At 45.2% G+C, this 70985-nt stretch overlaps 1 protein-coding gene and 1 non-coding gene across 2 annotated transcripts; one reads left to right on the top strand and one right to left on the bottom strand.

Moving 5' to 3' along the window:
• Positions 1–9466: 9466 nt before the first annotated feature.
• On the bottom strand, positions 9467–9585 carry LOC102905940 (5S ribosomal RNA). The gene has a single exon (XR_443096.3). It is a non-coding gene; the product is annotated as a 5S ribosomal RNA (ribosomal RNA).
• A 943-nt stretch (positions 9586–10528) lies between these two features.
• Positions 10529–70777, top strand: Pfdn1 (prefoldin subunit 1). The gene is made up of 4 exons (XM_006991053.4): positions 10529–10671; positions 14019–14185; positions 34670–34754; positions 70426–70777. Exons 1-4 carry the CDS (start codon positions 10639–10641, stop codon positions 70507–70509), a joined length of 369 nt encoding a protein of 122 aa, XP_006991115.1. The 5' UTR covers positions 10529–10638; the 3' UTR covers positions 70510–70777.
• Positions 70778–70985: the final 208 nt, after the last annotated feature.

The raw sequence follows: 70985 nt of genomic DNA, 5'->3' as shown, positions 1-70985 counted from the left end.
ATAGAGAAAGGGTTCCCAGCTATCTTCTTGTTCTTGCAGGAATTAAACGCCTGGCTCACACTAGGCAGGCACTCGACCACCAAATGGAAAACAAGGTATTTGTGGCAAAAAGAAGAAAGGGCATTCTTAGAAGATTCAAAGGCACTAAGATAAGAGAAAGTGATAAAATATAATGGGGTAGCCGGGCGGTGGTGGCACACGCCTTTAATCTCAGCACTCGGGAGGCAGAGGCAGGTGGGAGGCCAGCCTGGTTTACAGAGCTAGTCCAGGACAGGCACCAAAACTACACAGAGAAACCCTGTCTTGAAAAACCAATACCACACACACCACACCACACACACACACATACACACACACACACACACACACACACACACACACACACACATATGTATATATATAATGGGGTAGTGCTGTGATTCCAGCAGTCATGAGGGTCAAGAGTTCAAGGCCTTCCTCAGATACACACTAAGTTGTGCAATCCCAGACTACATGAGATCCTGTCTCAAAAAAACTAAATTAGAGCTGGCCAGATGGCTCGGTGGTGAGGGCCCTTGTCACCAAGCCTGAGGACCTGAGTTCCGTGCCTGGGATTTCAGGCATGCACCATCAATGCCCTGGCAGTCCATCTGCCTTTATCCTTAAATGACACTGTATTAGCGACTTGTTTTGTTGCTGTGACGAAATACAACACAACAACTTAAGGAAGGAAGGGTTTGTCTCATGGTTCGAGGTTGCCCATCCATCACGGTAGGGAAGTCATGGCCGTAAGAGCTTGAGGCAGTTGGTCACAGGCATCCTCAGTCAGGAAGCAGAGAGAGACGAGTGTTCTGCTCAACTCCCCTTCTCCTTTCTGTTCAGTCCAAAATGGAAACCCACAAAATGATGCTGCCCACATTTAAAATGGCTCTTCCCACCTTATCTAACCTTCTCTAGGTACTCCCTCCTAAACAAGCCTAGAGACGCGTTTCTACAGTGATTCTCAACCCTATCAAGTTTCCAATCAAGAGTCGCTCTTGTGGATATAGCTATTTATTATTCATTCATTCATTCATTCATTTATTATTTTTGAGGCATGGTCTCATTATGCAGTCCCGGCTGACCCAGAACTTGATATGTAGACAAGGCTGGCTTTGAACTCAGAGGAAACCACCTCACTCAACCTCTGAAATGCTGGGATTTAAGGCATACACCACCATACCCAGACCACATCTATTCATTTCATTTTCTTTCTTTTTTTCTTTTTCCAGACAAGGTTTCTCGGTGTAGACTTAGCTGTCCTAGAACTCGTTCTGTAGACCAAAGCTGGCCTCGAACTCATAGATATCCACCTGCCTCTGCCTCCCAAGTGCTGGGATTAAAGGCTTGTGCCACCCACCACCACCTGACTTATTCATTACTTTTAAAAAGATTTTTTTAAAGATTTATTTTGTTTTTATTTATGTGTATGTGTGTGTGCATGAGTTTGTGTATTGTGAGTGTGCAGATGCCCTTGGAGGCCAGAAGAGGGCATCCAATCCCTTAGAACTGGAATTATAGGTAGTTGTGAGCAGCCTGGTATGAGTGCTAGGAACCATACCCAGATCCTTAGCCGTCTGTCTTAATAATCTCTCTCTCTCTCTCTCTCTCTCTCTCTCTCTCTCTCTCTCTCTCTCTCTCCCTCCCTCCCTCCCTCCCTTTTTTCCTTTCTCTTTTTTGGTTTTTTGAGACAAGGTTTCTCTATGTACCCTTAGTTGTCTTGGAACTCGATCTATAGAACAGGTTGGCTTTGAACTCACAGAGAGCCACCTGCCTCTGCTTTCTGAGTGCTGGAATTAAAGGCGTATGCCAGTGTGCCACCATTGCCCAGCTAGTAACTGTTCTAATGTTATGAAGAGACACCAGGACATGGCAGCTCTTATAAAAGGAAGTGTTTAATTGGGGCCTTGTTTACATTTTCTGAGGCTTAGTCCATTATCATCATGGCAGGGAGCAGTATCTAAGACCCTTACATCCTGATTCACAGGCAGAGAAAGACACTGAGCCTGGCATGGGCCTTGGAAACCTCAAAGCCCAACCCTAGTGACACACTTCTTCCAACAAAGCCACACCTCCTAATCCTTCTAATCCTATCAAAAAGAGTTCTGGTGACTAAGCATTTAAATACATGATCCTATACTCAAACTACCATACTCAAGAAGAGCATATGTGTTCTTAACTTCTGATCCATCTCTCCAACCTCATCTATTCATTTTTTAAAAAGATTTATTTATTCATGTATTTTATGTATACACCAGAATAAGGAATCTGATCCCATTACAGATGGTTGTGAGCCACCATGTGGTCGTTGGGAATTGAACCCAGGACCTCTGAAAGAGCAGCCAGTGTTCTTAACCACTAAGCCATCTCTCCAGCCCCCTGTTCATTTTTTAAAATAATTTCTTTATTTTTATTTTATGTTCTTTGGTGTTTTGCCTGCATGTATATCTGTGTGAGGGTATCAGATCCCCTGGAACTGGAGTTGTAGACAGCTGTGAGCTGCCATGTGGGTGTGGAGAATTGAACCTAGGTCCTCTGGAAGAGCAGCCAATGCTCTTAACCACTGAACCATCCCTCCAGCCCTCCTTCTGTTCATTTTAATGTGATTCTTCCTTATTCATTTAATGCTTTGAGTTTTTTAATTTTTTGTTTAAAAATGTTAAAAATTACATTTAAATAAACGCTCTGTGTGTGTGTGTGTGTGTGTGTGTGTGTGTGTGTGTGTGTGTATGAGAGAGAGAGAGAGAGAGAGAGAGAGAGAGAGAGAGAGAGAGAGAGAGAGAAATGAGGTTCATGTGGAGGTCAAAGAACAATTTGCAGGAGTTTCTTTTCTCCTTCTCTGGAGCAGATCTAGGATCAAACTTAGGTGGTCAGTCTTGGTGGCAAGCACCTTTACCTGCTGAGCTATATCATCAGCCTGGTGTTTTGTTTTTTTTAAACTGTACAGATAAGAATGAAATGAAACAGGGCACTGGGTCCCTCCCCCACTTCCAGGGGATCCAACAACTTCTCTGTGACTCCTTGTTCATGAGCACCAGAATACCATGGTGTACATAAGCCCACACTGGCACATGTACACATAAATTTAAAAAAAGAAAGAGCCAGGTGTAGTAAATGTCTTCAATCCCAGCTCTCCAGAGGCATAGGCAGGCAGATCTCTGTGTCAAGACAGCCAGAGCTACGGAGTGAGGCCCTATTTCAAAAACAATCAAAAAGAAGTAAAATTCAGCCAGATGTGGTGGCGCACACTTTTAATCCAAGCACTCTGGAGGTAGAGGCAGGTGGATCTCTGAGTTCAAAGCCAGCCTGGCCAACAGAGTGAGTTCTAGGACAGCCAGGGCTATATAGAGAAATCCAGTCTTGAAAAAATCAAAAATCAAATAAAATAAAATTCTAGATTTATAAGGCATTTAATAAACTTCACCTTATTTGATATTATTTGTAAAATTCTTTGTGGATTTATGATATTGTTACTGTAATTTTCTGCTTTATGTGTATGGATGTTTTACCTGTCCATGTACCACATGCACACGGTACCCACAGAAAACAAAGAAGGCATTTGATCCCCCAGAACTGCAGTTACAGAAGGCTATGAGCCACCATGTGGGTGCTAGGAATTGAATGTGGGTCCTCTGCAAGGGCGGTCAGTGCTCTTAACCACTCAGCTATCTTTCCAGGCCCTGTAATTAAAAAAAAAAAACAAAAACCCGACTTTTTGAGAGGAGGGGCAGGTTGAGACAGGGTCTCACGTACCCCGTGCTGACCTGGAAACTTGCTGTGGATACAGCCTAGGCTGACCGTGAACCTCTGCTCTTCTTGCCTGACCTTCCAAATGCTGGATTTACAAGCACGAGCCACGACTTCCTGCTTCTTTTAAAATCTAATGCATTTGAATTCCATTTTGTGCTTAATGTCTTTATAAACAAAGAGTAATATAAAAAGTCATTGAACTTGAAAATAGTTTTAAAATAGAAGTAATACCTAATATGTAAAGTAAATTTTAAATATTCAGTAATTCTATTTTATTTCTAAATTTGTTAAAAATTAGAATATGAAGAGCTAATAAAGCCAGAAAAGCATATTTTGATATATGCTTTATATCAAATGATATATATTAATTGGCTCCTTTTTTTGGCTGTGGGATAAGGGGTGTAGTAGTTAGAATGTAGTTGACTCCCATTATCCCATAATCTTATGGGGAGTGGCACTATTAGGAAGTGTGGCTTTGTTGGAGTGGGTATTATAGCTCGAATTCTAACTGGTCTTAATAAAAACCCAGAGTCAGAGCCGGGTGGTGGTGGTGGTGGTGGTGGTGGCGGCGGCGGCGGCGGCGGCGGCGGCGGCGGCGGCGGCGGCGGCGGCGGCACACACCTTTAATCCCAGCACTTGGGAGGCAGAGCCAGGCGGATCTCTGTGAGTTCGAGGCCAGCCTGGGCTACCAAGTGAGTCCCAGGAAAGGCGCAAAGCTACATAGAGAAACCCTGTCTCAAAAAACCAAACCAACCAACCAACCAAACAAACAAAAAAACCCAGAGTCAGATATCAGGGTAAATGCTAAAAGATCAGAGAAGTAAAGGAGCAGCCACTAGAGAAACTTCTTACCTCTGTTGAATCCTCAGACTGAAAAGGTGGGTTGAGCTCCTGTCTCCTCCCACCCACATTATATTCCTTTCTCTGCTCAGCCATATACTTCCTGTCTCCACCTTCCTAGTGCTGGGATTAAAGGTGTGTGCCTCCCAAGTACTAGGATCAAATGCATGAGATCCCAAGTGCTTGGATTAAAGGCATGAACCTCCACCACCTGGCTCTGGTTCTCTTTTAGACTGGATCAATCTTGTGTAGCCCCAGGGTGGCCTCGAACTTTTGCTCTACCTGCTTCCTCCTCCCAAGTGCTGGGATTAAAGGTATGTGCCACCGCTGCCTGGCCTCTGTGGTTAACTAGTGGCTGGCTCTACACTCTGATCTCCAGGCAAGCTTTATTTGTTAAAGCATCAACTATCACCACAGGGTGTGGCCTTGTTGGAGGACGTGTGTCACTGTGGGGGTGGTTTGAGGTTTTATGTACTCAGGATACCGTCCAGTGTGTCAGTTGACTTCCTGATGCTCTCTGGTCAAGATGTAGCCATCAGGACATTTGCCTGCACACCACCGTGCTCCCCGCCATGATGGACTGAACCTCTAAACTGTAAGCGGGCCACCACAGTTGAATGTTTCTTTTATAGGCGTTATCGTGGCCATGGTGTCTCTTCCCAGCAAGGAAAACCCTAACTAAGACACAGGGTTGAGACAGGTTTTCTCTATGGCTGTCCTGGAACTTGCTCTGTAGACCAAACTGTCCTGGAATTCGAAGAGATCCATTCGCCTGCCCTCTGCCTCCCAAAGCTAGGACTAAAAGCTTGTGCCCCTATGCCTGGCTATTAATTGGCTCTTGATTCTGCTAATTATTGTGTGCGTGACATTTCCCAACTCTTCTGTGGATACACTTACTTCTCTCTAAACCTACGTTATTGGTGCTTCACTGTCATCCCAGCGCTCTGGAGTCTGAAGTAGAGGATTGGGGTGAGTGTAATGCCCCCATAAGGCACTGTGAAATAAATAGTAGATAAAAAGAATCTCATAGATAAATAAATAACGCCTCCCCCTCCCCCCACACAATAGGAATGGGGCTGTAGCTCAGTGGCAAGGCACTTGCCTCAAAAGCACAAGGCCATGGGTTCAGTCCCCAGCACCATGCACACAGCAATGACAACAAACCCCTACAACCCACGGAATAACCAGGCATGATGGCAAAAGTCTGCAACCCCCTTGGGAGGTAGAGGTGGAAAGGCCAGAAGTTCAAGTCAGCTTAGATTACAGGAGACTCTGTCTCAAAAAACAAAACACACACACACACACACATACACACACACACACATACACACACACACACACACACACACACACACACACACACACGCACGTACGCACGCGCGCACACACGGGACTGGGATTTGGAGAGGTTGGTAAAGGGCGTGTTGTGCAAGCGTGAGGACCGGAGTTCAAGTCCCCACAACCTGTGTAAAAAGTTGGTGCAGCAGGGTGCATCTCTAGTCCCAGTGTTGGGAAGCTGAGACAGGGGAATGCCTAGAGCTTGCGGGCCAGCTAGTCTAGCTGTGTTGTCAAGTTCAGTGAGAAACATTCTCTCAGCTGGGCGGTGGTGGCGCACACCTTTAATCCCAGCGCTCGTGAGGCAGGGGCAGGTGATCTCTGTGAGTTCGAGGCCAGCCTGGGCTACAGGGTGAGTTCTAGGACAGCCAGGACTGTTATACAGAGCAACCCTGTCTCGAAAAACAAACTAAACAAAGCAAACAAACAAAAATTTAAGTGGAAAATGATAGAAAAGGATACCTAATATTGATTTCTGACCCACCCACCCATCCCTCCACACTTCATCATGTACATGCATGAACACATATACACATACAGACACATATACCAAAACACAAACCTGAAAACAAACAAACAAGCAAACACTCAAAGTTTTTCCTGCAGCTGTGACCACCATCTCTCTACTGGCCTATTGTGACAGTGTCCTAACCGTATGGCCTCCATTCTTGATTTCTCCATTTCATTCCCCCTTTATAACCTATAATGTTCCTTTGAAAATGAGATTCTATCAATAACTCATTTGAAAGCATTTGGTGGCTTCCAGGGCTGGGGATACGGCTTAGTCAGTAAAGAGAGTGTCATATGAGCATGAGATCTGGAGTTCAGATCCCCAGAACCCACGTAAAAAGGAAGTCTTTGGTGGCACACTTGTGTAACACATGTGCTGAGGGGACAGAAACGGGTGGATCTCTGGAGATCATCAGGCAGCCTATCTAGCTAAGTAAGGAGACTGGTCTCAAAAAAATAAAGGAAGTAAGCAGTTGAGGAAAGACACCAAGCAATGCTGCCCTCTGCACACAGGTGCACATACACCCACCTGCACACTTAGACACGCTGCTCTAAACACACAGGTGCACACACCCATATGCACACTTACACATGCTGCTCTATACACACAGGTGCACATACACCCACATGCACACCTGCTTCTGAAGTCAACAGGCGGTCAGGGGGCAAAGCCACATGCTGTTCCAAAAGCAAGGGGCCCCATGTAATTAGAAAAGGACAGTTCCTGTGTGAGGGAAGAATATGCCACCATGAGGGACAAGGGAATGCAGGTCAGAGCTGGTAGATGTGGTAATATATTGTGCACCTTAATAAACTTGCCTGAGGATCAGAAGACAGAGCCAGCCACTAGATTAGACATAGAGGTCAGGCAGTGGTGGCACACACCTTTAATCCCAGCACTTGAGATCTCATGACTGTGCTTGGGAAGCACACACGCCTTTAATCCCAGGAAGTAAGATGGCAGGGCAGATAAAGGTATATAAACCATGAGGAAACAGGAACTCACTCTCTTCAGGCTGAGGATTTCATAGAGGTAAGAACTAGTGGCTGGCTGCTCTGCTTCTCTGATCCTTCAGCTTTCACCCTGTTATCTGGCTCTGGGTTTTTTATTTTACTTTATTTTTTATTTTTATTTATTTATTTTTTTTGTTTTTTAAGACAGGGTTTCTCTGTGTAGCTTTGCGCCTTTCCTGGAACTCGCTTTGGAGACAAGGCTGGCCTCGAACTCACAGAGATCCGCCTGGCTCTGCCTCCCAAATGCTGGGATTAAAGGCGTGGGCCACCACCACCCAGCCCTATTTTTATTTTTTTATTAAAAGATCATCTAAGATTCGAATAATAGGCTGAGGACTCAGAGGCATTCAGTCTGAGGATTCATGGAGACAGGCTCTTCTCTAATTGGCTGATGAGTTGGTGAGGTGAGAAGTGGCTGTGGCTTGTTTCCTCTGGTCTTTCAGCATTTATCCCAATATCTGGCTCCAGGTTTTTATTATAAGACCATTTAGGACTTGTGCAACACAGGACAGCCAGGGCTACACAGAAAAACCCTGTCTCAAAGTAAATCCCCCACCCCCAAAAAGAGGAAGCCATTCACAAAGATGTTTCTTTCATTCTTTTTTTTTTTTTTTTTTTTTTTTTTTTTTTTTTTGGTTTTTTCGAGACAGGGTTTCTCTGCGTAGCTTTGCGCCTTTCCTGGAGCTCACTTGGTAGCCCAGACTGGCCTCGAACTCACAGCGATCCGCCTGGCTCTGCCTCCCGAGTGCTGGGATTAAAGGCGTGCGCCACCACCGCCCGGCGTTTCTTTCATTCTTGTTTTTAGACTATCTAGTCCTGGCTGGTCTGGACAGAGATCTAGGCAGATCTGTCTCCCCAGTGCTGGGATCAAACCATCACAAGAGAGATCCATCAGATACTCTCAACAAAAGAAGGCACATCCAGAAAACCTCGGGCTCAGGACATTGTAAAGAAAGTCTACATTACTTACATTGAGTATGCTCTAATTGCACTCAATATCAAGTAACATCATGAAATTATGGAAAAAGTAGGTGGATTTGAAAATGACCAAGTAGAATTATTTTTCCTGTTTTTTTTTTTTTTTTTGAGGCAGAATTTAATTTTGTGGCCCAGACTGGCCTAAGTAGAATTTTTGAAGCTGCAGTTTTAACAGGACTTGGTGGTGCACACCTATTATGCCGGTATTTGGGAGGCTGAAGCAGGAGGATCAGCTCAAGGCTAGCATGGGATATGGAGTAAAATTCTGTCTCAAAAGAGCAAAATCGCCGGGCAGTGATGGCTCATGCCTTCATCCCAGCATTTGGGAGGCAGAGGCAGGCAGATCTCTGTGAGTTCGAGGCCAGCCTGGTCTACAATGAGTTCCAGGACAGCCAGGGCTGTTGCACAAAGAAACCTGTCTCAAAAAACAAACAAACAAACAAAAAAGAAAAAGAAAAAAAGCATAGTGAAAACTAAGCAAGAAATTGAAGTGTATAGCTATTGAGGTTAAAAACTCAATGAATGAGTGAAATGATAAATGAGACACAGTTGAAGAGACAATTGGTGAAGTGAATTATAGAAAGCCAAAGTCATGTGTGCATCTGTGCGAGCATATAAACACAGGTGCCTGCAGAGCCGAGAGAGATGGGAAGGTACCAAGTGTAAAGCAGAGGTTGAGAGACGTGGATGCTTCAGTATACTTCTAGTCCCACACTGGCTGTGTATTCTCTAGAATTACTTAAGTCCTTATATAAAATGGTGTGCCAAGCAGGAACGAGAGAAAGACAGAACCAAAGCCAAAATGTTTCTCTGTATAAGATCCCAGTTGGTACCCTGCCCCCTCTCTTTCCTGGCTTGCTATCCCTGTATAAATAGCTTGGAATCATGAGCAGACTGCCCTTAAATTCATGGTTATTCTTCTGTCTCAGTTCCCCTAGTGCTGGGATCACAGGCAATAGGCCAACATGCTTGACCCTCATCTATTTTTTTTTTTTTTTTTTTTATAATTTTTATATTCTAGAGCCTACAGCACCCGGTATTCCCAGGCGGTCTCCCATCCAAGTACTAACCAGGCCCGACCCTGCTTAGCTTCTGAGATCAGACAAGATCGGGCGCGTTCAGGGTGGTATGGCCGTAGACCTCATCTATTATTTTTAAGTTTTCCAGTTTTGTTTTTTGAGACAAGCCTCGTGTAGCCCAAGTTGACCCCCCAACTCTCTATGCTGCTGAGGATAACTTGAACTTTTTTAATTTTTAAAAAGGTTTATTCTTATTAATTTTAATTATGTGTTCATGTGTGCCTCTGTGCGAACATATAAACACAGGTGCCTGCAGAGGCGAGAGGTGTCGGACTCCCCTGCAGCTGGAGGTGTAGCTTTTTGTGAGCCATCTGATGTGGGTGGTCCTCTGGAAGAGGAGTACATGCTCTGACCCATCTCTCCAGTTCCTAATTGTAATTAAACTTTGCATTTATTTATTGTATGTGTGTGTGCATAAGTCAGAGGATAACTTGTGGGAATCAGTTCTCTGCACCACTTGGATTCTTGGGATTGAGCTCATTGTAGTCAGGCGTGGGGGACAAGCACCTTTATTCCCTGGGTCATCTTGCTTTAGGACCTTGAGTTTCTGATCCTGCTGCCTCCACCTATCTAGCATTTGGGGCACAGGCATGCACTATCACACCTATTTTGTGCCGTGCTGTGGATCAATCCCAGAGTTTCAAGTGTGCTAGGTAAGTACTCTGCCGATTGAACTACACCCCCAGCCAGGAATCTGACTTCAACAATCATATGCGGCTTGTTTTGAAAAGCACTATGTCTAGAAGATCTCTAAAGAGGCTTTAGCAGAATTAAGTTCTTTCTGGGTGACTATTCCAATCGCACCTTCTTCTAATGGTCTTACTGGCATGCCAGAAGCTGTTTGTCTAAATTGTGTGTGGAAGATAACAACTAAGAGCCACACTTGAGCAGTCACACGTTCATCAGATTTTATCGGAATTCCCAAATGTTTTGAGCCACTTGTCTCACGGTCGAGTGGCGGAGTGGGGTAGATTAGATAGATAGGGTAAGAAATCTGGGTTAGAGTTTGATTTATGCGCAGGCGCAGAAGGAAGCCTCGCGAGTAAACCCGAACGCGCCCTTCCCCCGTCCCTTTCCGGCTGGCGTCTAACGCAGGCGCGTAGAGTGCTCCAATATGGCGGCCCCCGTGGACCTGGAGCTGAAGAAGGTAACGGGGGCTTTCGAGCAGACAGAGCCTACTGTTTGGATGACGAAGCGAGTGGGGACAGGAATAGAGAGGGGGGATCGCGTCTCGCTGAAGGAAAGAGGCTGTAAGGGCGGGGCCTGGCTTCCCGGAGTCCTGAGACCGCCCGCTCTGCTTCGGCGGGACCGGGGTCCCCGGGGGGGCTCTCGCTGGCGGGAGCTGCTTAGGGCGGGTGGGTGAGTGGGCTGCAGTGTCCTCCTCTCCCGGCGTTTTGGAGCCGTCAGGGACCCAGTTTCAAAGCAAGAACTGAAGACAGCGTCTCATACAGATGCCCCTCGAAGTGCTTGCTGGAGTCGACTTGAAAAACTCCACGCTCGCCTTTGCTTTTAGGTCATGTATTCTGTACCACCCCTTGCAAGGTCCTTGTTTCTACACCCATCGCCTTTTTAAAGAATTTCCCACACCCCTCCCCAAATCCAGTATCCAGTAAGGAGCCAGTAAGGATTTCCAAATGAGCGGTCAGAGGATTTTTCCTTTTTGTTCAGTCTGTTGCTTATAAATGTTTTTTGTTATTTTGCTTTTTTTTTTTTTTGTAATTTATTTATTTTTATTTTATGTGCATTGGTATTTTGCCTGCATTCTGCCTGCATGTCTGTGAGAGTGTCAGATCTTGGAGTTACAGGCAGTTGTCAGCTGCCGTATGGGGTGCTGGGAATTGAACCCCGGTCCCCTGGAAGAGCAGTCATTGCTCTAAACCACTGAGCCATCTCTCCAGTCCCCCCCCCCCTTTAAAGACTGTGTAGCCAAGCTGGCTTTCAACTACAGGCAGTCTTCCTTCCTCAGGCCCTTGAGTTCTGGAATTACAGTCTTGAGTCAAATGCTGGTTTATAAAATGGGTTGTTAATAGGAAACATTTTTGCCACTTAAAAGTCTTAGGACCCTAACACTACCAAGACCTCAGACTGTGCTTTCTTTGTGGAGAGTTGGCTATAATTAGAAAGCACCCTAGAATTCATTCAGTTTAAATCTACTTTTCTAGAAAGGTAAATTCCTAGTGTTTTTTTGGTATGTGGTTTGTTTGTTTGGTTTTGTTTGGTCAGGCCCTGAACTCCCAATGCTCTTTAGTGCTGCCACCTCCAGACCATTAGGATAGCAGAACTGTGCTAGGGTCACTGGCAAGAAAAGTCTTAAAAGATTGAGCCCCATGCAGCAAGATGGGTCAGCACATGAAGACACTTGCCAGATAGCCTGGCTGTTAAAGTTCTGTCCCTGCAACCCAAGGTGGAAGGAGGGAACGGCTCGAAGTTGCTCTATAATGTCTCAGAGGCACCCCCCAGCACACTGGCCCATACTCAACACGCAATAATAAATAGATTCTGTAGGTGAGCAACATATTTTAAAAGTTGTATATTTGTGTGTGTGTGTGTGTGTGTGTGTGTGTAGACACACCTTCAAGTTGCCTAGGGGAGGTCAGAGAACAACTTTTGGGAGTTGGTTCAAGTGGTACCTGGGACTTGAACTCTGATCATCAGACCTTTTAGGCAAGAGGAGCCATCTCACTGGCCCAGATTCTGCTTTGGTTTTGTTTTCCCTCAGAGACAAGGTCTCACGTAGCCTGGGCTGGCCTGGCACTTGACTGTGTAGCTGGCATGCACCAACCACTACACCCAGTTTCCCCAATGCTAGGGATTCCTGCATTCAAGGCAGGGACGGTTCACCTTGTATTTTGAGATAAGGCCACTCACTGGGACCTAGGGAGTGCCACTTTGACTAGATTGTCTGGCTAGTCAGCTTCAAGGATCCTCTTTTTTTCTCTGCCTCCATGCCTAGCATTCAACAAGGACGAGTTGTATTTTTATGTATGTTGGTGTCTTGCCTGCATGAATGTCTGAGTATACTATAGGTGTACAGACCCCTTAGGCTAGAAAAGGTTGTTGGATCCCCCTGAAACTGTAGTTACAGGTAGTTGTGAGCTGCTGTGTGGGTACTGGGAACCAAACCTGGGTTCTCTGCAAGAATATCAAGTGCTCTTAACCTCTGAGCCATCCCTCCAGCTCCCAAGCTCAACTTTCTTTGTGGGTCCTGGGGAGTGAACCTTAGGCCAGCTGACTGAACGGTTCCCTAGCTCCCAGTAACATCTTAAGTAGCTGCCTCTGGTTAACCTTTGTCTAAGCAACAGGACAGCTGAAATAGCTGTTGTTCCTAATAAAAGAAGCCATTTGTTATTGTTCTGGGGATGCTAAGTATGTGCGTCTTGCTCTTTGCCGTTCTTAACTTGACACATGTAAACTTAATCTTATGCAGCATTCTCTCATGCTGTAAATCTTAGTAATCCTCCTCACCCCCCTTTTTTTAAGCCCCTGGCTAGCTGGAACTCACTGTGTAGACCAGGCTACACAGATCCTGCGCAGAGATCCTCCTGCGTCTTCCCCTTTAGTGCTGGGAGTAAAAGTGTGCACTTCTATCCCTGACGTGTAAATCTCAGATGTGTGTGAGTGTGGACACACACATGCCATGATGCTAGTGTGTGGTCAGAGTATGTATAGGTCTCCTTTTACCTTGTGGGTTCAGGTTCCGGGGATGGAACTCAGGTTGTTAGGCTTGGTAGTAAGAACCTTTACCTACTGAGCCATCTCATAGATCTCTGTCTGTATGTCTGTCTGTCTATCTATCTATCTTAATCTTTTAAAAATTACATTGTGTGTGTGTGTGCTCGAGTGTGAGTGCTGGTACTGCATGCCCAAGTGGAGGTCAGGGGACACCTTGAGGGAGTTAGTTCTCTCTTACCATGCGGCTCCCAGGGATCAAATTTAGGTCATCATGCTTGATGTCAAGTGCCTTTATCTGCTGAGCCAATCTCACTGGCCCTGAAAAACAATTCTTTTTTAAGACAAGGTGTCTTATAGCCCAGGCTGGCCTTGAATATCTTATGTGTCTGAGTCGTAAAGTACTCCCGATCCTCTGCTTCCGCCTCCCAGTTGTTAGGATTACAGGCATGAGACACCAGGTCTGGGTCTCCAGCCAGGATTTTGAAATAATGTGAAGTGCTCTGAATTCTAGTTGTGTAATACAGATGTAGTGAGTTCTTTCTTTTACAATTCTTGCTTTGGATCTCTGAGTTTTATCCCCAGAGTATTTTATTTATCCCTCTTATTACTCTTTGGTTATTTGAAGTACGGGTAGTATTTAATGGACTTTTGTCTTGTTCATATTGGTAGACTATGAATAGGGTACATTTAGAATTTAGCATAGTATTAGAATTCTGTTCTGATTTTGGTAAATTTCACAGCTTTGGTTAGTATGTTCTGTTTTAATAAATCTGAATTTGACTTAGATGTTTCCTTTCTAAATCAAAGACTTGTTTTTCTTAGGCCTTCACAGAGCTGCAAGCCAAAGTTATTGATACTCAGCAGAAGGTGAAGCTTGCAGACATACAGATTGAACAGCTAAACAGAACGAAAAAGCACGCACACCTTACAGACACAGAGATCATGACGCTGGTAGATGAAACTAACATGTATGAAGGCGTAGGAAGAATGTAAGTAAAATGCAGCTGGAGCGGCGTTTGTCTGCGAGAGCCTCGTGTAAATTAAGTGGTAGAATTATTTATTTTAAAACTTGGATTAAAACCTACAAAAGCTTTCTTTTTTTCCCCCTCAAGACAGGGTTTCTCTGTATATTCCTGGCCATCCTGGATACCACTCTATAGACCAGGCTGGCCTTGGATTCACAGAGATCCCCCTGCCTCTGCCTCCCAAGCCCATGGAGGCATCGGATTCCCTAGGAACTGGAGTTGTAGGTGTTTATGAGTCTCTTGATGTGGGTGCTGGGAACTGAACCTGGGTCCTCTGCAAGAGCAGCTGGAACTCTTACCGGCTGAGCCATCTCTCCAGCCCCTCCCCTTTTAACAATTTATTTTTATTAATTATGTGTGTACAGTGTGTCTGTGCGTTGGTCTGCGCCAAGTGAGTGCAGGTGCCCACTAATTTACCCTTTGTACTAATCATCAACTATTTATTTAAAATTATTTTAATGAGTGGAAATAGAGATGGTTTACTGAGAAAGGAGAAGCACCACTCCTGAGAATGTGAGTGGGCCACTGAGGAGGGAAAAGTCTTAGGTTATTAATATAATTAACCACTGTGTTACAATTTTTTTCTATCAGAAACATTCTCCTTATGAGAGAGATTAAGTCTGCTTTATATTTTCTGAGAGAATGAAGAATGGGAAAGCCCTTGAGTATGGGTCACATTCCATTACAGTTAGCTAACAGGGAAGAAGTGATTTTTTTTTTAAGTGGGGAGGAGGGGGTCCTGTGTTTGGCCTTTGGATATTATGTTCTTTCGGACCTCTACTTTAAGTTTGGGGATCTTTAGAATGGAATTTGACCTTGGTCTCAGGATGACTTCTTTGTGATTGCCTGGGAGCAAGCAAGTGTGTAAAATTCTGTAATAACTTTAGAATGACATCATGACAAGGTGACCCTTCCCGTGACTAATTCATTCTTTCTGCTAAAAGAGAAGTGATGATAAATGCTGGATTTGCTTTCTCAAATGAACCACATACATTTTTTCTTATGTTCATATTTTTCATTTTGTCTTATTTTAAGAGAATGAGGGTCCCTTTTGTGAGTTTTTGTTTGTTTGCTTTTGCTATTTTTGAGAACGTCTCACTCTTGCTCAGTCTGGCCTCAAACTAATTGTGTAGCGGAGGGTGACTGAACTGATCCTCCTGCCTCTGTGTCACCAAGTGCCGAGATTACAGGTGTTCAGTATTGGCTCCAATCTGTGAGGTTGTTAATGGTACAGAACTCTTGATTGTGTGTCTGTGTAGTGTGAAATACATTGTTGGCATTCACTGGAGGGTAATTTAATCCCTCAATTTGAATATACTTAGGTCTTAAAACAGTAATGCTAGCCTATTAATATCCTTGGATTTTATATTATTACTTTAGCCTTTATTTATAACAGCCAAAGAATTTTTTTCTTTTTAATAGTCTCTCTATGGAGCTGTGGAGCCTTGACTGGCCTGGAACTCACTTTGTACACCAAACTGGCCTTGAACTCACAGGGAACCATCAGCCCCTGCCTCCTGAGTGCTGGGATTATGCATGTACCCCCATGCCCAGCATTTTGTTGTTTTTTTGAGACAGGGTCTCATGTAGCCCAGGCTAGCTTCTTGCTAGCTTCTGATCATGTATTTTCCAAGTGCTAGGATTACTGGGATGTGCTGCATTGGAATTAATGTTTTTAATTTAAAAAATCTTTTAAATTTTAATTGTTTTATGTTTGATTCTGAGAGTCAAAACTAGGGCTTTGTGCATGCCAGACAAGTAAGTCTTCAGCCACTAAGCTGCATCTTCAGCCCTGAAGTTTTCATATCTAATTAGACTAATGTCATTTACATTGCATATGTGAGTTACTTTTTTTTTTCATTCTGTCCAAAATTCTGCAGATAGGTTGCATTTCATGCAAAGAATAATAGAATTTTACTTACTTACATATAAGTAGTTAATGGCAGAATGGTATTATTTCATATAAACTATTTCTTAAGAGTAGTGTGCACTTTTAGAGTTTTGGACGAGCCTTGGTTTTAAAACAAGCTTCTTCGAGTTCTGCACTTCATGCAGCCTGAGTCTGCCCTGTGTCGTAGGGCATGTGAGGTAACAGCATCTGCCATTTGGCCAGAGTATTGGTGCCTCAGGGCAGGAGAGACTTGCTGAGTGCCAGTCTGGTCATGAGGATGTTCCCTTTCTTGATGCCAATCCTGGAATACCTACTTCTGAATTTATGGCCTTGAGAAATCTTGAGTCTAACATTGTTATTCATTTCTTCAATCCCATCCTTTGCCTTCGTTTTTGAATGCTGTTTGAGAATTCTAATTACATGATGAGTTTACCCCCATTTTTGTTTAGAAATGATTTTAAAACCTAAAACTCTGCTTTTCTTGTGGCCCACAGTTACTGTTTTTTGTTTGTTTTGTTCGGTATATTGAACTGGGGGCCTCACACCTGCCAGACAGGTGCTGTATCACTGATCTGTAGTCTCAGCTTTTTTTATTTGAGATAGGGTCTCCTGTAGCCCAGGCTAGCTTGAATTTTTTGTTGTAGCCAAGGCAGTTCCTGTCACCTGCCCTCACCTCCCGAGAGTGCGGTTATGGGCAGCTCACCCTGCAGGGTCTCCCTCCACCTGTTCTTTCTGTGCTCCGGTCTGCTCACAGCCGTTCCTCACAGTGACGGAACGGTCATTCCTCACAGAACCCTTTGTTTGTCCTCTGTCACCGCAGGAGAGAGTCTAAGCTTGTCGGCCTCACATTCGTGGTCATATAACCTGTTTTTAAGTGGCCCATCTAGCCTCAAGTCCTACTACTTCCTGTTCCTAGACATTTCATCTCACGGTCCTGCTCTTTGTATTTCCGTGTGGTTTTTAAGTGTGCTCTGGTTGACTGACTGGTGGTGTCAGTCATGGAGCGGGGGTGGGGGGTGGGGTGGGTGGGGTGGGGTGGGGTGGGGTGGGGGTGGGTGGGGGTGGGTATAGGAGAACACTAGCACGTGCACCAGACATTTTTACCCTTGTTATGTGGGTTTTTTTTTCCTTTATGTCATGTTTTTGTGCTCTTTTTTTTTTTTTTAACCTTTGCTTATTCTGTTTATGGCCTTCAATATTCCTTTGTGAAAGGAGCTCAATATATGGCTCAGGTCTCGTGATGTCTTTGGAACCTGTCCGGATTTGCCCGTTCTTTCTTCAGCAACACCAAGGCCTTTGTTTTAACTGTCAGTAGATCACGTGTGATTTCCCCAATGATCGACTCTCTTGAGATCGTGTACATACATCACCTTGGGTTCCACCGTTCTCAGAATAATGTTTGGCACAAAGTATGTGTTAAATAAGTATATTTTGATTTGAATTGAATTTGATTGTTTTTCAGCCTACGATAACTGCATTTTGTTTGTTTGGTTGTTTATTTGACATAGCGTCTTAGATAGCCCAGGTTGGCCTTAAACTATGCGTAACAAGGGTGGTCTTGAACTCTTGCCCCTACCTCCTAAGTGTTAGGATTACAGGCCTGCACTGCCATGCCTAGCTTCTTGATTCTTTAGAGAAAAGTTATGCTTAGAAGTTCAAGAATTAAGCCGGGCGTGGTGGCGCACGCCTTTAATCCCAGCACTTGGGAGGCAGAGGCAGGCGGATCTCTGTGAGTTCGAGGCCAGCCTGGGCTACCAAGTGAGCTCCAGGAAAGGCGCAAAGCTACACAAGAGAAACCCTGTCTCGAAAAAACCAAAAAAAAAAAAAAAAGAAGTTCAAGAATTAGAGTTTATAATCCTATTTTAATATATGATTTGGTCAAGATGAAATTATCAAAGTAGTATGTAAAGCCATGTGTGGTGGTGAATGCCTTAAACCCCAGTACTTGGGAGGCTGAGCAGGATTATTGAGTGTCTGGCCAATGTGGGCTACAGTGGGAGTTCCAGGCTTGCCTGCTTACACAGTGATACCAGCTCAAAACTGATAAACAAAGTAACCGTGACTAAAGCCAAAGGACTTGTTTCTTAGCAAAGTTGCTTGATCTGCCTCGATTAATCTGCTAGGATTACTTCTCTTGAGAAAGTTGACTAATTTTTAATGCCAGGCAGTTTCAGAGTGTCAAAACTGACAACAAAGAAATCCCCAAACCTTTAGAATTATGCCGTAGGCGCGATTCTTGGGTAACAAAGACTGTTCTATACAGTATAATTGTGTCTGACTTTCTTCATTTTCACATAGATGGAAGACAGATTTTCCTTTTCAGGGTATGTGTGTATTTAAACAGATCTCTGCAAGCCCACATGCCCTTCAGCTTATATTTAGAGAGAAGGTTGGTAGTGTTGAATAACTTATATGTGGCTATTTCGGGGTTAAAGTAAAGAAAGTCAAGCTGCGGGGTCAGGGAAGATGAATTGCTCTCCACTGTAAGCTCTGAACTTCATTGTTCAAAGCTGTATCTGTCCGTCTTCTGGGACGGTGCCAGCACATTTTCGTTCTCTTACTTCATATTCTTTGGAGAGGCTGTTATGTAGCCTGATACTACTACCACCAATTTCTAGTTTTGCTGCTTAAGCTGTTTGTGCGCTGACCTCACCGCACTGCTTTGAGAAGTGTGATGAAAGTTACAACTGTGGACGATCTGTCTGGATATTTGGAAGTGTTGGGCTTCGTTTGCATCTTTCTAGCGTGCAAGGAGGGAATCCAGATTTCAGATGAATGTGATGTGAATATTTCTTGTATTTTTTTTTTCACAAATAAGGAACAATTTCTAATCATCTGAGTTTTCTTTTTTACTCTGTGTAGGCTAGGATGAGTTTTTTAAAATAATTTTAATGTTTTGATAAGAATTCTATTTAAATATACACAAATAACTTTTAACCATGCTAGTGTTTGAAAAGACTGTATTTTTATAAACAATAGGCATGATTCTGACCTTGGTTTGATGTGAGAACTATCCTAACCTTTTGTTGAGCAGTGCATAAATAACATTTCTAATTTTCAAAACAGATAAATTGTCCTTTTATTTATCTTTTTCTTTTTTTTTTTTTTTAACATGGGAGCAACTTGAGTAGATTAGCCTTTGAAAAGAATGATAAGTCCCTTTTTAAAGCTCGAAGCCAACTAAAAATAACCTGGTGCCATATTTAAACCAATTCAGAGGTATGCTACCATTCTGTGGGTATTTTTTACGTTTAGGGAACTAAGAATGAACAATGGTATAAATCTACCAGCCGGATAAGCGTCTGGCAATGCAGAGGTTGCTGGTGGGGAGTGTGGCTATTTCTACTTGTTGAAGTAATTTTATGGTTGATCTTTGTTGCTTGAAAGATCTAGAAGTGTAAGCTTAAGTTAAACGCTGCATAGGTAGAAAGTAAAATAGTAGGTGCACTCCCGATAGCCAAGAGTTAGTTGCTTTGTAAAAAAAAACGCCCAAGCAAGTTTTCAGCTAATTAGGGTAAAGAAATCTAAACTCTTCACCACAGCTCGGTCAGTTTGCCCTTTGTCTAAAACCGTCATGTTGTCCATGCTGTTGTCTTATTTATCGGTGTGACTGTTGACATGTCATTTCACTGTGACGTCCGGTAAGGGGAGGACAGTGGTTTCCGTACGTTAGCTATTAACGTAGGTGATAGTTGTGCCAGCTCATGTTTGCAGCCCTTTACATGTGTCTCTATAGAGTTTATCTTCCAGTTAAAGTGAGGTCACTTTAAAATTGAAGAAAGTAATATTTTATTCCCAAGAGGTAAGAAAAAAATTTAAAAAGTGTAGCACAGCAGGCATTGTTGACTTTGTTTATACTGCTGTTGTGGTACAATAAACATAATCTATGCTTTTGCTCTTACCAGAATCAGGTTTAGCTATTTATTATTATTATTATTATTATTATTATTATTATTATTATTAAGGATTTATTTATTTGTGTATTTTGTCTGCATGTACACTTCCACAGCAGAAGAGGGTATCAGATATAGTGGATCCACAGTTATAGCTGGTTGTGAGCCTCCATGTGAGTGCTGGGAATTGAACTCAGGGTCTGTCTGGAAGAGCAGCAGCCAGTCCTCTTAACTGTTGAGCCGTCTCTCCAGCCCCAGGTGTAGATATTTGATGCTAAGTACAGAAGGGAAAAATGTGTCGATTACTTTTGGTGGGAGAGCCCTATTGCAAATGCAAATTTGTAAGTTCCTTTTATATTCTCTCCCGAGGGATTAACCTGTATTTTAGGGTTTTAGAAAGCAATGCAAAGATGATTTTCAGAGGTAATCTTTTTATCTTTTTACTTTAAAACATTTTTACTTTTAAAAGAAGAGAGGTCCTTGCTGTTCAGCTGCTTTGACTAATAGAACACGACTCACTCTTCTTAGGTTTTATACAGAGCCATTTAAAGTCATGGCTTTCGTTGCTCAGAGTTCTGAGGAAAAGCAAAACAACTTTTCCCGTTGTGTGTTGGGAAAAATGACTCCAGCTGTGTTGATGTCGAATCTGTATAGAACCCCAGATGGGCACATCTCTGGAGAGAGGGGACCTTTGAGTAATCTTCCTAATTTTCTGAAGTTGTCAATGACTTAAAAGTCTGATGCTCATTATGACCTGTTCCCCTGCTGTGTACAGTGACGTCATTGTTTTCAGGCTGCAGAGCCTAGCAGACATTTGCGTAAGACTTACACAGTCCTGTTTCTCCTGCAGAAGATGTCTTTAATTCCTTCCTGTCTTCCCTCCCATCTTCTCCAGAATGTAAACATTCCCACTGAAACACAGGAAATTAACTTAGAAAGTGTTGTGCTAATTAGAGTCAATTGTTAAAAAAGTCTCTTGTCTTAACTAGTGCGAACACGCTAAAATGAATTGTTATTTATGTGTCCTTCTTATGGGGTGCTTATTTTTAGGCTTTAAGGTTTTTTGTTGTTGTTTTTTTTTTTTTTTTAAGAGTCTAATCTATTCATTCTGTTACGTAGCATCTACAATTCCTGACACCAGCAGACGTGACATAGGGGCTGGAGAGGTGACTCAGTGGTTGGGAGCACTGGCTGCTTGTTCTTCCAGAGGACCAGGGTTCACTTCCCGCACCTACGTGGTGGCTCACAACCATCTGTAACTCCAGGGCATCTGATGTCCTCTTCTGTCCTCCATGAGCTCCAGGCCCACACGTGGTACATGTAGCAAAACACTCAAACACATAAAATAGAAAGAGCTTTTTAAAAAAGACCTGATAAACGGTTTGGGTTTTTTTTTGGTGGTTGTTGTTGTTTGTCTTTTCTACAGAAAGGATTAAACAGTCTGCCTCTGCCGTATGAAGGTAGCAGGCATTCAACAACGCAGCAGGACCCCGCGGTGTGTCCAGGTTGATGGCAGACAAGAACCCACAGAGTTAGCTCAGGGAAGGCGTCCAGTGCCACTTGCAGACGCTTGCAGCGACCTGTGTTACTCTGTCGCTGAGGAATTGTATTCTAGCTGACTTATCTGGGAAAAAACCAGTCCATTTCAAGTTGTACTAAAGAATTTTAACTGCCGCTTATGTCAGAGTGACAAATTTAGGAACAGCTTGCTGTCTAATCTGAATGAGATGGCTGACATGCTTGTGTCAAGAACTATAGCCTGTTTAGTGAAATTCCCAAAAAGGAAAGAACTGACCTCGAGTGTGAGACTGATGACTTGTTAGTATTCTCTTCTTTCTTGATACTTGTATCCGGAATTGCTGGGATCTAGGTGTGATGACACACTCCTGTAACCTGTTGCTGGGTCCTGGAGCTGAGACCACAGGACTGAGAGTGAGTGACGCCTGAGAGAATAGCTCATCGTCTTGGTCAGGAATTCTTTTTTTTTATTTATTTATTATTATAAAGGGAAAACATTTAATGGGGCGGCTCACAGTCCATTATCATCATAGTGTGACATGGAGTCGTGCAGGCAGACATAGTGCTGGCGAAGGAGCTGAGGGCCCTACATCTTGACGCACAGGCAACAGGAAGTGAATTGACAGTGGGTGTAGCTTGAGCATAGGAGACCTCAAAGCCCCACAGTGACACACTGCCTCCAACAAGGCCACACCTACTCCAACAAGGCATACCTACTGGTTAGGAATTCTTACTACCTCTCTCTCTCTCTCTCTCTCTCTCTCTCTCTCTCTTAATTAAAATTTTTTTCATTTTACATACCAACCTCTGTTCCCCCTCCCCCCTTTTCTTACTCCCCCTACCTCCCCCCACCCATACCCCCATCCCCTCTTCATAGGAGGTCAGGCCTCCCTTGGGCAGTCAACACAGGATGGCGGACCAAGTTGGGGCAGGACCAAGCCCCTCCCCACTGCATCCCGGTTAAATAAGGCACTGGGAATGGGCTCTAAAAAGCCAGTTTGTGTACCCAGTTTGTGTATCCTGGTCTCATTGCCAGGGGACCCACAAACACATCGAGCCACGCTACTGATTACCTCTCTTTTAAAAAAAAAAATTATTATTTGTGTGTGTGTGTGTGTGTGCGCGCGCGCATGCGCGCGCATGTGAACATGTGCGGGAAGATGTTGTTGTGTCCTCTAGAGTTCCAGTGGCTGTGAGCTGCCTCATGTGGGTTCTGGGAACTGAACTTGGGTCCATTGGAACTGCAGCAAGTACTCTTAACCACTGCTCCGTCTTTCCAGCCCCTGTCTCTCTTTTTTAAAATAATCATTTTAATGAGTTAATCTCTTGTATGTGGGAACACATGTGGTAGTCAGGACAGCTTGAGGGAGTCACTCCCCTCCGTCCACCACGTGGGTCCCGGGGATTGAACTCAGGTGGTCAGGCCCGGTGGCAGGTGCTCTTACCTGCTGAGCATCCTTCTTGTCTGGAGGCGTATCAGTTATTTTGAAATGGAGCGGGTGTTTGGAAGACATTATTAGCCTTCTGGCTTCAAAGAGGACTTAAATTATTTTGATATCAAAACCTTCAAGCATCTAGAGCCTAGTATTAAAAATCTGTCTCTAAATAGGTAAGAACTCATGACTGCTCTCTGCCCATCTTTTGATGTTGTCTGAGAGTAAGTGATTTGGATGGCAATGCGAATTCTATTTTTTGTTTTGTTTTGCTTCATTTTGAGACATCTTCTCACACAGTAGCCTAGTCTGGCTTGGAGGAATTCACTTGTGTAGATCAGGCTAGTCTCAAACCAACGTTGATTTTCCTGACTCAGATTCCCAAGAGCTAGGATTGCCACACCAGCTTCCAATATACATCCTTCATGTATGTTTCTGACTTTTGACATATGTTAGAAATACTTTTTATAGGGGACTGGAGAGATGGCTCACCAGTTAAGAGCACCGGCTGCTCTTCCAGAGGACCCGGGTTCAATTCTCAGCACTCCCAGGGCGGATCAGTTCTGGGGGATCTGATACCTTCATACCAGTGCACATGAAACAAAGTTAAATAAATTATCAAAAAATACTTTTTGTGACTTTCTGCCCTTTTATCAGTTTTCTGTCTCTATATGTCTATCAGTACTCATAGAATAGTAACGTTTTTCATTATCCTTGAGTATATTTTTTCCAGTATTTTAAGCTACTAGTGAAATAGAGATCACATCTTAAGAAAAAAAGAAGTAAGCTTTCTTACTACTTACTTCAACATTTGTGGTTTGATGAGGCCAGAATAAAAGTGGTAAACATCAGAGGTGAGTGTTTACCAGAATACTTAGAATGCCAAATAGTAACCCAAAATAAACATCTGTTTGAAAATAGACTAACGTACTACAGCTTCCATTTCAGGAGTAATGGTCTTGACTTAAAAATAGACGGTGTTTTTAAAATTAGTACAGACTGAACCTTGCAGTGTACCTTGCATATCTAGATCACAGGACGTTTGTAGATGGGGCCGGGGTCCTCAGGAGCCGTGACTGTCCAGTCCCTGCCGTGGGTTCTCAGTCTTCACTTCACCCACCAGGAAGCAGTCCAGTGTGCTTTTTGTCTTCTAGCTCTTGACTTTGTACCTCACTGGCCTGCCTTCTCAGTCACACTGTTTCCTTTTCTTTCACATTTGTAAATTTTAGATTGACTTTGGGCTTCCTGAGTAGATTTTCCCCCCTCTTTTATATTTAATTGTCTTGCTGGGATTCATTCTCTCTCTTTCTCTGAGACAGAGTATCATATGTAGCCCAGGCTAACCTTGAAGTTCCTTGTGTGTGTGTGTACATGTTCGCATGCGTGCCTGTGTGTGAAGATGTGGGTCCTGTGAAAGCAGCACATGCTCTTAACCACCCGAGATCCATCTCCCCAGACCTACCTCCCCCCCCCTTTTTTTTTTGTCCTGAGACAAGATTTCACTGAACCTAGAATTCAACAGTTCAACAAGACTAGTTGGTCAGTTAGCTCCAGGGATCCTCCTGTCTGCCTCCCCAGCCCTGGGATCACAAGGTGTGCAGTGCTAGGTCTGGCTTTTTACGTGAGTGCTGTGGGTCTGAACTCAGGTCCTCATGCTTGCAGAGCGTGTCTCCAGCCCAGACTTGAAATCTGTGACTCACTTGCCTTGACATCCTAAGTGCTGAGTTTATAGGTGTGTGCTACCTACCATACCTGGCTTACGGTTCAGGAGTTTGAACCCAGGACTTTTTGCATATCAGGCAGGTGTCTAATGACTCAACTACATCACCAGCCTCCAGATGTCGTCTTCTATACTGACAAGTCCCCCATTTTTACTTTAACTTAGGCTGCCTTCCTGAATTCTGAGCTTGTTTATCCAGCTGTCCGCTCTACGTCTCTGTTGGTGGTCTAATATGTATGTCAGGGTTAGTTTGGCCAACATAAAGTTCTTGTCTTTGTGAATAAGCCATGTTGCTCAGTCTTCCTCATTTTAGCAAATGGCTTTTCCATCCTTCTAGTGCTGCCAAGTCTTGGAGAATTCCTTTTTTATTTGATCTTATAGTCAATCCAATAGCAAATACTATTGTTTCTCTGAATTTAGCCCATAATCTGAGCTCTTCTACTTAACACTACCCCAGTCAAGACTGCCCTGGATTATAACACTTGCCTCTGATTGGACTCCATCTTTACCATTGTATAACTTTCTTTCGACCTCCCTCCCTCCCTCCCTCCCTCCCTCCCTCCCTCCCTCCCTCCCTCTCTCTCTCTCTTCCTCCCTCCCTCCCCCCCTCCCTTTTTTCTTTCTTTCTTTCCTTTTTTCTTTTCTTGGAGTGTGTTTTTTGTTTTTGGAGACAGTGTTTCTCTTTGTAGCCTTGGCTGTCCTGGATCTGGCTCTGTAGACCAATCCAGCCTCGAACTCACAGAGATCCACCTGCTTCTGCCTTCCAAGTGCTAGGATTAAAGGCATGTATCACCACTGCCTGGCTTTGGTCTTATTTTCTATAAACACGTTTTAGAAAAGATTTATTTATCACTTTATTTTATGTGTATGAATGTTCTGCTCACATGTATGTCTGTGCACTATGTGCATGCCCAGTGTCCATGGAGGTCAGAAGAGGGTGATAGATCTCCTGTAACTGGAGTTATAGATGGTTGTGAACCACCATGTGGATGCTGGGAATTGAACCCCAGTTCTCTGCAAGAACAAATGCTTTTAACCACTGAGCCATCTCTCCAGCCCCTGTAGCATTCTTTTCAACAGAGCAGTCAAAAATGTAAGTCAGATAACCCTAGTATAAACCTTCTATTACACAGATTTTCACTATGTAGTCCTTGGCTGTCCTGGAACTGGCTTTCTAGACCAGGCTGACTTCTACCTGCCTCTGCCTCTCGAGTGCTGGAATTAAAGGTGTGTGCCACACCCAACCTATTATGACATTTCAGTACAAACTTGCAATATGTAATGATTGGATTAGAGAAATTGGCACATGCTTCAGACATAATTTCTTTGTTTTGGTAACATTCAAAATCATCTTCTATGTGTTTTGAAAGATTTCATTACAAGTTATTTCTCCTTATTTAGTGCTAATTAAGACATCGATACCCTCCTCTTTAAAGCTTAGCTTCCCTTAGTTCCTCCATTGTAGAAAAGGCAGTGGAAAGAATGTAAGAGCCTGAGTGTAGGGAGAAGGATGTGAGGCTGTGAAATGCATTTAAGTGCTGTAATTTATTTATACATGTGGGGTGTGTGTGTGTGTGTGTGTGTGTGTGTGTGTGTGTGTGTGTGTGAGAGAGAGAGAGAGAGAGAGAGAGAGAGAGAGAGAGAGAGAGGGTTAGGGACATGCAAGTGTATGGAGATCAGAGGGTAGCTGGTGGGAGTTGGTTCTCATGTTCCAGGATTGAACTCAGGCTGCCAGTCTCGGCAGCAGGTGCTTTTCTCCTGCCCGCCATCTTGCCAGCTCTTGTATGATATTAGAGGGACCAGCCTTAATATTATACATCCCAGGGGCTCAGGAGAGAGAACTACTAACGGCGAGGATTATTTTCAGGAAATAGAATCTTAGCACACCGAGCTCTATAGTCCACTTCCTTTAATTCCTCTGGCATAACATCCTTTATACACAGCTTCAGTTCTGTTCTCATGTCTAGCTCCTTTCTTGCCTGATTTCTCTCTATATTTATCTACTGCTTCCTCTAAGTTCTATCTTAATTCTCTCTCTCTCTCTCTCTTTTTTTTTTTTTTTTTTTTGACTTTTTGAGACAGGGTTTCTCTGTGTAGCTTTGTGCCTTTCCTGGGACTCACTTGGTAGTCCAGGCTGGCCTCGAACTCACAGAGATCCGCCTGACTCTGCCTCCCGAGTGCTGGGATTAAAGGCGTGCGCCACCACCGCCCGGCCTATCTTAATTCTCTTGTCTTAACTCTAGGTCCTTTTCATCTTGTTCTTACCTAGCTAGTACTTCCCCATCTGACTCTTCCTCATCTTCCATCTCATTCCTTTGGTACTCTCTCCTAGCCCTACAACCTAGTTCTTCCCCATCTCAGTTTGTTTCTCTCAAGTTCTTACCCGTCTAGTTCTAACATTCTCTTTTCTCTTCTCCATCTCCCGTGCCCTGGAAGTCCTGGTATATAAAGCCAGGCTTCCAGGGTCAAATGGAGGGGTGATAAGAATCACATTGAGAAGCAATAACCATTAATTATCATTTGCAACCCCAAAGGGAAGTGACCAATGGGGAAATGAATTAACTAAAGGCTAAATTCGGGTAATATCTAAGAAGAGGGATCTTATGTGCTCAACTATTAAACTCTTAAATGTCATTAGTAGAAAATGTTAAGAATTTCTAAGTTGCTAGGTCAATGGGAGAAAACCTGTCTTCTTTTTTCCTGTGGCTCCTATCTGTCCAAGCTGTCTGCTGTTTTTCTGCAGGGTGGGGGAAAGTGTGCTCAGTCGCTAGGCAACCTGTGTACAGCTAGATGCCTCTGGTGATAGTTAAAGGGAGATCTGGAACCAGAGGTAAGATTTGGGAAAGGAGGAAGTAGAGCTTAATTGGCACATCTGCCAGACCTTCTCAAACAGGTAGCCTGGATGCTTAAGTCTGTTCTTAGAAAGTATAGAAGTAACTCTGATAAGGTACTTTCCTCCATCTGGGATGGACCTGGATGCTGCCAATGACAATAATTACAGGGAGGCTTGAACTGGGGTTCTGGCTGAGCATAGCTGTCAGCACAGAAGGTTATCTAAATATTCCTAGAAGTGGTTAGGTAAGGAGTTAGAGGTCCATAAAGTTAGTAAGGCTGTAAAAAGGAGGGTCTGAGCTAAATTGTGTAAAGCTATTACTTAACGTCCACCTGACCTAGGTGGTGTCTCCTTGTGGAATTTACCTTAAATCAGGAGACTTGCATGTGGACTGTTATTACTGCTAGTCCTTGAAAGTGGCCAAGGGAGATATCTGATTCCAGAGAAAGCCTTTCCTGAGGCTGTTCTCCAAATACCTGGAATGTGTATGTCCAGAGAGTGATCAGTCCACAATGTTAGCCCTTCTAAGGGAAAAGTCAATTGGGAAAACTATGAAGGCACACATGATTTTCATAACAGAATACAGCTGATATATAACAAGCCAAGTAACACCAAAAACTCCTTGGGATTTGGCTTCTTCTGGAGGAATTCCCTGATCCCTCCAGGTAGTGACTTTGCCATAATCAGCTGAGTTCTTATGATATATTCCTGCGGCCTGCAGCAGCCAGCCCTAATTCTCTTTGTAGTTGAGGATGACCTTGAACTTCTGATCCCCCTGCTTCCACTACCCTAGTGTAGGGATTATAAGCACCAAAGCTGGTTTATGGGATGATAGTGATTGGACCCAGTGTCTCATACATGAAAGGCAAGTGCTCTACCATCTGAGCTATACACCTAGCTCCAGGGGATGATTTCAGTTCTCTGTATTCTTGGTGTTGACCCTTTTCACATAACAGTTGAAAATATTCTTTCTTGCCAGGCGGTAGTGGCACATGCCTTTAATCCCAGCACTCGGGAGGCAGAGCCAGGTGAATCTCTGTGAGTTTGAGGCCAGCCTGGGCTACCAAGTAAGTTCCTGGAAAGGCACAAAGCTGCACAGAGAAACCCTGTCTCGAAAAGCAAAAACAAAAACAAACAAACAAACAAATCTCATTCTATAGATTGGTTCTTCACTGTTGGTTATTTCCTTGTTGTGCAGATGATTATTAGTTTAATGGACTAGCATCTTGTTTCCCATGATGTTGGAGGGGAGGCGGTCCTGTCCAGGAAGTCATTCTGTCTCTATTTCTTTTTATTTGAGACAGGATGTCCCACTTATCACTCAGGCTGCAATTTTTTGTGTATTCTAGGCTGGCTTTGAATTTATAGTGATCTTCCTGTATGAGACTGCCGGGATTACAGGTATGAGTCCCCCCACCAGAACACCCAAACTGTAACAGTGTCTTGATGTTCCCTCTGCTTACCTCAGGTAGTTTAATACTGATCTGGATCTTGGGTGCAGTTTTGTATGGGATAAGAGACAGGAATCGAGTCTGATCTGCTGCGTTTGTATTTCCCGTTTTCCCAGCACCATTTACTGAACAGGCTGTCTTTTTTCCAGTGTATATTTTTGGTGCCTTTGAGAATTTAGCTGGTTGTGGAGAAGTGCAGTTTGTCTGTCTTGCAGACAGGGTCTGTGTAGCCAGGGTTTGCCTGGAGCTCACTGTGTGCCAGGCCGTCCTCAAACATAATCCTATTGCGTTCCCTCTTCCAAGTGCTGGAGATTGAACCCAGGGTCTTACACATGCCAGGAGGGCAAGTACTCTGCTGAGTAGCCATGTCCCCAGCCTTTGGGCTTCTCTGGTTAATACTTTTTTTTTGTACTCTGAAAATGTCATGCCATTGTCTTCTTACATGGTTTATATTATAATTCTTATCTCTGAATATAATGTGTCATTTTTCTGGCTGCCCTTAAGACTGTCATTATCTTTGGTTTGCAGTAGTTTATACTTTGTCTAGTTCTTTGTGTGTTTTCATTTTTGAAACTGGCTGGGACTCTGAGTGTCCTAGGGTGGGGGTTTATTAGTTTTAGAAAGTGCAAGTTCATGATCTCTTTAATGGTTTCTTTCCTCGTCTCTTTTTTTCCTCCTAGGTCTAACTACATTACATAACTTGAGGCCTTTTTGTGTGTGTGTTTTATTATTCATTTTTCTTACTTGACATAAATAGGAGAACGTTAATTGTTTTTGTTTTTATTTATATTTATGTATGTGTATATGTGTATAACACATGTTTTTGGGGCCTGCAGAGGCTGGAAGAGGGAGTTTCATCTTCTGGAGTTTATCATAGGTGGTTGTTAGCCATTGTGGGTACTGGGAACATAACTCAGTCCTCTAGAAGAACAAGTACTCTTTTTTTTTTTTTTTTTTTTTGTCAGAGCTGAGGACCAAACCCAGGGCCTTGCAGTTGCTAGGCAAGCAAGCACTCTACCACTGAGCTAAATCCCCAACCCTAAAACAAGTACTCTTAACCGCTGAGCCATCCCTCCAGCTCCTATGGTAGTCATTTTTTTCTTTTTTTATTGAGATGGGGGGATAGGGCATGTGTGTATGCCATGGCATGAGTATGCAAGTCAAAAGACCGCTTTGTGGAGTTGGTTCTCCCCACCTTCATGTGGGTTCTGAAGATCAAACTCAGGTCCTTCGGCTCCCACAGCATTTGTTTTATCTGCTGAGCTGTCTTGTCAGCCCCTAGAGTCCGTTTTATTAGCCTTTCTTATGGTTAACTTTGTAGTTGGACGTTTCTCTTCCACCTGCTAGTTCCAAAATAGCCACTCAAGGGCTGAATATTACTTATACATGCTTGACAGATAGCTCAGGTTTGTTACTAGCTAACTCTTACACTTAAATTAGCCCATATTTCTTATCTATGCTTCACCATGTGGCCCATGGCTTGTTACCTCATTTTCTACATGCCCTGCTTCCTCAGTGGCTGGCTGGCATCTCCCCTGACTCCTCCCTTCTTCATCCTAGTATCCTCAGTTTGATTGTCCCATCTAACTTTATCCTTCCTTGTTATAGGCCAATCAGCTTCTTTATTAACCAATGAGAGTAATACATATTCACAGTGTACAGAGGGATTATTCCACATAACTTGAATTGTGCCACTTGTCTAACTAGGAGCAACTGTGTGTTAAGTTTTGAATTTAACATATTTGGGGATCTGTAGTTGTTGACTACTTTGAGAAAGCTGGCTAATGGTTATTGCCGTGGCCCATGTGCCTGGGTGCTGGAAACCTGAGTGGGAGCAAAGGGAGACTAAGAAAGACAGGCACAATTAATGTGAAGCTGGGATTGGGCGGGCTGTGCACTCAGATAGAGGTGCACCAACAGTTGGATACTAAATGTGTTCATTATGTACACCGTGAAGGAGGAGGTGGGCTATCTGATTTTGGTAGGAGTCTCTGTAGAGAAGTGTTGGGGGGTGATCATGCAGCCATCCAGTAGAAGAAGGCTGAGGTTGGCAATTTTTGCAGATACTGTTTTTAGCTAAAGATTGGTCATTTCTCAGCATTTGTTGTTCTTGGACCAGGGGGAGCCTTGCCCTTCCCATGAATCTGAGGCATTGGTATCCTTGACATGACTGTGCTCATATCGTGAATGCTTATTCACACAGAGGCACACTCACTCCCCACAGGCGCTTTTTTTTTTGATTAAATTTTTGTTGTTGTTTGTGTGTTTTTTGAGACAGGGTTTCTCTGTGTGACCCTGGCTGTCCTGGGAACTCACTCTGTAGACCAGGCTGACTCGAACTTCAGAGATCTGCCTGCCTCTGCCTCCCAAGTGCTGGCCTTAAAGGTGTGTGCCACCACAGCCCAGCTTAGATTATTTTTTATTACTTTAAATTTTGTGTTTGTGTGTCTTTAGGGTGTGTGTGCACGTGTCAGAGGCCAGAAGTGTTGGATCCTGGAGCTGGACTTCCAGGTGGTAGTGAACTCTCTCACATGGATGCTGAGAGTCAAACTCAGTCCTTTGCGAGATTGGTGTGCTGTCTTCATGGCTGAGCCATCTCTCCAGCCCCTCTGTAGATGGATGTATGTATAGATTTTTAAGATTATTTTCTTTTAATGTATGAGTGTTTTGCTTGCATGTATGTATGTGCACACGTGCATGTCTGATGCTCTCAGGGTTTGGAAGACGGCACCAGATCCACTGGAACTGGAGTTATAGGTGGTTGTGACTCATTATATGGATGCTAGGAATCAAATCTGGGTCCTCTAGAAGAGCAGCGAGTGCTCTTAAACACTGAGCCATTGCTCCAGCTCCTGGCTATATATTCTTTTTTGTTTGTTTGTTTTGTTTGCTTGTTTTGAGAGAGGGTCTCACTGTGTAGCTCTGGCTGTCCTGGAATTTACTATGTAGACCAGACTGGCCTCAAGTTTACAGAGATCTGTCTGTTTCTGTCTCCAAGTGCTGGGATTAAAAGTGCTCACCACCACCCAGCTTCAACTCCAGAATCTTCACTTATTTGTTTATAGAAACAATTAGGCAGTATCTCTGTGAGATTCTCTTTTAGAAACTGTGTTTAATGCTTGTGATAATAAGACATGTAATAATAAGATACATTGTCTCCAAATTATTCATTGCCTCTTTGATCATAGATAAATTATTTCCTAAGGACTTTTCAAAAATCTTAGCCTTTTGGAGATCTTTCTAATAGTTGTATAGAGTAGAGTATCTGCAGCACTGTTTGAATTGAGGGCTCAAACAACTTTCCATACATTTTGTATATGAATATTTTACGTAACAACCATTTTAGGCAAACATTTGGGCTTAGAAAATTCTCATCTTGTTTAAAATCTGGATGGCCGAGATGTTTTAGGCTCACAGTAGTAGATTGGCTGGGTCTGACCTGTGAAGTTGGCCTGGCTAACATAGCGACCTTAGGTATGTGTGGCCATGGACAACATGTTTCTGTTGTTTACTGTTCTTGCTTTCTAGTGACTTTATTTTCTGCTCAAGGGATTTAGTATCTGTTCAGATAACTTTCTTTTTAAAGGCCACATAAAGTAATGACCTCTAATCTTAGCCTTGAAAATTTCCCAGACCTATGATTTGAGAATTCTACTCAATGGTAGACAGCCAGTGCTGTTTGAAAATGTGTATTTTACTTTGAAAATTACTTCCATGCCTAAATGACTTTATTTAGCAAAATGGGGCATGAATGTCGTGATTGGCAGCTCCTGGACCTTGCCTTGTGTGATGCTTGTCATGTCCTGTCACTAAGACCCAGTGTAGTTCAGAAGAGCACTTCCTGAGCAACGTCACCGGATTCTGAGTGAAAACTCCCTTCAGTGTGATACAGGCTTATCTGAAATAGCACTTGTCTTTTGGATCCAGTAAGAACGTTTAGACATGATAGGTTCTATAGGGAAAGACCTACAATTAATCATTTTTTTATGAGTGTGAACAATTTTTCCAGGATATAATAAATAAAAATAGTTAAGATAGCTGAACTGCAGGTGGTGTGGCGCACGCCTTTGATCCCAGCACTCGGGAGGCAGAGCCAGGCGGATCTCTGTGAGTTCGAGGCCAGCCTGGTCTACAGAGTGAGATCCAGGACAGGCACTAGAACTACACAGAGAAACACTGTCTCAAAAAGGAAAAAAAGGAAGGAAGGAAGGAAGGAAGGAAGGAAGGAAGGAAGGAAGGAAGGAAGGAAGGAAGAAAGAAAAGATAGCTGAACTGGGGACTAGAGAGGTGGCTCAGCCATTAAGAGCACCTGTTGCTCTCACAGAGGACCCTGGTTCATTCCCAGCACCACATGGTGGCTCACTACCATTTTTACCTGCAGTTCTCAGGCATCCAATGTCCTCTTCTAACCTCCATGGATGCCAGGCACACATACAGTGTACACAGATACACACAGGCAAAGCGCTCATACACATAAAAGTAAAATAAATAAATAAAAAAAAAGATATATGGGCGATTAGTGACATGATAAAGAGTTCATGGGATTGCATTGATATGCATGGTAAGGTGTATTCACGAAGGAGAAGAAGAAAGTTTTTCTCGGGTATCAGATCTCTAGTTGCCTGGTAGTCTCCTTTCACTGTCTAGTAGCCACGATCATAGGGCTTCTTGGTGAGGTCCCACCTAGGCACAATGATGTTTCTTTGAAGTTGGCAGAGAAAATTACATGTGGTTACCTTGATTTGTTTGACTTTTTTATTAAAAAGAATGTTTAGTTCTTTGCTGCTGAATCCTTAAATGCAAAGAGGTGAAATCATGCTCTTAAGTAATTGCAATTGTTACTTGAAATCCATTTTAGCCCAGTTAAACAATCCTGAAAGTGATTTGAGTAATTGGGGTTTTTCCGTGGTTCCAGTAGAAGAGAAATGCTTCTTTCAACTCTCTTACTTGAGGCAGTGAAACGGTTAGTTCTTCCTTTCCCTGCAGCAGGAATTAGGAACATAACGCCCCAAAACAGATTCAGTGTTAATACATAAAGCTTCCCCATGTTTTTATCCTCAGCAGTGGTAAATAATGTGCCCGACTGTGAAATGGAAAAAGTTAAAACTTTGTGTTTGTGCGTTTTGAGCTTTACAGAGGTATTACACACTCTGGGAATAATAATAAAAGACAGGCAGGCTTATAGAATGCCTTTGTGTGAGGAGCTCATAGAGACACTAAGGCATTGATCTTAACACAGTACTTGATTGTGACTTTAAAAGGTCATGAGTTACTGCTGTTACAGAAAACCAAGGAGATGGAAGGACGCTGCAATTTACAAATACTGCTTTAAAAAGTCTACACGAAAGTTAGACAGCTCAAGTTACCGGAAATTTTGGTAGCTTATATGTTGACTTTATGATGGTTTTTTTTTTTTTTTTTTTTTTTTTTTGATGCTTTCGCCATATTTTTCTATCTGGAAATATTTTCAATGTCAGATTGTCTCCTAAATAAGAAAGCAGAATGTACTTTTAACTCGTATTTTTCCTTGGCCAAGAAAGCTTAAAAACCATCATGGTTTCCAAAGTATTTAAAGTAACAGGTTTGGTTTTGTTTTTCCCCCTGAATCTAGAACTCATCCTTTTGTCTTGTTAATATCTGTGGCATGTAACTATTGATTTTTGAATACAGTGGCCATGTGGCTTAATTTTCAACTGTTTTGTTTTCTAGGTTTATTTTACAATCCAAGGAAGTAATTCACAACCAGCTGTTAGAAAAACAGAAAACAGCAGAAGAAAAAATTAAAGAGCTGGAGGTATGTCAACTTGTAGGGAAAAGAAGTGATGATCCCATGTGTCATATTAAATGAAAACACATGGCTGACAGTTTAGGACATATTTCTGTTTTATCTAATTTATTTTAATTGTGTTGAAACCATGGAACAGCCATATTCATGGCAGTATTTGAAGATAAGAAACAAACTCTTTTTTTTTTTTTTTAAACTGTGGGCAATTTTAAAGATAAGGTGTTGATTTAAATGTATTTTCTCCATTGCCCTTTACTAGACAGTTTCTTTAAAAAAAAAAAAGCCATAGACAAAAGAGTGCTTCATTGTTTAAATAGTAGATTGTGTCAGAGGGGCAGACTAATGGGCAGTAGTTAACAGCTGCTGGGGGGCTTGCTAGACTGTCTCTTTTACATGCAGTTCTTTTGTCTTAGATTGGGGTTTTAGACAGTCATGAAGTAGGGAGCCATAGTTAATAAACAGTCTGAGGTGTGGTGTGTACTCCTTCAAGGAAAACAAACAACTTTAAAACTTGGGTAAACGATAATAGATTAGGAAAGTGCTGGGAAACTCAAGCTTATTACAGTTTCCTTATGTGTTGAGACCTTTGATGGGATTTTTTTTTTTCTGGGGCTTTGGTGAAGGGTCTGTCCTCTATCACAGAGGTTAGATTAGACCCAAAAATTGGCTGTTTCTCAGGCACCAAGATTTCCTGTGGTCAGGGTGGACACACCATGATTTCATAGGTCGCGTGATCTAATTTCTGTCAGTACTGTTGAGGCAGTGGTTTAGAATGTGATTCAGTCCTCTGCTGAATTGAGGAAACATCCTCTCTAGTCTGTGGGGATTTCTCAGGGCACTGATTTGTCATGGCCTGGGAGTATCTTTTTAGACTTACTTTAGCTTAACTGATAGCTTAAACTAACTTGATATATTAGTGGCTTGGAAAGATGCAATGTAAAAATAAAACAAAACAAAAACTAGAAAGGAAAACCCCATCAGCCTATTGTAACCTCATCTGTTGCCTTTATGCCTTGCAGCTGCTTTAGAGTAGATATCCTTTCTGTTGGTTTCACTCAGAAAAAACCAAAAGTATTTAAAAAAACCCAAATGAAACTATTTCATATAGGTTAAACAAAAAAGTTGTTTTTTGCAGCTGAGTAAATCTAGAAATCGTTCTGATGAATAAACAGCAGAGTACAAATTTTTTCCTCTGTGGTGTGTGTGTGTGTGTGTGTGTGTGTGTGTGTGTGTGTGTGTGTGTATTATGTGTTCATGTGCATGTGTGTTTGTGTTACGTGTTTGTGTGCATGTGGGGCCTGGGGACAACATTCTCTGTCGTTCTCTAGTTTTTGAGGCAGAGTCTCTCACTGAACCTGGAGCTCACTGATTTGTCTAGACTGTCTGGCCGGCCACTCCAGGAATCCACGTCTGCCTTCTCAGCTCTGGTGTTAGCGGTGGACACCATCACACTTGGCTTCTTTCCATGGGTGCTGGGGATCCGAACTCAGGTCCTCATGCTTGTGTGGCAGACACTTTGCCAACAGAGCCAGCTCCTCAGCCCCATCTGGTTAATTGTTTTATGGAAACAAACCAGAACCAAAGCCACTGCTATGTGTCTAAATTTTGTTGTGTTTTGGCTTTTGAGACTGAGTTTGGTTTAGTCCATACTGGACTTTTAACTTGCTATGTAGCCAGAGATGACCTTGAACTTCTGATCTTCCTGTCTCTGATTCCTAAGTTCTGAAATTGCAAGTATGTGCCGACACTCTTGGCTTTTGAATGTTTGAAATGTTATGTAAAACTATATATTAGATGGTTACTGTAAAGGAAATGACTTACGGCATAAGGGTAAGATGTTTTTTTTTTCTTTCAAAATTATATTTATTTCTTTGTGTGGTGGTGGGGCATGCACATGCTATGGCTTGTGTGTGGAAGTCAGAGGACAACCTTCAAGAGTCGGTTGTCTCCCTTTCCCTGAGGGAACTAGAGCTTGAACTGAGGTTGTCAGGCTTGTTGGCCAGTGCCTTTAACTGCAGAGCTGTCTCACTGGCCCGGGTTGAATAAATGATAAGTATATGTTAACTATTTTGTGCAGAATTTATCTGATTATCTGTTTGTTTGTTTGTTTGTTTATTTATTTATTGTTGTATGTGTGTGTACTATGACACTTGTGTGGAGATCAGGGGCAGCCTTTGAGAATGGTTCTGTGGGTTTTGGGGTTCAGACTCAGGTGGCCAGGCTTGTGTGGCAGGTGGTATACCCTCTGCTCTTACCTTTTTAGCTTTTATACTTAACCGTTTTCCAAGGAGGCTGAGGGATGTTCGTGAGTTTGAGCATGGGCAGCTCCTGCAGGACGCCTCTGTTCATTCCCAGCACCCACGGCAAGTGGCTCACAACCACCCAAAGCTCCCGATCTAGAAGATCCAATGCCCTGCTCTTGCCTCTGTGTGCCTCTGCATTCGGTCTCTCTCGTTCTCTCACACACACAGGTTACCAGGGTAAAATCGCCACAGGTGATGCCAGCTCACTGCCCAGTTGTAATGAGCACAGGGAGTTGACTTGGCAGAGCTTTCCTTTCAGATCTCCCAGACACTGCTGGGTAGCTTGTGTTTTAGAAGCAAGTTAGGGCCATGGGGCCTATCTGAAAGGCTGATTAAAGCTACAGGAAACTACCAGGGCTAAAAACACCTACTCTAGGAAGTTAATTTCCTTCCCAGGCCTTTAGTTTTGCATGTTATTTATATTATAAAAATAATACGTCTACACTAAAAAAGCAAAAAATTCAAACAACAGAAAAAAATTAAATATGAAAAAATAATCTTCTTGCTTTCCTGTATTCCTCTGTTACACGCACAATTTGGTATGTCTTATTTTAAACTTCGTTCAGTGTAAATATTTTTATACATAATACATATATACACCATACATTAAAAAATAAAACATTGTTCTATGTCACTTGATAATTGTTGATAGCTTTCTGGTTTAATAATGTAAATTTGCATTTGATTTCTTTTCTTTTTTTTTTTTTTTTGGTTTTTTGAGACAGGGTTTCTCTGTGTAGCTTTGCACCTTTCCTGGAACTCGCTTTGGAGACCAGGCTGGCCTTGAACTCACAGAGATCCGCCTGCCTCTGCCTCCCGAGTGCTGGGATTAAAGGCGTGCACCACCACCGCCCGGCTGCATTTGATTTCTTTTCTTTTCTTTTCTTTTTTTTTTTTTTTTTTTGGTTGGTTTTTTTCAAGACAGGGTTTCTCTGTGTAACAGCCCTACCTGTCCTGGAATTCACTCTGTAGACCAGGCTGGCCTTGAATTTGGAGATCTGCCTGCCTCTGCCTCCTAAGTGCTGGAATTAAAGGCGTGCACCACCACCGCCCGGCTTTTTAAAGATATATTTATTTATTATGTATGCAGTATTGTGCCTGCAGGCTGGAAGAGGGAACTGGATCTCATTACAGATGGTTGTGAGCTGGGAATTGAACTCAGAACCTCTGGAAGAGCAGCCAGTGCTCTTAACTTCTGAGCCATCTCTCCAGCCCTGCATTTGATTTCTTAATTCCCATTTCTCCCACTGTTGCTGGCTCCTACTACCTCTACATTCAATTATTGCCCGAGCCTTATGTCTGCATTAGCATACAGACAGGCCTTGAAGATTTCCCAGATTTTGGTAACAATAAAGCATATATTATTAAGCATATATTATAAAGGTTAAAATGATCATTTTGTTTTTGTTTCCCAGTGCCTATGAGAGTTGTGTTTGTATCATACTTTACCATAACTAGCATCTTATATCATTTTATTTAGAAAATGCGTATGCCTTAATTTTTAAAATGCTTCATCAGGGCTGGAAAAACACGTCATTGGTTAAGAGCACTTGTTCTTGCAGAGGATCCAGTGTGGGTTCCCAGCACCCACATGACAGCTGCCGACTACCTGTAACTCCAGTTCTAGACCCCCTCTGACCTCTGTTGTCACCAGGCACATAGACATCCATGCAAGCCAAACACCCATACCACATAAGATTGATAAATTTTAAAAGAAGATTTAAAAATGCTCTGTTGCAGGACAGTGTGAGCGATCATTTGAACCTTTGGTGAGTGACTCTTTTTCATGCCAGAAGGTCTGTGTTGAATGTAGATGGCTGCTGACTACCAGGGTGGTGGTTGCAGAATGCTGGGGTGGCTGTGGCAACTTTGAGAAACAATGAAGTTTGCCATATTAGGGCTCAGTGGATAGAGTGAGTGAGTGAGTGAGTGAGTGCTTGCCGAGCATACCCAAAGCCCTGGGTTCATAAACAGCATAAACTCAGCACTCTAGTTCTGTAAGAAAGTTCTGCTGTAGGCAGAATGCTTTCAGACAGGATCGTGTGTCACATTTAAGAGCCAATCAGTGTAGCAATTTTTTGAGTCAAGTAGCCTAGGCTAACATTTAATTCACTGTATAGCTGACAGCAACCTTGAACTTCTTTTTTTGAAGTTTTTATTAGTTTTAATTTATGTGTATGATGTTTTGCTTGCATATGTGTATGTACAGCATATGCAGGTGCTTGGTGCCTGAGGAAGACAGAAGAGGTGTCAGGTCCCCTGGGACTGGGGTTTCAGATGGTCATGGGCTGCCATGTAGGTGCTGGGAATTGAACCCAGGTCCTGTGCAAGAACAAGTGCTCTTGACCTCTGAGCTATCTCCCCAGCCCCAACCTTGAGCTTCTTAATGCTGAGGTTACCAGCGTGTACCACCACATCCAGTTTTATGTGTTCTGGCTTATGCTGTGCTGGAGATCCATTCCAGGACCCTGTGAGTGCTAGGGAAGCACTGCCGGCTGAGCTCTGTCCCCAGCCTGCAGACTTGGAGTAATCTTGATGTTTCAGCTTTCTCCTGTGAACTACCCGTGCTCTTCATGGCCTCGAGAACGATGAATCCTTTCAGTTTACCCTGTCCGGGTCCATCAGAGACGCACCATCTGGGACAGCTGTGACGTACAGCTGTGCTCAGGCCCTTGTCCAGGCACTCCTCCTCTCTCTCTTCATTGTTGCCAGTGAACAGCAGTTATCAGTTACAGTTGCCGTCTTATGTGGACATCGTTTGTAGTGTCCTAAACAATTAAGACTAGCGATATCAAAGGTCACCAATCTTGGCTCAGCAGTTAAGAGCACTTGCTGCTTTTGCAGAGGAACCAGGTTCAGTTTCCAGCACCTGTCTGTAACTCTAAACGGCCGCCTTATGCACCGCATAAAGGTGGTGCACATACATGCACGCCAGGCACAAGCCTCATGTACAGGAAATAAAAATAAATAAATCTAAACTCTGAAAAAGCTTGCTGCCGAGCTTAGATCACCAGTAACAGAATAATGAATGAGGACGTCGGAAGTATCCCGACGAGCACTACAACATGACACAGACGGAAGCTAGCATATACTGTTGAAGAAGGGTGTACATGTCCAACGCAGGCCTGCAGGAGACCTTGGGTGTTAGACGGGGCTGGTCAGTGAGGTGGCTCAGCGAGTAGAGGTGACTGCTCCCGGGTCAGGTGACAGTCCCTGGGATCCACCCAGGGCACCAGAGACCAGCTCCCGAAGTTGTCCGCTTGACCTACACACACACACACACACACACACACACACACACACACACACACACACGCTCTTTCAATAATTGTATAAAAAAAGTAAATAAAAGAAATGCACTAGCCACAAAACAGTGACATGAGATGCCTTCACTTTCCATCTCTGTCTGTAACCCCTGATTTTTGTTTTTCGAGACAGAGTTTCTCTGTGTACCAGGCCGGCCTCAAACTCACAGAGATCTACCTGCCTCTGCCTCTGCCTCTTTTTTTTATTTTTTTGCTTTTTTGAGACAGGGTTTCTCTGTAGTTTTGGTGCCTGTTCTGGATCTCGCTCTGTAGACCAGGCTGTCCTTGAACTCAACAGAGATCCGCCTAGTTCTGCCTCCTGAGTGGGGGGATTAAAGGTGTGCGCCACCACTGCCTGGCCAATGAACCCTGTTTTTAACATCAGCCACTACATTCTCCTTTTCTTTCCTGAAGCAGTTTTTCCTGGGGGGGGGGGGAACCCCTTATGGTTTTTTTTTTTTTTTTTTTGCTTGTTGTTGTTTTTTTTTTTTTTTCCCTTTGATTTGGTTTGGGTTTGGGTTTTGGGTTTTTGAAACAGAGTTTCTCTGTGTAGTCCTGGCTGTCCTGGAACTCACTCTGTAGTCTAGGCTGGCCTCAGACTCACAGAGATCCTCCTGCCTCTGCCTCCCAGGTGCTGGGATTAAAGGCGTGCACTACCTTGGCCTGTTTCTTAGGTCCTTTGTAACTGCACACATTAATAGTCCGTCCCTGCATCCTGAAGTCCACTTGTGCGCCTGAACTCACACTAACTGTAATAACTGTAATAATTCTCTCTGCTTCTGATTTTTCTTCTCTTACTCAGTTAGTGACAAGAGATGGGTGGGATCTCCTTCTGTGAGTGTATTGAGGAATATACCTTTCATCCGTCAGTCTAGTGGACAGTGGGACTTACAGACTGTTGCAGGTATGAGTGTCCATGGTTACTGCTTGTACACCTCAGAGCACACATTTGATATTTTTAGGGATTTCTCAGCCCTTCTAAGGTAACACTCCACTGGTTTCTGGCATCCATCGTCAGAGTTGTCAGTCTAATTGTTGTAAATGTGTCTCTGTGCTTTCCTGTGTTTCCCAGGTGCTCTTTCAGGGTCTCTGGTTGTGTGGACTGTTGAAGCTGGACCCTCTCTATGCTCTCTTTCCACTTTTAGGCACATCTGTATGTTCTTTTGTGCCGCCTTTCCTTCCCTCTCCACCATGGTTACCACCCTTTCCACCACCCTGGTTAGCTCAGCGGTGACAGAAGTAGTGAGGAGATGCAGGCCTCTGGCTCTTGGCTTAGTGCCATTTCCGAGGCAGAGTGTTGCAATATTAGGGTTGTTGCAATACTCCCTAGCCCAGGCTACACGTAAAATCCAAAACATTTTACTAAATCCTGAAGAAAAGTGATGGGGGAACTAGATAGGAGGTGTCTGCGATACTGCAGCTGGCTTAGCTCTCATCCCCGATGAGAACATATTTTGGAGGAATTCCCACGGTTTAGGAAATTGTACTCTTCCCATCCCGTTGAGGGTCATTTTTTCCAGAGCACAGGTGACATTTGGATGGACGTCCAGTTTTTGCTGTAAGTACCTCATTTTTGAGCTGGCACTGGCTGTGTGATGGGATCTGTCTTTGGAGGTCCTTGGAATGTTTTAAAAACATTGAGCATGAGAGCTGGAGAGATGGCTCAGTGCTTAAGAGCATGCCCTTCCCTTCAACAGGACCTGAGTTCAGATCCCTGGTCAGGCCTCTCCCAACTGCCTGTAACTGCAACTCAAGGGCATTGAGACTTCTGGCCTCTCTCAGCACCTGCACTCACACGCACACCCCCTTCCCCACCCCCACAATTAGAAATCAAATCATTCTTTAAAAAAACTAACACAAAACTTAGGCCTGGACTCTACCCAGTTCATCTGCTTGCATAACTCAGTTTAGAATCCATTACAGTTTTAGTCTATTTATTTTGTAATGAGATTTGGAATTCAAAGAAATATGTATTAAATATAGTTTAAGAATACTAGGCCGGGCGGTGGTGGCGCACGCCTTTAATCCCAGCACTCGGGAGGCAGAGCCAGGCGGATCTCCGTGAGTTCGAGGCCAGCCTGGGCTACCAAGTGAGCTCCAGGAAAGGCGCAAAGCTACGCAGAGAAACCCTGTCTCGAAAAACCAAAAAAAAAAAAAAAAAAAGAATACTCATAATACTTACAATAATACTCACAATACTCAATAATTAAAAGCTGAGAAATCAAATATGGACAAGACACCAGCGGTACCCCAGAATGTTGGTTTCTCACCCCCTGTTACACTGCCATTCCCCTCTGCCCCCTCCCCACAGGCAGCTGCCACTCTTTTTGAGACAGGGTCTCACTCTATAGCCCTGGCTGGCCTGCAACTTGCTATATATACATCAGGCTAGCTTCAATCTCACAGAGATCCTCCTGCCTCTGCCTCCTGAGTTCAGGGTTTAAAGGCGTGCGCCACCATGCCTGGTCACTATCTTACCTTTCTTCCCCCCTTTTATTCTCAAGACAAGGTTTCTCTACATAGCTCTGTCTGTCCAGCTCCTCTGTAGACAAGGTTGGTCTAGAACTCAAGAGATCTACCTGCCTCTGCCTCCCAGTGCTGGCATTAAAGGCGTGTGTCAGCATGCCTGACTTTTAAAAAAAAATTAATTAGTTAATTATTTTCACTACCCTAACTTTTGAGGTAACCATTTCATTTTTCAAAAAAGATTTATTTTGCCGGGCGGTGGTGGTGCATGCCTTTAATCCCAGCACTCAGGAGGCAGAGTCAGGCGAATCTTTGTGAATTTGAGGACAGCCTGGTCTACAGAGCAAGATCCAGGACAGGCACCAAAACTGCACAGAGAAACCCTGTCTCGGAAAACAAAACAAAACAAAAAAAAAGATTTATTTTGAGGCTGGAGAGATGGCCTAGCACTGGCTGCTCATGCAGAGGACCCAGGTTTAGTTCCCGGTACCCATGTCAGCTCATAACCATCCAAACTCAGTTTTAGGGGTCTGACATCCTTTTCCAAATTCCAAAGGTACCAGGCATGCATGTGGTTCACAAACATGAGCACATGCAAAACATTCCTACACATAAGATAAATTAAAAAAAAAAATCTAAAACAAATTTTTAAGTTTTATTTTAAATGATTTATGTATGTGTGTATGTCAGTGTGTGTGTGTGTGTGTGTGTGTGTGTGTGTGTGAGTGTGTGTGCGCGTGCACGCGCGCACGAGAGTGCAGGTGCCCGAGGGAGCCAGTGTCAGATCCCCTGGAGCTGGGATTCCAGGCACTTCTGGATGCTGGGAATCAGTCTGGGTCCTCTGCAGGGGCAGTCAGTGCTTTTAACACCTGAGCTGTCTCTTCAGCCCCAACTGTTTCACTCTTTATGGCCCAGCGAGGTTGTTAAGCCATTAAGAGAACTGGCTACCCTTCCACAGGACCCAGGTTCAATTCCCAGCACCACGTGGCAGCTCACAGCTGTCTGTAACTCCAGTTCCAGGGGATCTGGAGCCCCTTCTGGCTTCTGTGGGCATTAGGCATGTACATGGGACACAAGTAGACATCAAGGCAAAACACCCATACACATAGAATAAAAATTTTAGTATTGTTACCTGTCAATGTGTCCTAAAAGTACTGTAACTTAACCTCTTATTGGACTTTATAAACAAAATTACTCTATATTCTTTTTTCCCTTGTTTCTTCTGCGCAGTGTGTGTGAGGTTTTGTTATGTTATTGGAGGTGACTGTTGACCCTCCTTCTGTCTGGTTTGTTCTTATATCACATCATATAGACGTTCTAGCAGACAGTCCATTCTTCTCCTTAGAGATCTCAAAGTGCAGGGCAGCTTATGTCACAGTCTTGCTGAGGAGGGGGCCTTTTTGTTTTCTTTCTTTCTTTTTTTTTTTTTTTTTTTTTTTTTTTGACATTACCCTCGATCTTCACCCCAGCAGTCCTGGAAAGAAATAGAAAAAGTGTCAAACTTAACTACAAACTTCTAGCTCTCAGTAGTAGCTAGATAACAAGGCACTTATAGCTAGATTTCTTTTTTTATTTTTAAAAAATGCAAAAGCTGAGTTTCCAGCTAAGTCCTTTGTTTTCACTTGGAATTTTGGACCATGTGATGTCTTCTGGTGCTTTGTACATTGAGATTTCAGACGCGGCTGGCTAGTTCTTGGTAGAGTTCATTTACATTCTCAGCATTTACAAAAGTGAGTGTTCATTTTAAAATAGTTTTTGGTTATTTAAGATATAAGTGTAGGCTGGAGAGATGGCTCAGAGGTTAAGAGCACTGGCTGTTCTTCCAGAGGTCCTGAGTTCAATTCCCAGTACCCACATGGTGGCTCACAACCATCTGTAATGAGACCTGGCGCCCTCTTCTGGCCTGCAGAGATATGTGCAGACAGAACACTGTACACGTAATAAATAATTTAAAAAAAAAAAAAAAAAAAAAAAGATATAAGTGTAAAAGAGCCTGGTGGGTGGAAACCCCGAGTTGATGATGAACTCTGTGTGATCCCTGTGTCCTGATGTCATAAGGAGTAATGTAGCTCAGGGTCACCTGCTGTAGCCTTCAGAAGTGGTGTAGACATAGGTTCCTTCAAAGCCCACAGATATTCTTGTTTTCATCAAGTGTTCCCTGTATCATCATTATTCCCAGTGCCTGTGTGTGTGTGTGTGTGTGTGTGTGTGTGTGTGTGTGTGTGTGTGTGTGTGTGTGTGTGTGTGTGTGTGTGTGTGTGTGTGTGTGTAAAGTTGGCCAAGTAGAAACTTGGTATATCTCATATCCTCAGTAGAAATATTTTTGGTTTGAGAAGAATTTAGATGTAAACAGTTCAAAAGGACTGTTCCTTTTAACTAGACAACTCTTATTATTTATCTATCTGTAAAATACACATTACAGATATTTTATATATGTACATACCTTTGATTCGCTTTGATATGCCACCACGCCCGACCTCTGCTTTTGTTTTTAAGAAAATACTTGTGAGCGTGGAACAGTATTTCAGTTCAGGAAGCCTTATCAGTTTCCACTGGTGCTTTATTCTGAAATGCTGTTTTTATATGTGACTGACTCTAAGGGGTCAAACTGTGTGATGCTGTAATGATGTGGAAAATGATTCTTTCTTATGGATGGAGGAAGTGGTGACTTGGTTGTTGTTTTTTGCTGGTCGTTTCTGATCCTCCCCTCCCCTTAGCTGTTCCATGCTGCTTTAGTTGTAAGGCGGTGTCCACTGGCCTGCTAAAAATAACAAACAAGCCGAGGGAGTTCTGAGACCTTTGCCGACCAGCTACAGCGTGTAGTGTGCAGTTTAGGTCACTCTAGGGAACCTGGCACCGTTCTCATTGAATGGGTTTGTTTGTTTGTTTAAAATACTCACAGAAACACTGAGCGCTCTCCTGTCTCAACCCCATAGGGCTGTATTCTCACATCTGTTTACAGCAGAGCCAGAGCCTAGGGGCTCAGAGAGCATGCCGTGACTCAGTTTTGTGCTAGAGATTAGCCATGCAGTCGTGGTCTTGCGCTTAGGGCTCTTGATAGTGGGCATGTACTGCAAGAGAGGGAGCGCGTGTGTGGAGAGAGAAAGCTGGCAGGCAGATGAAAAAGAAATGTACTTGGTCCTAACCAGGTGTTTCGAGTCAGGTTGTTTAAAAAGAAGTTAACCACTCACGTGACTCTAGTACACCTGCATTGCATTTAAAAGTGTAAACATTATTTATTTTGTACGTGTTTGTGTGTGATCAAGGACAGGTCCTGCTTGCTGTCGTTCACCTGAGGAGAACTTGACAGAGGAGTCAGTTCTGTCTTCCCTGGGGACCAAAACCAGGACCAAAACCAGGCTTTGCATCAGGCTCCTTGCCTCACTGAGCCATCTCGCTGGCCCATCCTGCATTTGATTTTCTTTTCAGCTATTTTTTTTAAAGCAGTTAATTAATTTTACATCCCAGTGAGGTTCCTCTCCCTCCACTCCCCCCAGTGCCCCCCACCCCAGTCCACCCCTCCTTTTCTGTTAGAAAAGGGCCGGCCTCCCGTGGATACCGACAGTCACGGCCCATCAAGTTGCAGTAAGACTAAGCACCTCGCCTTGTATTAAGGCTGGCCAAGGCGACCCAGTATGCGGAGTAGGGGCCCAAGAGCCAGTAAAAGAGTCAGAGACAGCCCCAGTGCTGGCCCCAGTGGAAAGCTGTGCCTGGCTTTGTCTGGGTCTCTGGTCTCCACTTCTAATTGAAATAATTCGGTCAAGGAGATCCAGCAGTCCGCGTGTCTGTGAAGCTGTTGAAGGATCCGTAGATGCCTTTCCTGTCCCCTCAGTGTGTCACAGAGGTGGAGTGTGTGAAAACCAGGAAAACTTTGTTATGCTTCTGGTGTTCTACATTTTTTCTTGACTTAACTGACTGAGGACTTCCTTGGGTTTTCGTATTCTCAGGTTACTAAAGTCTCATCTGAAATCCTTTTCTTTGCATAATTCCTGTTTTGATCTGGAGTGGGCTAGTGTCTGAGTTTGACCACTTGAATACCAGAGCCAGAAAATGGGTGGTTTTTACAGGTTTTGTTTTTGGACGGAGGGCTTGGGCATGTCTGAGAGAAGCCTGATGTCCGTGTGAAGCTTTGCACTCTGAGCCCTTGGATACTGCAGGCTGGGCTTGCTTTTACAACCCCCCTCTCTCCTTTCTCTGTCTCTTTTTTTTTGGGGGGGGGCACAGACTCTCACTATGTAGCCCTGGCTTTCCTGAAACTCACTATGTAGATTAGACTGGCCTCCGTGCCTGCCTCTGCCTCCCAAGTGCTGCGATTAGAGGTGTGCTCCACCATACCCGGCTTTTACTCGTCTCTTAAATTCCCTCCCTGCTCGCTTCAGTAAATAGTTTGCTGTAGGCTTCTGCGTCATCCAGGTGGGGGGTGCTGGCCTCTTGGGCTCTGGCAGTGGCAGTACACGTAGTCAAGTGGATAAATTTGAAGGCAGAGAAAAGACGATTGTGTCTTAAGTATGAAAGAGAGGAGCCAGTCATGGCTGGAATTTTGCCCTGTGATCCTGGAATCATCTCTTCCTCCTGCGTTTTACATTCGTTCTCTTGTTGGAGAGGGTCTGGGATGGGTTTATGAGATGGAGACATTCTCCATCCTTTAAGGCCTGGTGGAATTTTTTGGTTTAGTTTTGTGTGTTGCCTCGCTGTGTAGCTGAGGAAGAAATGAACTCCTGATCCTTCGGTCTCTACCTCCCAAGTAGGACTGTAGACATGTGGTACAGTGCCAGCTGATAAACCGGAACTTTGTACAGATCTGAGCTCTCTGGGGGAAGTGTCACTAACGACTGGGATAGAGCAGGCAGTAAACAGCACAGTGCCATCAGGTTAGGGCTGGCGGTCACATCTCCACAGCTGGAGGGGGCTGAGGCGGAGCAGAGGGACTTAAATCACAGATGATGGGGGCCCTGCCATGTATAGTGGGAAGGTCTGGGGGGGAGTTGGAGTTCAAAGGAAACCGTTACTTTCACTCACTCTGAGCGCTGATTCTGAGTAGGCAGCTGCTCCTGTGCCAGTGTGATTCACTCGAGGTGGTTTGCACACACTGTCCCACGTGCCCTGGGCTCACAGAGGTGAGCCACTGTAGTTGTTCCACGTGTTCATAGGAACAGATGTTGCTAACCTGTACCCCGGTGTTTCCTGGTCAATCTTGAAGTTTCAAAACTAATTTTAAAAGGAAACTGAGGCAGGACAGTCAATTTTGAAGTTAGCCTGGACTGTACAGTGAATTTTGGGCTAACCTGGCTTACGTAGTTCTCCCAAGTGGATATAATACAATTAAAAAAAAAAAAAAAAGGAGGAGGATTGTCTTAGGGCTAGAGAGCTGCTCAGTGGTTAAGAAGGCAGGTGTACTGCTTTTCCAGATGGCTTGGCTCAGGTCCCAGCACCCACATAGTAGCTCACAGCCATCTGTAACTTCATTTCCTGGGGATCCAGCACCCTCTTCTGGCCTCTGCAGGTACCAGGCACACAAGTAATGCCCGTAGGTTTTAACATTTAGGCAAAACTCTTGAGCCTATAAAATAAGAATCTTCAAAATAAAACATTTAAAAAAGAATCGTCTCGAGGATCCAGGCTGTGTAGCTCCTGGCTAGAGTGCATTCTTAGTGTGGCAGTGGTCCCTAACTCCAGACCAGCAACAACAAAAGGATTCTCCATAAACTGAGAACTCACAGACAGCATTGAAAGTTACAGAACTTGGGGCTGGAGAGATGGTTAAGTGATGAAGAACAGAGGCTGTTCTTCCAGAGGACCACATGGCAGCTCACAGCCCAGTCCCAGGGCATCCTGTGCCCTCTTATGGTCACCACAGGCACCAGGCACACTTGTGGAATGCAGACAAAACACGAATACACAAAATGAACAAATTAATTAAAATATCAAATTAATAAAGTTATGGAACTAGCTTAATTAAAAGAAAAGAATAGCAGGGCGTGATGGTGCATGCTTCTAATACTGTTACTTGGAAGGCTGAGGCAGGAGGATGATTGTGAATTCTAGGTGGGGTGTCAGGATTCAGGCACTGAGCCCTGGGTTACTGCAGTGAAATAGAGACTCCAGAGAACTGAATGAGTGTCTGCTGTGGGCAAGCTTCTGGCTGCTGGTGAGAGCATCTGTGCTAAAGGATAGCCCCATCCTCAGTTAGAGAGGTGCTTCTCCATGGATCTGTGCTAAAGGATAGCTCCGTCCACAGTTAGAGGTGCTTCTCCGTGGATCTGTGCTAAAGGATAGCCCCATCCACAGTTAGAGGGGGGTTTCTCCGTGGGTCTGTGCTAAAGGATAGCTCCATCCACAGTTAGAGGGGTGTTTCTCCATGGATCTGTGCTAAAGGATAGCTCCGTCCACAGTTAGAGGTGCTTCTCCGTGGATCTGTGCTAAAGGATAGCCCCATCCACAGTTAGAGGGGGGTTTCTCCGTGGGTCTGTGCTAAAGGATAGCTCCATCCACAGTTAGAAGGGTGCTTCTCCGTGGATCTGTGCTAAAGGATAGCCCCATCCACAGTTAGAGGTGCTTCTCCGTGGATCTGTGCTAAAGGATAGCCCCATCCACAGTTAGAGGTGCTTCTCCGTGGATCTGTGCTAAAGGATAGCCCCATCCACAGTTAGAGGGGGGTTTCTCCGTGGGTCTGTGCTAAAGGATAGCTCCATCCACAGTTAGAAGGGTGCTTCTCCGTGGATCTGTGCTAAAGGATAGCCCCATCCACAGTTAGAGGTGCTTCTCTGTGGATCTGTGCTAAAGGATAGCCCCATCCACAGTTAGAGGTGCTTCTCCGTGGATCTGTGCTAAAGGATAGCCCCATCCACAGTTAGAGGGGGGTTTCTCCGTGGGTCTGTGCTAAAGGATAGCCCCATCCACAGTTAGAGGTGCTTCTCCGTGGGTCTGTGCTAAAGGATAGCCCCATCCACAGTTAGAGGGGTGTTTCTCCGTGGGTCTGTGCTAAAGGATAGCCCCATCCACAGTTAGAGGTGCTTCTCCGTGGGTCTGTGCTAAAGGATAGCCCCATCCACAGTTAGAGGTGCTTCTCCATGGGTCTGTGCTAAAGGATAGCCCCATCCACAGTTAGAGGTGCTTCTCCGTGGGTCTGTGCTAAAGGATAGCCCCATCCACAGTTAGAGGGGTGTTTCTCCGTGGGTCTGTGCTAAAGGATAGCCCCATCCACAGTTAGAGGTGCTTCTCCGTGGGTTTCAGAGCAGCAGAGGCTGTCTGCTTTCGTTTGCTTGTTTATTTCTGTTTTGTTTTCTTGTGTGTGCGCACCTTGGGGTGCTGGGAATTGAACTCAGAGCTCATTCGCTAGGCAAGCACTCTACAGCTGAGCTCCAGTCCCAGTTCGAGGGCTGTCAGTTTTCAGCCCTGACCTGCAGATACCTTTTCTAGCTTTCTATCACTTGCACTGACCCTGGAGCTGGCCACACCTAGTTTGGCTGAGGGAAGCAGGTTTGCTCTTAGTTAGGAATGCAGAAGGTGAAAGTTGACATCAAGTTAGCTTCTGAGCTGAGTGTGTGTTCGTGGGACACATGGGAGGGAATCGCAGAAGACATTAGCATCTCTTTTTTTAAAAATAATTTATTCATATATTTTTATGTAATTTGCATGTATGCCTGCATGACTGAAGAGAGCATCAGAGAGAAGAGAGGCTCAGATTACATGACAGATGGCTGTGAGCCACCATACAGGTGCTGGGAACTGAACCCAGGTCCTCTGGAAGAGCAGCCAGTGCTCTTCACTGCTGAGCCATCTCAGACATTAGCATCTCTTTAGGGGCCTTTTAGGCTTCAGAACTAGAGGTGTGCTTCCTCTTGACAAAGGAAATGCCACCTCCACAAATTTACTGATGATATCACAGAGATGGCACAGTTTTCTGTTTGTTTGATTTGTTTATTGAGGTAGAGGTTCACCTTGTGGTCCAGGCTGGCCTGGAAAATCTCTGTCCTCCTGCCTCAGCCTCTCGTGTGTTGGGGTCTTTCACCCCACACACTTAAAAAGAAACAAGTCCTTTTCTTTCTGTGCACAGTCACACATGTGCATGTACATCTATGTGCACAGTCACACATGTGCATGTACATCTATGTGCACAGTCACACATATGCATGTACATCTTTCTGTGCACAGTCACACATATGCATGTACATCTTTCTGTGCACAGTCACACATGTGCATGTACATCTATGTGCACAGTCACACATATGCATGTACATTTTTCTATGCACAGTCACACATATGCATGTACATTTTTGTATGCACAGTCACACATATGCATGTACATCTTTCTGTGCACAGTCACACATATGCATGTACATCTTTCTGTGCACAGTCACACATATGCATGTACATCTTTCTGTGCACAGTCACACATGTGCATGTACATCTATGTGCACAGTCACACATATGCATGTACATTTTTCTATGCACGGTCACACATATGCATGTACATTTTTGTATGCACAGTCACACATATGCATGTACATTTTTCTCAAGATTCAAGTATGTACTAAAAACCTTCAACTTTCTCGAATAATTTGTCTACTTTTGAAGAGTCTTAGCCTGTCATGGCTGCTGTTTGCTGTGACACACTATTAATAGATGAGCTTGTGAACTCTTGGAGTAAGAACAAGAACTCTCTCACTTATTACTGTGTTGAGTAAATTACTGCTTCTGAGCCCAAATACACTTGTGTGAAGTGTTCTGGAATGGAGGTGAGAATAGAGAGTAAAGAAATTTCCCACCGGGAATGGAACTAGTTGAAAATGGGATGAATATTGAAGCCTCATCTTTTTTGTTTGTTTGTTTTTCAAGACAGAGTTTCTTTGTGTAGCCCTGGCTGTCCTGGAACTCGCTGTGTACACCAGGCTAGCCTCGAACTCACAGAGATCCCCCTGCCTCTGCCTCCCGAGCGCTGGGATTAAAGGCGTGTGCCACCACCGCCCAGCTGGAGCCTCATCTTAAAAGGCAATTTTACCTTCCTTGTTGATGAGGTCAGGTTGAAGGGGTGGTGTAATGTGCAGCGCTAACATGGTTCTGATAGTGCTCCAGAATTAGGTGTATAGGCGAAGGGTGCGGCAGCCATGGGTCTGCAGAGGGAGACGGAGCCTGTCCAGTCAGAAGCAAACTGTGTGCTTCGCAAGTGAGTCTCCTCTCCTGAGTCAGTCAGCAGTGCCAGTGGTTTCTCAAGACCATACCTAATGGGAGTGGGGCGAGGAGGAAGGCATGTCTCCTTATCAAATGTGTAAACTGCTTAGTGCTGAGCCTGCACAGGAATACTTGAGTATTTACTCATGGTATAAGCCTGACACCGATTTTTTCTGTTAGGTTTTTTTTTTTTTTTCTTTTTTCTTTTATGGTTTTTTCAAGTCAGGGTCTCAACTTGGTAGTCATGGCTGTCCTGAAACTCGCTCTGTAGACCAGGCTGGCCTCAAACTCACAGAAATCTTCCTGCCTCAGCCTCCTGAGTGCTGGAATTAAAGGGGCTGGTCACGACACCTGTTTACTGATCATGCATATTGTCATCAAGTGTTTATAAAAGTTTTTTTTTTTTTTAATTGGAAAAGAATCAAGACACATAGATATGCAAAATTTAACTAACGCTGGGGACTGGGATGTATCTCAGTTCTGAATTTGGTCAGCAGTGCCCTTTAGACCAGGTATGGGGTCACAGGCTTGCCATCCCAGCATTCAAGAGGAAGGTGAGAAATTGAAGGTCGTGGCTAACTAGTGATTTTGAGGGAAGCATGAGTCATGTGTCTCAACAAACAAACATGTACTCACCACCCAGAATTAAGAAGGGAAAGCTTTCCCTTTGGCCGTGCTGAAGATTGAACCCCGGGCCTTGCACGTGCTAGGCCAGCCCTCTGCCACCGAGCCACACTTCAGCCTCAGTATTTTCTAGTGTTCACTATAGTTTTGGTTTTTACAAATCCAAAGCTGGATGCAGAGACACACACCTTTCAGTACTCTGGAGTTAGAGGCAGGCCAGCCTGATCTACAGAGTGAATTCCAGGCCAGTTGGGGCTACGTAGTGAGACAAAACAAAACGACTTAAAAAGAAACCCAAACAGCCCAAACAAACAACCCCCTTCCTTCCGTACACACAACCCCCCCCCCAACACTGATGGGATTGGAGTCTTTGAAAATGCCGCCCCCTCAACGTTAGTCTCTTTGTTCGCCAGCAGCAGCTACTGTCAGGAGTGCTGGCTGTTTTAGTGCCACATCTGCATGATGGAGGACAAGTCGTTCATATTTAACAATTTCGTTTTTTCACGTAATAGCAGGATTTAAAGCTCTGTCTACATAAGTACATGCAGCTCATTGATATTAAACTGTTGTAGTAAATTCCATAAGAAAAAGTAAGTTTCTGTATTTTATTCGAAGAATCTACTGTTGGTACCATAGTTTACCCCACATGAGTGTGGCGATTGGGTCTTAAGACTTCTCCGAGAGACATAAACTCCTAGAGCCGTGATTGGTAGGGCTGGCTGCTGGGCTTGAGGATGTAAATGTGGTATCTGCTCCCCTGATTTCTTAATAGCCACGGAGAATGGAGAAAACTGTCTGGTGAATTGGTGTCTTTTGCCCATAGTTGGGAAATAAAGATCACATGTGCTTTTCAGGGCTAGAATCATTCAGAGAAAGAGAGGGATATCAGAGTAGGAACCCAGGATTCTGGGTTCTAGACCCCAACTCAAGCTATCCTTCTCTTTGGCTCTAAAGAAATGAAAATTATTTCAAAGATCTCTCTCTCTCTCTCTCTCTCTCTCTCTCTCTCTCTCTCTCTCTCTCTGTGTGTGTGTGTGTGTGTGTGTGTGTGTCTTGGTTCTCTCCTACTTTGTGGGTTTCAGAGATTTGTAGCAGGCACCTTTCTTTACTCTGAGCTGTCTTACCAGCCCAAAGAAGTGGGAATTCTTATGGAATGCTTGAATGTTCTAGAATTTTTGATCTTTTTTATAAAATGATAATTCTCTTAAAACCTCAGCTCTGAGTGGAGATTATGCATGGTTTGTACACAGCCCAGCATCTAGGGGTTGAAGAAAGGGCAACACGAACCCACCCCTTGAATCATGTTTGCATAGAGAATTGTGCCAAGAACGCGTTTATTACTCCCGAGTCATTATAAACTTAATTGGTATTATGTCAGCTACTTAGATCAGAGCTAATAGCACATGAAACTCAGTCTGTTTACACCAGCTCCATGGTAGCATAGGTGGGTGTGGATCTGGGGACAAGTGACACGGTGACGTTTGATCCATGAATGATTTCATCATGGTCTGAACTCTGTATCAATCACCCGGGACGGAGAAGTGGGTGATGTGGACCTGGTCTTTCCATCAGAGCACTTGGCTGGGAACAAGGTCCTTGTTGCTTGTCTAGCCTGGAAGTTTGGTTTAGAGACAGCAGTGTTTCCTGGGGTGATACGGACAGGTATTACCGTGAGCCTCCTTCCTTTCCATTTGATGAAGCAGGAGCCAAGGTTTTTGGAAAGCTTTATAAATAGCCTTTGATATCGGAGTGGGTTTGTAGCCTCTGTTGACCCACACAGATCAGCCAGGCGGTGCCTGTGACTCATGCATCTGTGCTTGCCATGGCTTTGAGCTTGTTTTTACCGTCTCCAGGTCCTTTTATGGGTTTCCGGTTGCTGTATCTCTATTTTTTCAGTTGTATAAATATGTTAACTCAATTGGGGAGTAGAAATGTGATCACATGGAAGTTTCCTTGTCTTTGTTTGCTCATTGGCTCTCCGAGATCCCTATTAATTTGTTAGTCTATATGCTTAGTGCTTCTGCTCACAGCATTCAAGTTAATTTTCAGAAATCAGCGTGTTGGTTTGTCTTCCTGGCCACTGTGTGCATGGGTCATTTGAGTTGCTGGGTGGCTGCAGGTTGCTTGGGGTACAGCTGGGGAGCAGTCTAGGAGGCCCTTTTCTGTTGCACCTGTTCCACATACAGGCTGCAGCAGGAAGCCTCACCTGTGTGGTGTACTGGTTTGAGAAGACTTTTCTTAATTGAGTTAAAATGCAGCTGACACAAAACTGTTGCATAACCATCACTGCCGTGATCCCAGAAGGGCCCGTCTTGCTTGCTGTTACTGTTTTCTGCCTTCTATCTCCACAGCGCGGCCATTCATCTTTTTCCTGTTTCTAGGTTGCCTGATTTTTCTTTAAAAATTTCACTGCACCTTTATTTAGTCGTTGATGTGCACACACATGTGCATTGTGTATAGGTATACTTGTGCTGTGGCATCTGTGGTGAGTCAGGGGACAGCTTTTGGGAGTCTGTTCTCTCCTGTTGTGTGGGTTCCAGGAACTGAATCCAGGCTGTGGTGGGGCTTGGCTCCAGCCACCTTTACCTGCCAAGTTCATGTCCTAGATTGATTATTTTGTATAACATGGCTTTTGGGGGTTAGCTAATTGTTTTTCAGAGTTTATCTGTGATGTAGCATTTATGAATACTTCTCCCCTCATTTTTGTCTGAATAATAATCCATAGTATGAACATTCCATAATGTCTTAAACATTCATGGGCATGTGCACTGTTTCTGCCTTTTGGTCATGGAAAGTCTGCAGCAGGCATTCTCAGATTCCTTTTGAATACCTGGGTTTGTTTCCCTTGGTATTCACCTTCCCGTGAAAACTGTGATATGGTTTAATGTTTGACCTTCTCCCAAACTGTTTCCCATGGCATCTGCACTGCTTATATTCTTACCATCAGTACATGGGGTCCAGTTTCCCTGTATCCTCACCAACACTGGTTATTTTTTCATTTTGATTATAGTGGTCCCAGGGAATGTAAAACGGTATCACACTGTGATACTAGGTATTTGTGGTATTTGCAATTTTGTAATAAATAATAATGTCGAACATCTTTTCATGTGCTGTTTGGTCATTAATATGTCATTTTAAAAAAGAAATGGCTCAGGGGTTAAGAGCACCGGCTGCTCTTCCAGAGATCCTGAGTTCAAGTCCCAGCAACCACATGGTGGCTCACAACCATCTGTAATGAGATCTGGCGCCCTCTTCTGGTGTGCAGGTGTACATGCAGACAGAACACTGTATACATAGTAAATTATTAATTTTTTTAAAGAAAGAAATATCTGTTCACATCCTTTGGTTTAATTTATAAATTTCATTTATTTATTATGTGTGATGGTGTGTGTGGGGCGGGGAGTGTGGAGGTCAGGGGACAATTTGCCATGGTGAGTCTGCCCTTCACCGCGTGAGCCGGGATTGAATTCAGATCATCTGGTTTGGCGACAAGTGAGTGCACTTCTCACAGAGCTCTCTCTCTCTGGCCTGGCCCTGGCCGTTGCCTGTCTTTTTAATTGCTCTTTTTGTTGTTGAGCTGTAAAAAAAACAGCAGTTCTTGATTTAGTTGGAGCAGAGAGCCTGGCCACAAGTCCACACCTGCGGGACTCCTACCCCCAACTGAGCTGAGTCAGTCACACCCCCGCCTCTAAGAATGTGAGGTGTTGGCTCCTGCTTCCTCTCCCGGCCCTGGCACGCCCCAGCCACCCTGCTTTACTGTGCCTTCAGGCCAAACTCTACCAAGAACACTTGATTTCTGGATCCTTCCAAGGCTGACAGGGTAGAGACTGGCAGTCACTGGCCTTGGTATTACTGCTGCTGGAGTTTGAGAGTCCCTCCATTCTTTTTACTGAGACCTTTATTTTCTTTTTAAAACTCCGTGAAACAATTGATGGTGTCTGTGTATGTGTATGCCGTGTATGTGTAGGTGCCCAGGGAGGCAAGAAAGGGGTGTCTGATCCTCTGCAGCTAGAGTCGCTGGTGGTTGAGTCACCAGACAATGTGGGTGCTGGGAACTGAACTCGGGAAGAACAGAAAGCATGCTCAGTTGCTAAGCCATCTGTCCAACCCTATGAGCTGGTTCTTAATCTTGGAAAGACAAAAGTAATATATATTAAGAAAATTCTTGTGTGTGTCTGTCTGTCTCCATGTTCTTTATTGTACACCAAGTACTTGTGTTTTTCTCCTGTGGAAGAGGTGTAGTGTGTGTGTGTAGGCTGTTGCGTTCATCAGCTGAGAACGGGATCACACAGGGTTTCTTTGGGGATGGAGGGAGTTCTCTGGGCTGCCTTTTGCTGATCTCCAAGTACTTAATGAGATTCTCAGCCTTGGCCTTGCGTGGTCTCTGAGGACGTTCTCTTGGCTGCTTCATTTCCTGAACAAAGCAGTTCAGCCTTCCCAGCACTTCTAGGTGTGATTATACCCGTGCTTCTGCAGCAGTCCTGGGTCTTTGCAAGGCCCGATGTCTCACTGGGAAAAAACTGACAAAGTATTGGCTAATTTCTTTCATGAAACTTTGGGGTCAGGCCTCAAGGTAGAAAGAAGATTGTTAGAAATAGTATATAACACCCCCCCCCCTTCCTGCACAGCCCAGCTTCCCCTCCATCTCTACTTTCTTCCTCTCTTCCTCCTACGGTTTTGTTATGTTGTCTGAGACAGGGTCTCGATGTGTCCCTGGCCTGAGCCTTTCTAACCTTTCTCAGCCTCCTGGAGGGCTGGGATTACAGGGGTGTGACCACCTCAGGGCTGGGATTACAGGGGTGTGACCACGTCAGGCACTGCTGTGACATTGTCTCTGCTCCCGTTGTCTGATCTCCTGTCCATTCCTATTCCTCCAGCCATAAAATGTCGAATGTCTTTAAGGTTAAATCCCCCCCCCCCCCCCCCCCCCCGTACTCTTAAGAGTTTTATCCTTCCTCATGACTTCAGATGTCACATATATTTTCTTAATTTATTTTAACTTTGAATATGTTTATCTGTGGCGGTGGGTGTGCACATGCCAGTGTGTGTGTGTGTGTGTGTGTGTGTGTGTGTGTGTGTGTGTGTGTGTGTAAGTCAGAGGACAGTTTGCAGGAGTGGGTTCTCTCTTCCATCACGTGAGTCTTGTATCAAACCAGGTGGTCATAGAGGCAGGCACACTCACCTACTGAACTATCCTGCTGCCCATACATACATAAATATATGTGTGTGTGACAGAGATTTCACTTATCTCTTGGTGGTACTGGGGACTGAATCCAGGGCTGCACATGTACCAGGCAAGCTCTGTGCTCTGAACTACATTTCATCCTCAACCTCCCAAGTTATACTCCCCAACTTTCTGATTTATTTATTTATTTATTTATTTATTTATTTATTTATTTATTTTTTGAGTCAGGGTCTCACTATGTATTTCTAGCTAGCCTGCTAGCCTGGAACTCACTGTGTAGCCCAGGCTGGTTTCAGACTCAAAGATCATTTGGCCTCTGCCTCCTTCTGAGGGCTGGGAATAAGGGCGTGCATCACTTTTTTATGCTTTGTTTGTTCATGTGTGTGCATGCACACATGTGTGGAGACCAGAAGTCAGCCTTGGGTGTCATTCCTCATATTTTGAGACAGGGCCTCTCATGGGCCTGGAGCTCACCAAGTAGACTAGGTTGGTTGCCTGGTCTGTGAGTAGGCCCCAGGGATCCGCCGGCTCTGCCTCTGCAGTTCTGGGGAGTGTGTACCACTGTCCATGGTCCAGCCCACGGTTCTTGGGATTGAACTTGGGTTCTCATACTTGCACAGCAAGCAGTTTCCTAACCAAGCTCTCTCCCCGACCCTAAAAGCCACATCTTTGGCTGGCTGTCCTCCATGAACTTCAGGTCAGTCTGGTCCTCATCTCACACCCACCTTGGGTATGTTATAGGTGCTTTATACATAGCATGTGGAAAATAAAGTTTGTAGTCTTTCCTTACAGTCCTGGTCCTGGGTTCCTCCGCTCAGTAAAGGTCACACCAGCCAGCCAGCATGCAAGTCCAAGCGAGGTGTGTTGGGAGAGCCTTGCTGTCCCGTCCTCATCCCTGACGTCTGCTGCCTAGTTCGAGTTACAGTGAAGGTCTTGGTGAAATTCTGTTATTACTCCCCCTCCTCGGGAATAGTTCTTAAGTCTCTCTACGTTTCTTTATGTTCACTGTCACCGCTAAGATACCGGCCCTTGTTTGTTTGTTTGTTTTGTTTTTTGAGACAGGGTTTCTCTGTGTAGCCCTGGCTGTCCCAGAACTCCTCTGTATACCAGGCTGGCCTTGAACTCACAGATCCACCTGCCTCTGCCACTTAAGTGCTGGGATGATGAGCACCACCATCGACTGGCTTTTTTTTCTTCAGGAGGTGATAAGATGTTGTCTTTTAAAGACTGTTTAAGCACCCTCTAATAAATTTCCAGCACTCACAATGTGTGTTCTGTGAACAACATCTCTAAAGTACAGAACTTAGACAACTAACTGGTCCAGGATGCTCTGTGGCTTTATTTTGCTTTTAAGATAAATACCGAAACTTTGGTGGCTTAAGACCTTGTATAATTGATTGGGCATGGTGGCACATGCCTTTAATCCCAGCACTCAGGAGGCAGAGGCAGGTGGATCTGTGTTGTGTTCCAGGCTAGCCTGGGCTATATAGTGAGTTCCAGGATAGCCAGAGCTATGTAGATAGATCTTTCCTTTAAAAAAGGAGAGAAAGAGAGAGTACCCTGAAGTGATTACTTATATTGTTCTATTATTAAGTAAAACTCGGGAGTCAGATGTCTGGGTAAAAACTTGGTTGATCCGAGAAGCAACCAGTGACCTCCTTTCTTTCTCTTTCCTTGATCCAAAAAAGGCCTGTGACTCTTTCTAAGCCCCTCCCTATTACTTCCTGTGTCTCTCTATATGTCCTTGGTCCTCCAAAACCTCTATGGCTAATTCTGATCAGTTGGTAGCTAGCTCTGCCCTCTGATTCAAGGTAAACTCTATTGGCAGTCTCGGGAATGTCAGAGTGTGATCAGAATATCCCACAACAAGACCCTGTATAATTTGACGGATTCTCGCTCACCCCATCTCGGTGCTTCAGTTTGATTGATACCCAGTTCTCCAAACACACCTGCTCTGTTCTGTGTTCAAAACACCTCTGCCACAGCCTTGATTACCTCAGATGCTTCCTCCTGTAGACTGTGCCTTCCCTCAGAGCCCTCATTGCGTTCTGTGGCGGCTTAAATAAGAATGGGCCCCTTGGGTTCTGTATTTGAGTGCTTAGGGAGTGGCATTAGGAAGTGGTTCTATTTGAGAAGGATTAGGGGGTGTGGCCTTGTTGCAGGAAGTGTTTCACTAGGGGTGGGCTTTGCGGTTTCAAAACTCACACCAGGCCAAGTGTGTCTTCACCTCTCCCCTTTAAAACATCTTTAAAATTCACCTTTATTTATTTTGTTTTGGAGTGCCCTTCCTTATGCTAGGAGTTCACTGTTGTGTGTGCCCTGCCTGGGACGGTGAGTACCAGTGTGACTTGCTCACTCTTCTTCTCCCTGTGCTCTGTGGGCCTGCAGTGCGCTAGGTGCTCACTGAGTGTTGGCTGAATGACTTGTGTACCAGTTCTTGGTGCTAGGGGTGCAGTGTTCGCCCGGCAGACAGGTTGCCTACTCTTACAGGGTTTGTATGGATATACAGACACAAAGTGAGCTGGAGACCACACGGGGAGAGGCATGTTCAGAGTTTCTCGGGGCGGCCTTAGTTGAGTGTTTAGGGAAGGTGGTTCTTATCTTTTGAGACAGATCTCACTGTAGTTCTGGCTGACCTGGACTTGCTCTGTAGACCATCCTGGCCTTGAACTCACAGAGATCCGTCTGCCTCTGCCTCCTGAGTGCTGGGATTAAAGGCATAAGCCACCACACCTGGCTGCTATTTAGTTTTTTAATTTTTAAAAATTGATCGACTTAGCCGGGCGGTGGTGGCACACGCCTTTAATCCCAGCACTCGGGAGGCAGAGGTAGGCGGATCTCTGTGAGTTCGAGGCCAGCCTGGGCTACCAAGTGAGTCCCAGGAAAGGCGCAAAGCTAACAGAGAAACCCTGTCTCGAAAACCAAAAAAAAAAAAATTGAGCGACTGGGTAAGTGCCATCTACTGAACGAAGATGCCCGAAGAGAGTAAGTATAAATCAGTTGCCTTTGTTGTAAGCAGAGAGGATGGTTTATTACAAACACACAAACAAACAAAGCAAAACTGCCTCGGCGTGATCAAGCATGATAAGATATTTAAATGTCTGAGACTCTGAGAACGGCAAGGTTGGCTGAGCAGTAGGAGAAGAGTTCAGGATGACTTCTGGGAACAACCAGGCAGCGGAGGAGGGCTCTCAGGAGGGAGCACTCAGCCGGGGAAGCAGGGATGTAGGAGGTGATGTCTGGCGGCCGTGAGAGCTAAGACAGTCATGATGAATGCCGTTGCTCCTAGAGAAGTCCCAGTGCTCGGGCCGCGGGCCCCCAGGGCTAGACTGCAGGTCCCGCGGAGGTTGATCAGAGAGGGCTGAGGAGCAAGTAGAAGGCGGGGCAGCTCTGAAACCATTGTCGCTGTTAGGGGTGCTCCACTCTAGAATGCCAGCACTTTGGGATCCTGAAGCAGGAGGATCACTGTGAGTTCCAAGACTATAGAAAGAGACTCTCAAGAAACAAAACAGTACTAGGCATGGTGGTGCACACCTTTATTTAATCCCAGCACTTGGGAAGCAGATGGATCTCTGTGAGTTCAAGGCCAGCCTGATCTACATAGTGAGTTCCAGGTCAGCCCCAGCTACATAGTAAGACCCTGTCTCAAAGAAAACAAGCAAAAGCTCCTTGCCCCTGGCGGAGGGGGGGGTGGGGCGTTCCTGCGCCACACTTAGAATTTTTGCTAAGAGGAGGAGAGTAAAGAGGCAATGTCTACAGGGTGCCCTGAGACCAAAAAAGTTTGGTTTTCAAGAGAGAGAGAGAGAGAGAGAGAATGTGTGTGTGCGTGGCTTGCCTGTGTGAATGCCACATGTGTGCAGATGTCACACATGTGTGCAGATGTCAGAAGAAGGTGTTGGATTCGCTGGAGGTAGTTACAGGCAGTTGTAAACCACCGATGTAACCCACATCTGGGAACCAAACTGGGGGCCCCTACAAGAAGAGCAAGGATTCTTAACCTTTCTCTAGCTCCCGAAAGCATTTTTTTTTAACTGAATTTTATGATACGTGTACATAAGTGTGAGCACACAGCATGGCACCCATGTGGAGGTCAGGGAGCTGCTGCCCACCCCTCTCATCTTGTTGGGCAGGGTCTCTGTTCCTCCCGTGCTGTGAGCACCCAGGTGATTCTCCTGTCTCTGTAAGAGGGCCAGGCTGTAGGTCTCGGCCCCTAGCTGGGCTCTGCTGTTCTCTGTTGGTCCTGGGGATTGATTGGCTTCTCAGGCTTACGCGGCAAGAGCTTTTCCCACCAAGCATCGGTGGCCCTTGGGAAACGTTTTCAATGTTTTATTTTAATGATTTTCCTCTTCAAGGAAGGATCTGAAACAGCTTAATAAGAAAGAGAGGCTGGCTGGGAGTGGGGCTTCTGGGCAGGCATGCAGGATTGCAGTCAGTGCTGTCCATTCTAACAAGGGGAGAGGTGGGCGCGCGCATGGCCTGATTAGATTCAGCAGTCGAAAGCAGTGGTGGCTGGATTTTCTTTCCTCTTGGTGAACTGAGGGAGAATGGAGAATAGATTCGGGAAGACAGACAGAGTATGAACTTGTTTGGAGCGCAGACAGGTGGACACAGTGGACTTGAACAGGGTTTCTGGCTGGTGGATATCCACTGAGGGTCACGGTCTGTGAACTGCTCCACACATTGGAACGTTTTCCTCCAGCGGTGCCCAGCCACTGTCGGCATGGGTAGTGACTGGGTTCAGCACAGGCTAACATTTCCCAGGGAAAAGCTGCAGAGGGAGAGGGCGGAAGAGAAAAGTGTGTGTGGCAGAAGGTGGGGTTTTGCGGTTTGTTTTTTTTTTAAGATTTATTTATTTATTTATTTATTTATTTATTTTATGTGTATGAGTACTCTATCTGCATGTACACCTTTATGCCAGAAGAGGGCATCAGACCCCTCTATAGATGGCTGTGAGCCACCATGTGGGTGCTGGGAATTGATCTCAGGTCCTCTGGAAGAGCAGCCAGTGCTCTTAACCGCTGAGCCATCTCTCCAGCCCACATTGGCTTTGTTTTGTTATTTTATTTTATTTTATTTTTGAGACAGGGTTTCTCTGTAATAGCCTTGGCTGTCCTGGAACTCTCTTCATAGACCAAGCCGGCCTCAAAGCTCACAGAGATCATTCTGCCTCTGCCTCCTGGGTGCTGGGATTAAAGGAGCGCACCACCGCACCTGGCCTGTTTTTGTTTTTTAATGAAAACTTCAAAATCCTTTGCTGGTCTGTGGCCTCTGAGCTGGGTAGGTAGGAAAGGGACAGTGAGAGCGATGGGCTGGGGGCCGCCAGAGGGGAGCGCCAGACAGCAGCTGTCCAGGCTTCTGGTTGTGGTCATGAGAGCCCAGCCTGGAGCGGGCAGGCTGCTGTGGTTGTGGAGTCTAATGGATGCCCTGAGCTAGGTGGGAAGTGGGGGGCTGTCGTCTGCTTTCCAGGCGAAGTCACTTGATGATGCGGCCTTCGTAGGCAGGAAGGCAGAGAACCCGCAGTGAATGGGGGCTCGCCCAGGCAGTTGGGAGTGGGGTGCCGTGAATGTCTGACACCAGGATTGCTGGAGGAAAAAGTAGGCAAAGCTGTTCCATGAAGTGAGCTGAATGACCGAGTGAATGAAGGGAAAGATGCGTGGAAACCGACAGCTTTGTTCGCTTTCATTGAAAGTTCAGAGTCACTGCGCTGTCTCCCTGGGATGCTCATTCCACCCTGGAAAGCGCCGTCTTTTTAAGGAGAGACACTTGGCAAAAAAAATGGTTGGCAAATTATTGCTGCCTCTGAGCAGGTCTGAGCTTCAGTCCCTTCCCAAAGGCCCGCTGTGCCCGTTAGTGAGGTCACAGCACTGGCTCATTGTCCATGGCCACTTGTGTGTTACCGTGACAGACAGCCCCATAAAACAGAAGCTATTTATTATCTGGCCTTTTATTGGAAAAATTTACTGACTCCTGATTTGGAGCAGTGGCTCTGAGACTTCAGCAGGTTTTGGAATCACCGGATGGCTGTAAAAACACAGATTACTGGACTCAACCCAGAGTTTCTGATTCAGTGAGTCTTGGTTGGGGCCCAAGAATGTGCATTTCTGACAAGTTCCCTGCTGCTGCTGTGCTTCTGGGGTGGGAACCACATGAGAACCACTGCCCTTCAGGTCCCTTCTCCCCTTAATCTTTGCTGAACCAAAAGCCCCAGCCTGTCTCTGTGCCGGACGGGACATCTGGGTTTTCATCCTCGCTTTAAGCCGTTTGCCTACTGTTGGTGGCCCTTTGGATGGAGCCTGTCCCTCTGCGATGGACAAGTTGCCCCTCCTGGCCCTGCGCTCCCTGTAAGCTTTCCTTCGCCCTGGTCTCTTCCAGCTTTCTTGGAGCTTAAATGGGACTCTTAGGCAAGGCAGCAGTTGAGGTCACATGACCTGGGGAGCTGAGGGTCTAGCCACTGGTGTAGAAGAAGAAAGCTTTCTCCCCTGCGATCCTGCTCTGACGCGCTTGAGCAGTGTAGCCCTTTGTCGTGATGGATTGCGTCGAACAGGGAGTAGAGGACCCAGGCGGCTTGGGGTTCGACCCCACATGGGAGCAGCATCAGCTTCTCTGCAGAACTACAGTCTGTGTTTCCTAAACAAGTCATGGGTTCCTGTCCTTGAGCAGAACGGCCTCCAGAGGCTGTTGCTAATGTAGTGTCTACTGTGCCTTGCTGAGGTGCTTGCTTCCTTTGAGCATGTCCCTCCACTCAGTGCTGTGGTTCCTCAGTCGCTGTGGGGCCTGGCATCTTCAGTGGGAGTTCACAGAGTCAGATCCTGACTCTCCTGTCCTTGTGATGCTCTCTTCGACAGTTCAGGTTACAGACATCCTTGCTGTCCGAGATGCTCCCTCTGGCCGTGGAGGCCTCTCATTTTGCCTCCTACTTCCTGTCCTGCCTTCTGTGTCTTCCCTTTTCTTCCTCTCCCCCTGGCTTTCCACATTGGCTTCCTGTCTGTCAAGACATGCTCCCTTCCCCACAGCACACCTTGGACTTTTCCCAGCTTCGTTAGAGTGGGCACTGCCGTCCCCTGACCAGCTACACTCCTGAAGACTGAGGAGACGAAAATCTGCCGACTGTGTTTATGTGAGCCCGTCTGCATGTACACCGGCGTGTGAGTGTGGGTGGAGGCCAGAGGTCAACACTGGCTGTCTTCGTTAGTTGCTCTCCACCTTAGCCTTCAAAGCAGGGTCTCTCAGTGGACCTGGAGCTTGTCCATTGCCTGGACTGGCTGGCCAGTGGGATCCAGGGGTGCTCCTGTCTTCCTCTCTACGACCAGGATCACGGGCATGTGCTGCCACACCCAGCTTTATAAGTATGTGCTGAGAATCCAAACTTGACCAACTGACCACCTCTGCAACCCATGTTTTTGTTATTTCTTTTTCCTTCCTCTTTGTTTCTTGGTTTGTTTTTTCTTTCTTTCTTTCTCTCTCTCTGTTTCTTTCCCTTCCTTCCTTCCTTCCTTCCTTCCTTCCTTCCTTCCTTCCTTCCTTCCTTCCTTCCTTCCTTCCTTCCTTCCTTCTTTCCTTCTTTCCGTTTCGTTTTTCTTTTCTCTTCTCTTCTCTTCTCTTCTCTTCTCTTCTCTTCTCTTCTCTTCTCTTCTCTTCTCTTTTCTTTTCTTTTCTTTTCTTTCTTGTTTTTTTGAGACAGAGTTTCTTGGTGTAGCTTTGGTGCCTGTCCTGGATCTCACTCTGTAGCCCAGGCTGGCCTCAAACTCACAGAGATCCACCTGCCTCTGCCTCCCGAGTGCTGGGATTAAAGCATGTGCCGCCGCCGCCGCTGCCGCCGCCACCCAGCTTCCCCCTCTTTTTTTTAAAAAGACACAATTTGATGCTGGGTTCATAAGCATGGGCCACCATACTTGTTTCTTGGACTTTTAATCTGGGACGTTGAGGGACAGATGAGGAGAGGCTAGCCTTTGCCTTCAGTTTTCTGATGAGTAGGAAAGCCTGAAGCTGGCAGGGGTCTAGAGAAGCTGGAAGCTGGGATTCACCGTAAGGACAGAGTCTGTGGCTGGGAGAGGCAGAGGGTCTCAGAGGACACGAATCTTACAAAATACCTCAGGCAGAAGAGGGCCTGAGTCGACCCTGCCTGCTGCCTGTGCAGCCTGGATTGCAGGCATAGGGCTAGCCGGAGGAGGCCTGCTTTGGAGCTAAGGAGAGCGACATTTGAGAGGCATAGTGAGGGTCATGTGGAAACCCTAGAAAGAGCAGAGCCTCAAAGAGGGGAACTTAAAATAGCTGGTGTGGCAGTGCACACCTGTATCCCCAATATTTGGGAGGCAGAGGCAGAAGGATTGTGAGTTTAAAGGCAGCCTGGGCTAAAAGAAAGAAAAAAAAAGAAGGAAAAAAACAAACCCTTTCTTTTTCATGTCCTAAGGCATGAGAAACAGGAAGGGGAAAAGTACAGATTTAGAAGAGAGTTAGGGATCAAGTTCCTCAGAGAGAATCCTGTAGAGAGTCACAGGGTGAATTACCTCAGCAGTCTGTCTGAGAGACTTGTCATGTTGGGAAAGTTCTGGGGACTTGAGTGTTGTCCCCCGATGAGACTGAAAAACCAGCCTCAGACTGTCTCCCAGAAAAAGAAACTTGGATCTGTGAGCAATAACTCCGGCCGGCAATGTCACTTCCCTGGCCATGCTGAGCCGCACAGGAAGTCTCAGAAATTCTTACCCAAAGAAGGTTCCATAAGAATGTCGCCGCACCCCCAGCTCTGTGGTTTGATGAACTAGAGAATTCCCTGGGGAAGGGTTCTGAGGGGAACTGTGAGAGACGGGGTGGGGAGGTGGCTGCAGGAAGGACATGCCTGTTCCAGGACTGCTGCTGCTGCTGCTGCTGTTGCGAGGTGTGGATGGGGGGGGGTGGCGGGGGGCTGGCGCTTCCAGGGGACCACTGTCCAAGTGTCTTACAGATTCCAGAGTCTGAAACCTGGGAACTCGAGAAGGTTTGCTTTATAGCTATAATAGTTGGCCTGCCAGAGTCTAAGGGCCTGCTGTGTTTGTGAGAGCAAGGCTCTGATGTCTCTGTTGGCATAAGTGAAGATTTAGTTTAAATCTTTATATCCACGGGCAAAAGATTAGGGGCCAGAGCCCACACAGGAAAGCCACTGTGAAGGACGGTCACTGTGTGCCTTTGCTCCCTCTGGTTCGTGGTCCCCATTTATTGACCTTGAGAGGGAAACAAGAACAGTGTGTGTGCCAGTGCTCCCAAGACGTCCTCCCGGTGAGTGCTCCACATGCAGCCACCAGCCTTGTCTCTAGACTCTAGGACCCAGGCATGGGCAGAACCAGGTCTTGCCCACTGGACATTCCCTTCTCGGATAAGGTGATACTGGAGGAGCTGGGGTGGGAAGTGATCAGGTCATGGGGATGGAGCCCTTCCAATGGGATTAGTGCTTTATAAGAGACTAAGGAGCTCACGTGCACACTGTGAGGAAGGAGGTACTGTCGTGGGCCAGACAGTGCCAACCAGATCCTCAGTCTGCCTTGGTCTTGGCCGCAGCCAGCAGCACATTTGTGTTTAAAGGCCACACAGGCTATGCTCTTCAGACTTAGCAGCCCACAGACAAAATAGCTTTGCCTTTCCTCTAAGATAGAAAGCTATTGGAGAGAAAGCTTTGAGTGTAAAAAGAAGCCCCCGGCCACGATGTCGAGGTCAGGAGCAGAAGAAAGACACTTCAAAGCAGCCACTTCATGATACTTCTGAGTTCCAGATACTTCTTAGATGGGGCTAGCAAAGCGTGACCGACTCCAGGACGGTGCACAGTGCAGAGCCAATTCAAGAAAGGAGCTGACTTTCTGATCCTTTTAGGAATAAACTATAGAGAGTCGAGTGAGAAACGGCTCGCTAAGTCTTGCCTCCTTCATATCCTTTATCCTCTCTTTATCCTTTCATTTCTTTATCATTGCTTATGGTTTCCTTTGTTTTTGGTCGGTCTTCTCCCAAGTGTTTTTAAGAGAAGTAGAGACATTTACCATTTGATGTGGCCAGAGGTGTAGCCACATAGGATCCTTTAGGTTCAGAGGGGTCTTTGGTGTGGACTGTGTCTGGGACACAGATCTTCTCAGGTACTGTGCTGATTTCTTAGCGACATGAGAAGTCACCACAAATTCAGATTGGAGGCCGAGTCCAGAATGAAGCATGGTAGACCTGTGCTTCCACTGAATGCTTGCTCTGCCCTTGCAGCTTGTAGACAGAGCACTCAGGTCTCTCCTTGGAGCACATGTGACATCCTCCCCATGTGTCTTCACATCACCTTCCTTCAAGGACATTAGCTGGATTTAGAATCCATAATGGGATCAAATCTGGAGACCTCTGTTCCCAATTAAAAGTGTGTTCTGGGGTAGTAGGGATTAGGACTTCAGGACACCTTTTGTGAGAGTTCACCTCCCAGCAGGTGCTGTGGTCTGGGGTGGATGTCATTGGGTTTAGTTGTACTTGAGGCTGAGATAGGAATTATTGGGTTAGTGATTGTTGGTTTTTTGTTTGGTGTTTTTGTTTTGTTTTTAGAATTCTCCATTAAATTTAAACTGAAGATTTAAAGGGCTGAGTTTGATGGTGCACACCTGTAATATCAGTACTTGCAAGACCGAGGCAGGAGGATTACTACAAATTCGGAGCAAGCACAGGCCACATACTGAGTACCAGGATAGCCCAGGTTACACAGGCTGTTCTGCCTCTAGAAACAAAAACCAGGGTGGTGGTGGTGGCATTTAATTCTACCATTTGGGAGGCAGAGGCGGGTGGATCTCTGTGAGTTCGAGGCCAGCCTGGTCTACACAGAGAAACCCTGTCTCGAAAAAGAAGTTAAAAAAAGAAAGAAACAAAAAAAAAAAAAAAAAAAAAAAAAAAAAAAAACCAACCAGACAATGAGATTTAAAGAGAGATAAACTTATTTACATTATCTTTAAAAAAGATGATTGAAGAAAAACATGTCATGGGATAAAAAAGCATTCATGCTGAGGGTTATAACCTGCATTTGTTCAGAAGCCTGGACAGGATGTAGGAGCCCTTATGATGTGCTAGGTTTATGGCTTTGCCATCTGTGACCTTGTTAGAGCAAAGGCAGCAGACCCAGGTCCCTAAGCGTTGGCTGTGGCAGCGAGAGTCCTGCTTTCTCCACCAGCCCTGTCTGCACCTCCCTGAGGCTGGGTCCAAGGTGCCCAGGTGGTATGTGGCACCGTGACTAGCTCTCCTATGCGGGCACATTCTTCAGTGATGAGGCAGCAGTTATCAGTGTGTGCCTCTTAAACTCGAACTCGAAGGGTTGTTTATCAAAGGAAGTTCAATCCCCAAGCTATCACAGTGATAGGCTGTATCAGGGTTAGCAGTGTACTTAAGCAAAATTCCTTAGCAACAGTACACATTTGGGGCCGCTGAATTGTCACCGTCCTGGTGGCTTTTATGGTACTCCTGGTGTTGTAAGGAAGTGGATGAGTCAGGGGACTGGGCTTTTCCTGCCCAAGAGGAGGTTTGACTGGAAGGTCAGCTGGAGACAGGCTCACACAGGAGCTGATGCAGGTTTGTGTCGCTCCTGCAGAGTGAGCCTTGGAATCAGTCTTATCTGGCCAAACGGGACAAGTTTAAGGCAGAGACCTGCAGAGCGTCCACCAGAGGTTTGATGCAAGTGAACATGTTGTAGACACGCACTTTCCCTGTCTGTCCCTTCAGTTCCCGAGGGAGGGCCTGTCAAGCAGTTGGGATGTCCCCTGCCTTAGGCTTTCCCTGGGTCACTTTGAGTGAAGTGGGGAGGGCAGGAAGGAGGCCGCTGGTGGCACCAACCCCAGCGTGGCTCCCTCGGTCATGCGCACCCTGAAGGGAATGGTTCCAAGAGTCCTTTGGAGACATGTGTGCCATCCCTGTAACGGGCACTGTCGTGTCTGCTAAGTGGGAACAGCCACAGCTTGGTTCCCAGGGCAGGAGGCTGTGGTAAAGCCACCATACTTTTGGAATGAGCACAGGGCAAATGTGTACACCCATCATTTCCTTTGACTAATCTTTGTGGTCCTGGTCCTGATGTGTCTTCTGAAACTGTGTTTCTTTGTTGAAGTTGGGATGTTTAATTGAGGACCCAGATGGGACAGAAGGGGAGCTTCTCTAACTGCTTTACTAAACCGTGTGTCATTGCTCTGGATTGCGGCGGCGGCGGCAGCGGCAGCAGCAGATTCAGTAGAAAAGCAGATTGCACCCTGACTCATCTGCCTGCCTGAGCTGTGCAGCCGACTGCCCTGGGCTCGCCGGACGGTGTGTGCATGCTGTCTGCTCAGCACACCAGGCAGGGGCTGTGGATGCCTGGCTCGGGCCACGGAAAACCCTCAGAGGAGACAGCCCATCGAGGGCCAGGAGCTCTGTCCTGGAATTGTCTGGCCTTTATCTGGTGTAATCTCATGTGCTTCCTTTTGGGTAAGGGTGCTATGGCCTGCCCTCTACGGGGCACTGGTGCTTCCTGTACCAGGCTAGGTCCTCCTGCTGCCTGAGGGGAGTGCTGTGGGCAGGGAAGCTTACTTGCCTTTTATTTGGGGAAGGACACCAGCACCTGTGGCTGTGAGGGCTGCACCTGCCCACTTTGGCCCTAACCCTTCTCTCTCACATCACAGCAGAAAAAGTCCTACCTGGAGCGGAGTGTGAAGGAAGCGGAGGACAACATCCGAGAGATGCTGATGGCGCGGAGGGCGCACTAGGAGCTGCTGGCAGCCTCCCTCCGCCCGACCTCTCCCATCCTGGCAGGCGGGGGCTCCGCAGGCTCCTGTCCCCCTCGGCCCCACACTCTCTCCAACACCTGGAGCCCCCGTCGGGCCCCACCCGAACGTCTGCCACCCCTGCCCGGGACACTGTTCTCCGGGGGCAAGCTAGGAGCTCTCCACGGAGGGGAGACTGGAGGCCGATGGAGAAGGCTGCCCAAGCCTGCCATGAGGCATGTGGGTTAGACCAATAAAAGGCTGCGTCTTGCTCTGTGGCATCTGCTTTTCTCCAGCTGAGGAGGGAGTGAGAAGCAGGGGTCTTCCTCAGCTCTCGTTCCTCTTCTCTTCCCTTTCTGGCCCTTGGACGGGTATTCGTGGGCCTCTATGGGGTATAGGAAGAAGGAGGAGGAGGAACATGCTACAGTTGCCCTGAGATCTCGTCCCCGTTTTCCCCCCAGATTCCCAAACCAAATCTG

The sequence above is a fragment of the Peromyscus maniculatus genome, chromosome 19 (genome assembly GCF_049852395.1).
Source record: "Peromyscus maniculatus bairdii isolate BWxNUB_F1_BW_parent chromosome 19, HU_Pman_BW_mat_3.1, whole genome shotgun sequence".
Classification (NCBI taxonomy): domain Eukaryota; kingdom Metazoa; phylum Chordata; class Mammalia; order Rodentia; family Cricetidae; genus Peromyscus; species Peromyscus maniculatus.
The sequence above is the reverse complement of the archived record's forward strand: the minus strand, read 5'-3'. Positions and strand labels throughout refer to the sequence as shown.

What these genes read in the sequence shown, in the direction of transcription:
- Pfdn1 (XM_006991053.4), top strand. Translation starts at nt 10,639, where the DNA reads ATGGCGGCCCCCGTGGACCTGGAGCTGAAGAAG. An exon ending in TATGAAGGCGTAGGAAGAAT is followed by an intron (nt 14,186 to 34,669) that starts GTAAGTAAAATG and finishes TTTGTTTTCTAG; the next exon opens with GTTTATTTTACAATCCAAGG. An exon ending in AAAAAATTAAAGAGCTGGAG is followed by an intron (nt 34,755 to 70,425) that starts GTATGTCAACTT and finishes CTCACATCACAG; the next exon opens with CAGAAAAAGTCCTACCTGGA.